General features: G+C 42.1%; 5 protein-coding genes across 6 annotated transcripts in view; 3 read left to right on the forward strand and 2 right to left on the reverse strand.

Annotated features, from left to right (window-relative positions):
- Positions 1-625, reverse strand: part of LOC142492241 (indolethylamine N-methyltransferase-like) — a 4,277-nt gene extending 3,652 nt beyond the window's left edge. The window contains exons 1-2 of the mRNA XM_075594911.1: positions 319-625; positions 1-163 (exon numbers count right to left, since the gene is read on the reverse strand). The exon at positions 1-163 is cut by the window's left edge and continues 45 nt beyond it. Of these exons, the coding sequence (XP_075451026.1) occupies positions 1-163; positions 319-466 (311 nt within the window). The 5' untranslated portion in view covers positions 467-625. The remainder of the gene's footprint in view (positions 164-318) is intronic.
- A 10,328-nt stretch (positions 626-10,953) lies between these two features.
- Positions 10,954-28,915, reverse strand: LOC142492624 (indolethylamine N-methyltransferase-like). 2 transcript variants are annotated; one of them, XM_075595446.1, is made up of 3 exons: positions 28,631-28,915; positions 13,996-14,203; positions 10,954-11,422 (listed from the first exon to the last, which is right to left on the reverse strand). In XM_075595446.1, the coding sequence occupies exons 1-3, from the start codon at positions 28,776-28,778 to the stop codon at positions 10,993-10,995; spliced, it is 786 nt and encodes a 261-aa protein (XP_075451561.1). In that variant the 5' UTR covers positions 28,779-28,915; the 3' UTR covers positions 10,954-10,992. The 2 variants fall into 2 exon arrangements, with proteins under 2 accessions (XP_075451561.1, XP_075451562.1); XM_075595447.1 differs by lacking the exons at positions 10,954-11,422; positions 13,996-14,203 and adding exons at positions 24,506-25,322; positions 28,268-28,475 and having other exon boundaries at positions 28,631-28,891.
- A 6,814-nt stretch (positions 28,916-35,729) lies between these two features.
- LOC142492625 (indolethylamine N-methyltransferase-like) lies at positions 35,730-40,299 on the forward strand. Its single transcript, XM_075595448.1, has 3 exons — positions 35,730-36,041; positions 36,197-36,404; positions 39,321-40,299. The coding sequence occupies exons 1-3, from the start codon at positions 35,894-35,896 to the stop codon at positions 39,748-39,750; spliced, it is 786 nt and encodes a 261-aa protein (XP_075451563.1). The 5' UTR covers positions 35,730-35,893; the 3' UTR covers positions 39,751-40,299.
- A 9,912-nt stretch (positions 40,300-50,211) lies between these two features.
- Positions 50,212-59,652, forward strand: LOC142492626 (indolethylamine N-methyltransferase-like). The gene is made up of 3 exons (XM_075595449.1): positions 50,212-50,483; positions 50,639-50,846; positions 58,597-59,652. The coding sequence occupies exons 1-3, from the start codon at positions 50,336-50,338 to the stop codon at positions 59,054-59,056; spliced, it is 816 nt and encodes a 271-aa protein (XP_075451564.1). The 5' UTR covers positions 50,212-50,335; the 3' UTR covers positions 59,057-59,652.
- Positions 59,653-68,191: 8,539 nt separating this feature from the next.
- Positions 68,192-71,767, forward strand: part of LOC142491912 (indolethylamine N-methyltransferase-like) — a 4,369-nt gene continuing 793 nt past the window's right edge. The window contains exons 1-3 of the mRNA XM_075594716.1: positions 68,192-68,500; positions 68,656-68,863; positions 71,754-71,767. The exon at positions 71,754-71,767 is cut by the window's right edge and continues 793 nt beyond it. Coding sequence (XP_075450831.1) covers positions 68,353-68,500; positions 68,656-68,863; positions 71,754-71,767 — 370 coding nt within the window. The 5' untranslated portion in view covers positions 68,192-68,352. The remainder of the gene's footprint in view (positions 68,501-68,655; positions 68,864-71,753) is intronic.

Below are 71,767 nucleotides of genomic sequence, written 5' to 3' on the forward strand. Positions count from 1 at the left end.
TCAGCAGCTCCCGGCTCCTTGTTCCTCCACATTTCAAATTCCCTGATATTTGCATCGGTAAATTCTATCACATTGATCTCTTTGAAGAAATCACAGGCGGTTAAGAGATGAAAAGCTGCTGGTCCCATTGTAACATCAAGCAGGGTTTCCCCTCTCACACGACCTGCACCCAAAAGTTAGAAAATAGGTAAAGACATCTTTGTTTTTCCCATCAGAAAAGAATTGAACAAAATATAAGAGCTTATTCACATGCTTCAGTTCCCCCCAAAATTGATAATATTTTACAGTAACGTCAATATCAACTATAAATGAACATACCTGAAGAGAATGTTTTAAACATCTGTGTAATAGGAAATACAACCAAATCCTCAAACATATCATTCGTTCCATTATAGCAATATGTATCTAATAACCCTCTTGGATCAAACTCTTCATCATGGTAATGCTTGTGGAGACTGGAATCCATTGGTATAACGATCCTGTTACTTCTACAGTAAGTAGCACTTGTAGAAGCCTTAAGTTACCAGCTTGAGAAGGTAGAATAGAAGAAGGGCGGTTGGCATCGCAGTATTACATCAATTTTAAGAGCATGTGATAAGCCTTCTGCACAAACATTCACACGGGACGGTGCTGATCTGTGTTTTTTTATTTTGTATCCTGGATAATGATTTGTCATTAGGATTATTGAAATGATCCATCTGACATGACACATGACAATACATTTGTGCAATAATTGTGGTCTACGTATCATTAAGTCTGTCTGCACTAAAAACATAGCATTGTGTTAGTGTGATTCACACCATATGTAAGATATGTAAGGGTTGGCACCTTCACCGTGGTTTGAGTTTAAAAAAATACCTGTGTTTGGGACGTGGTTTTCTTTCTAAAATCTTTTCGTGTTTTTGACTGGGTTCCAATTTCACTAAAACTCAATTTGATTGTTTTTAGTTTTTGTGTTTCTAACAAATATTGTAATGGAGAAAAATAATCAAAATTTTCAGCAAATGCTAAAATAGTGTAATTAAGTCTGAACAGTTCCTAAAATAAGCATAAAATAATAAAACTAAAATAATGTAACTTAAAACTAAAAAACAATTGAAAAATAAATGGCGAGAGGCACTAGAGATGGGTATTGGACCTGAGGTTCTCGTTCTAAAAATCTTAAGGGTTTGGGTTTTGGAATGTGAGGTTCTGGAACATTCAGATTTCATACACCATGTTTTGCCTATCTCTAATTAATTATATGTAGCAATGGCTAGTTTCTGGCAACCAGTATGCCCTTCTCCCGGTAGTAAGCCCTGGTAAGATCAGGCCGCCAGGTCTAATCCTGGGTTTTACGCACCCCCAGCAGCTTCAGTGAGTCACAGGGGAGGTGGTACAACTAGGCCTATGTGTCCAATCAGGGACTTAGACCTGGTTCCTGCTTTTCCTGTACTTAAGAAGCTGCACTGCCCAAATTTAGCAGTGTTGCTTCTACCCTTGAGAGAGGCTGGTCTATCACAACAACTGTGCAGGGCTCTGTCAGTTTGTACTCCCTCCCCAAGGGGAGTGGAGTGGGAGACTATACATCTTACTTCACCAGGGAGTAAGGGAAGAGCAAGGACTACTTCGGGGCCCCTTGGCTTGGAGTGAAGATCCAGGGCACATTCTGAAGGTGAAGCCTCAAGAATTGCCTGCTGCTGTGAATACTGTAAGATCTGCAGTGTACAATAAAGTGTGTTCCTGTTCATCTATACCAGGGCTGCACAACATACGGCCCGCATGTGGCCCGCCCGGCCTCTCTGTGCGGCCCCCGATGAGATTTAAAAAAAAAAAAAAAACTTAAAAAAAATGGCGGCGATTCCCCGCGGTCCCGGGGGTGATGTGAGCTGCATTGAGGTGAGGTGCAGGGGGGTGAGGTGAGGTGCAGGGAGGTGAAGTGGATTGAGGTGCGGTGCAGGGGGGTGATGTGCATTTAGGTGAGGTGCAGGGGAGGTGAGGTGCAGTGAGGTGAGGTGCAGGAATGGTGATGTGAGGTGCAGGGGGTGAGGTGCAGGGGGGGTGATTGGAGGTGCAGGGGGGGTGATTGGAGGTGCAGGGGGGGTGATTGGAGGTGCAGGGGGGTGATTGGAGGTGCACGGGGGGGTGATTGGAGGTGCAGGGGGGGTGATTGGAGGTGCAGGGGGGGGGGTGATTGGAGGTGCAGGGGGGGGTGATTGGAGGTGTTAGGGGGGGTGATTGGAGGTGCAGGGGGGTGATTGGAGGTGCAGGGGGGGTGATTGGAAGTGCAGGGGGGGTGATTGGAGGTGCAGGGGTGTGATTGGAGGTGCAGGGGGGGTGATTGGAGGTGCAGGGGGGGGTGATTGGAGGTGCAGGGGGGGTGATTGGAGGTGCAGAGGGGGTGATTGGAGGTGCAGGGGAGGTGATTGGAGGTGCAGGGGGGGTGATTGGAGGTGCAGGGGGGTGATTGGAGGTGCAGGGGGGGGGTGATTGGAGGTGCAAGTGGGGAGTGATGTGAGGTGCAAGGGGGGAGAGTGGTGTGAGGTGCAGGGGGGACAGTGGTGTGAGGTGCAGGGGGGGAGAGTGGTGTGAGGTGCAGGGGGGGAGAGTGGTGTGAGGTGCAGGGGGGGAGAGTGGTGTGAGGTGCAGGGGGGGAGAGTTGTGTGAGGTGCAGGGGGGGAGAGTGGTGTGAGGTGCAGGGGGGGAGAGTGGTGTGAGGTGCAGGGGGGGAAAAGGATGTGAGGTGCAGGGGGGGTGGGATGTGTGTGGTGTGCAGGGGGGTATTATGTGTGTGGTGTGCAGGGGGGTATTATGTGTGTGGGTGAGGGGGAGAGATGGGGGTATGAGAGATAGATGGGGAGTATTGCAAAGGTTGATAGTGATGGGTTCTAGGGGAGATATGATGATGATGATGATGATGATGAGGATGAGGATGAGGATGATGATGATGATGATGATGATGATGATTTTACCCGTGCGGCCCAAATTTTTTTTCCTTGGAGCATTTCGTCCCTTCCCGCTTTACGAGTTGTGCAGGCCTGATCTATACCTTGCCTGAGACTGCAATCTATCAGGGGAAGGGTAAAGAAGTTCTCCTGTAGGGATTGTCTCCCTCATCCCTGGGGCCTGCAAGAGATGGAGGCGCTGTCACCATGAGTACAAATCAGTCACTACCCCAGAAGCCTGTTCTGACCGCCTCCACAACACCATAGGAGACTCAGATCTACTGTGAGCTAGCAGGTATGCACCACACCACACCATGTAGCAGTGCAATCTCCCAGTTATCTATATGCAATTAATTAGAGTATTTGTACCTAAATATGGGATCAGCAACTTGTTTAATTTGTAATAAAAATCAAATACGGTACAACTATCAAATAACATGATTTTGTTGTCAATCAGTCTTTATTCACTCAATCCAGCAGCATATATGTAGAGTTAATTCATTCCTTCACTGTGGTACTGGCTATGGCACAAACTTCTGCCGTTTGCATTTGAATGCACAAATATTTCCGCATCAGTGCAAATATGAATGTAAAATTGGAGTATTGTCAACAGTAGAAATGTATATGTTACTCACAGATACTGTACTTGCAAATACAGCACATTTTCAATATTCAATATTATTTATTAATTAATGACCAACATTCCTCCATTAATTCATAAAATCATTTCTATTCACTAGGTATTAGTGGAAAGCCAGAAAAGCCAGAATAGTCTGGAAATTCACTGCATACTGCGATACCTTTTTAACAAGAGTGCATCATACTGTATATGTAGTAGTCTGTAAAAAGCTTTCTAATACTAACCCGTCTCGTCTTCATGTTTACACATACATGTTTACAGTTATTTAAACTTTGCACTGGCCTACAAATTAACCACCCTGTATAGAATGTCGGTTTCCCCTAATTCCCCAACATGAGGGCACCAGCTTTGAGTGCAGTGGGGAAGAAGTTGTTGCTTGTTATTTTATTAATGTTGTGGTTTTCTCCAAACACCCAGACCTGACTTTCTAAGTGTTATCATTGTTGTAATAGTACATAAAGTATCTATGTGAAACATTTGTGTATGTGCCTTATGTGCAGTATCAAAAGATTTAATCAATCTGTCTGTTTATTATTTGGAAACCGTGTGTTTTGTAAACACAGATACAAACAATGGAAAACTTGAATGAAGACACATTTTTAAGCAGTTGTCTTAAATATCTCTTGTGCCCATACAGTATCTACACCATGTATTGAACAGTGAGATAATATTATGATGAAAGATCATTGAAAAGTCATGCTAACAATCCTGGCTACATTTTGATCACAATAGTTAACTTTTATCATGTGAATATCATGAGATAGCTCATCCTTGTTAGGTAATTTCTCATCAGGTTAGAAGATGCTGTGTTGACGGTAGAGGAATCACATGCTATAAACCCTCAGAGTATATACAGTCCTAACATTGCAGTTACTGTGCGACTAGAGTTTCTCATTATATTTCAGAGTTGATTCAATATATTGCTTATTAATTTGGGCTGAATCTGATGGTTCTTTAGTTAATCCATGCATGCAATGTTGGGGGGCAGGACATATTTATGCTCCTTTGTAAACCTCAGAGGGGGAAGAGGGATGTGTGCTTGGTCTAATCTTTTCTTGGTGCTAGATGGAATACATTTCTTCCTGGGTGAAATTGTAAGCTACAGGCCTGGCTCTTAAACTTGTAATTAATACATTATTAGCACATCGATTAATTTATAACAACTGTTGACTTTGTGGTTTATTTGTGTTTTTACTTATTCTTCAGTTTGCCATTTTGGTTTTCTCCTATACCTGTAATCTCTCCTACAGTACCATAAATACTGAAAATTACAATTAATGTTTCATAACAGTTCCTAAACGTTATACAGGGTGTGGTCTATTTTTACAGAACCAGTCCTTACTAACAGGCTCGCGCTAAGGAGGAGAAAGGGTTCTTATGATTTTATTTAAAAAAAAAGTAGTTTAAAGTAGTTTGTAGAATGGTGAAACTTTCTAGGTGGTTTTGCTTAGTACAAGAGATGTTTTGTACTGTGTGCAGCCCTTATACCATATCTGATGGGCTTATTTGAAGGAACATCCTATGTTTGCCATTCTCACAGCTTGTATAATATACCTCTAGCAGTTCCTATACTGTTCCCTTTGCAAACGTTTACCTATAGTACTTTAGTCAATGTTAGTATAACTACTATAATGAAAGTAATATAATTACTAGTTAACACCTTATTATAAAGTAAAATTATATATTACACATATTAGTGTAACAGGGTATGTCCCATTATATCTTTCTTTCCCCTTGTTATCCCTGTTATGTAAGTCCTGTTAACAACAGGCAGTAACAGGTTAAATCTATGGGCTCTTGACCCCCTTATGCCCCTCTTGTGAGTAATGGAATTAAGGTGGTGACTCATGGCCTGTGTAAGCCTATCAGGGATAGGCACAGTCCATGAGCCCGCCCCTCCTTGAGTTTTCCAAGTGGGTGTAGCAAAAGTTAGTTTGTCTGATTCCTGCTTCAGTGAAGAGAGGAAGGAAGAGCTGTGAGTCTCTCCCATGGCAGGGATGAGCGTGCTCACCCTCAGTCGTTAGACAGAGGGAACATCACGTTCAGCCACCAAGGACTTTAAGACCAAGGCCTGCACCACTGTGGGGAGAACTGCAGTGGATGCCTGATGTATACCAATAAAGATCCTTGTTCTACTATAAACTCCTGTCTGAGTATCAGTCCTTGGGCAGGAGGGAGAAGACTGCAGTAGTGGGGACTGATTTCAGGAACACCGTGGTACCCACTACAGCTGGAGGCGCTGAACACCAGAGAAAGAACTACAGAACAAGAAGTTAAGCCTGTCCATGTCTCTACTCTACCGCAGACAGGTCAGTTTCTCCTGCTTCAAACAGGTAGTGCACCACACACATGTAGCATAGGCTGTGTAATCTCCCCGAGAGTGCGGAGTGGGCGGAGGGGGTGGGGGGGGGGGGGGTGATTGAGAAACTGTACTACAATAATATAAACTTATTTTTTTTTGTTACTTATTTTTTCATTATGTTTTCAAGAATTAAGTGAAAGGGAAACCAACAAGCAGAAGGGAGGTGGGAGGAGAGGGGTAACCCCCACCTAACCGATATCCATTTGTAAATTGTTAATACTGTAACATCAGGATAGCATGGTCAATGACCAATGCAAGGTTTTTAACAATCCGGCCAAATCCTGTGTCCCCCATTTCTCAACCAGAGTGTCCCATGCAGAATTACTGTATGAGGCTGAAACCTCTTAGTACTTTTTCATCTATTAACCCAGCGATCCCAAACCTTATGGAAATTCTTAACCGTATGAGGTTCTCCATTAGTCGCACTTCATTGATTCTCTGGGTGACCGCCCTTTGGAAACGTATCAAGGGATTTTTCCCTGACACTAAAATAGAGCATCTGGCTGCCGTTAGGATATGGGAGATTAATTATCTCTGTACTCCTGGATGGAGCCCTGACGTATGGGCCTTGTCCATTATCTGGCCACAGTTCCTCCAGCACCGACCCATGGGATGTGGCAATATCTGGCTCAATCTTTTGGGCATAACGTAACACGTGAATATCATTTTGTTTAATGCATTGTCCCAGGTGTACTCATTTGAAAAATCGGTTTGGAGATCAGTTTCTCACTTCCTCATATAGTTGTGGCTTGGACAGTCTCCAAGGGCGACTAGCTCCTCATCACATCTTTATTAGCCCACCAACAACGGTAGATGGTGAAATGTCTCATTTGAAGATACGTAATATCTATCTAGGGAATAATTCTAGATTAATGCCTCACATTTTTATAATTTTCAATTAGATAGCACGTTCCCACTCTCCAGAATATTCCTGTTTTTCCAATCATTGTACTTAATTGTGCTGTACCGCAAGGGATACTTTGGTTTGTCCAATAAGGGAATAAGTCTGGATTGGGATGAGATCATCTTACATTTTCCTTTAACCATGAACCATATCTTTAATGTAAACTTTATCACCTCCACATGAAATTGTACTAAAATCTTTTTTTTTATCCTTTTCTAATCAGAGATGAGCCCCTAATGCAATTGGTTAAGTAATGCAGACTCTATCTCTACCCAACTGACAAAGTTGAGAAAAAAGGACATTAATGGGGTTATGATGTAAAGAGCACTAGGATCTAAGCAGCCATTTTGTGTGACTTCGTTTGTCCGCCATTTTGTCTTGCTTTTGTAAGTCTTGTGTGTCATTTTTTCTATGTGAAGAAATGTCTGTGTGAGCAAACGTGTGAACCAGAGAATGGAATGTTTTTCGCTCCTAGCTGATGTTTGTTGATCTTTTCTAGTCCAATCAGCCGCAATTGAAAGTGTAAACAGGCCAGAGCGGCCTGAGATACGCTCAGATTCTTACAGTTTAACTTTTTCACATATTTACATGTCAGGTGAGAAAATAGAAAACATCACATTTAACCCCATAATGGTTTTTAGTTGACGCACACTTACATAATTTGTTATGTATTACAAACTGACATCAGTTTTTAGTATTATCATGCATTACAAAAATGATGTAATATTTAGTGACGCGCAAGCCCCCCCCCCCATAAAGGGGTGTGAGCTTTAGTTTTTAGGGTATCTCATACCGTATTATCTGCAGGGAAGCTTTTATTTTGAAGCTTTCCTCCTGTGTGCACCTGTTTGCTATCTTAATAAATTCACGTGTTATTTCTGTAACAATATAATCCTCAGACTGTGTTTTTTATTTACGCTTTTATCACAACCATAAAGCCTAATTCCCGAATGCCAGTCTGTAATCTGTCTCAGGTGCAGTGGCGTAACCACCGTGCTGCTAACCCCCACAATGCGAGGGAGCCCGAGAGCGCAGGGGGCCCTGCCGGCCGGCACTGGATGTTGGGTTCAAGTTCCATGCCAGCTGCTGCTCTCTGCATCTGCTTGCTGTGGGGTCGCGGCCTTCCCTGAACTCAGGTAATTCTTCTTTGCAGCCTTATCCCTCCCCCCCAGGGTGTGTGTGTGTGTGTGTGTGTGTGTGTGTGTGTGTGTGCGCGTGTGTGTGTGTGTGTGTGTGTGTGTGTGTGTGTGTGTGCGCGTGTGCGTGTGCGTGTGCGTGTAAGCAGGTGGGAATTGTCTGTGGGGGGATTGAACGAAAAATGGGGCTGTTTGAGGGAGAGGGGGGCGGGAGAGTGAGTGAGAGAGGGAAGAAGAGTAAGAAAGGGTGGAGAGAATGAGAGGGGGAAGTGTGAGGAAAAGAAGGGAACTGTGAGGGGGTTAGGTAAGGTGTGGGAGAGGAGGGGTGCTCGACAGGCCGCTCCCATGGGGTCCCTAGTGGAAACAAAATGTATTTTGTTTTTTTGTTTAGGGGGGCCTTTAAATTTTTTTGCAGTGGGGCACAAGAAATGTAGTTACAACACTGCTCAGGAGTGCAGCTAGATAATATCGCCCAATGTTAGGCACCATTACTACCCCTATTATCCTTGGTGCTAGCAGGACTGGCTTAGCAACTCTGGGTTTTTATCATAATAAATAAATTGCACTATTTTATTCCGGATAACATTGATATATTTAAGTGGAATTGAAGTTGGTACGGTTTTGAAGGGAGAATATTCATTATTACTGAGGTTATGCTACGCATTCATAATATGTGACATTTATTCCATATTTGTAAATCCTCCTTGATTTGGGTGAATAGATCTGAATAGATATCTAAATAGGAATTGATAGTTTTATGCCCAAGTATTTTAAATGTGTCTCCCTCCATTTGTAATAGAAATTCAACTTTAGTAGATGGATTTTGTGACTTGGAATGGTTACATTTATACCTTGAATATTGGGATTTTCTCTGATTCTGGCTGCAAGCGGCTCTATTATAAACAACAGGGGCGAAAGAGGACAGCCCTGCCTTGTCCATTAGTGATTTTTTATTTGATAAAAATCACCCCTGAGGAGTTTCAGGATTGCAGTAGGATTTTTGGAAAGAGCTTGTACCCCACTAAGGTACGACTCTTTGAAGTCGAATGCTTCCAGTATCTTATTTAGGAATCTCCATTTGATCATATTGAATGCCTTTTCGGTGTCTATGCATAGTATAATGGCTTTGTGTCTAGAGTTATAATTTTCCTAGTTTTATACTACGCCTGACACTCAATAATAAACCCTATTGCTCATTGTGGATTAGATCTGGAAGGATTGGTCTTAATCTATGGTCATGAATCTTACTATACACCTTAAGATCTTTGTTTCGCAGGGAAATAAGTCTGTAGCGGTCACAGCTCATTGGGTCTTTACCTTCTTTATGGAGTATCACAGTGCTCGCTCCTGTCATCTTTTCCAGGATCTGCTCTCCCTCAAAAAATATATTAAAAACATCTACAGTATTAAGATTGGGGATAGGATATTAATGTCATTTTTTAGTAAGTATTTGATCAGCCATTAGGTTCTGGGGTCTTCGAGGATAGTAATTCCAGTTTTGTTTTTTAGTATTTGGGGTCTTAAGATCATCTTTTTACAATTTTTGTAGATTATATTTCTTCAGAGTTTGGAGTTTTGGTCTGGGGAGACCAGATTACAGTATATACGGTACCTTAGAGCAGGGGTGTGCAAAGTGGGGGCTGCAAGATTATTCTGGGGGGGCATGGACCTCTCCTACCTTATCTTCAGCAACGCGGCATCAAATGACGTCGCAGGGTCATGTGACGTGTGCATCGCCATAGCAATGTGCGTCAAATGATCTTGCGTGTCTTTTGACGCTGGATATTAGGTAAGGGGGGTGCGAGCACAGGGGCTGGCAGGCAGGGGGGGGGGGGTGGAGGCAGCACAGAAAGTTTGAACACCCCTGCCTTAGAGGAGAATTTGTGAGTCAGTGTGGGGTTATACATCATTTCTAGATTGATGATATTTATCGTTATGCGTAATTTGCCCATTCTTTGGTTCAGTGGCTGAAATCTGTGTTTTAGACCTTAACCCTCTAAGTTTATTGGCTAGGATGTTGTGCACCTTATTACCCTTATCTTAATAAGATTACTTGTTCTTCTGTAAAGCATTTTCTGTGTCTTCCAGCTGAATCTTTCTAAGTTCGTCGCTAACTTGGGTTACATTTTTATAGTATAACCTTATTCTAATTCTAACATATTAGTAAAGATAATGTACAGTAAAGAATAAATAATAAAGATCTTGTCATACAGTAGATGTACATATAGTGTATGTACACAAATAAATACATTATATGCATACAGACACTTCCCCGTCATGTCACTGCAGCTACAATTAAACATTTACATTTCCTAGATGATATTAGTTCAGGGGAGGCCAACTCCAGTCCTCAAGGGCCACCAACAGGTCAGGTTTTCAGGATATTCTTGCTTCAGCACAGGTGACTCAATCAGTGGCTCAGTCATTATGACAGTACCACCTGTGCTGAAGCAGGGATATCCTGAAAACCTGACCTGTTGGTGGCCCTTGAGGACTGGTGTTGGCCTCCATTTTTCCCATTGGTTCTTTATATACGTTGTAGTAGAGACACAGATGGGCTGATGGGTCCAGAAATGATTTTATTTTCTTCAATGTGTTTTCTTCTCCTTAACATATTATATGTATTTTTCCCAATTCCCCGCCCCCCCCCCCCACTCATCCCAAAAGGCTGAAAATCAAAATTGTTATACTATGTATTTTACCGTATGTCTGTGTCTTCCAGCTGAATCTTTCCAAGTTCAGCGCTAACTTGGGTTACATTTTTATAGTATAACCTTATTCTAAGATATTTGTAAAGATAATGTAAAGAATACATAATAAATGTTGTGTCATACAGTACATGTACATATAGTGTATGTACACAAATAAATATATGCATTCATATACTTCTCTGTCATGTCACTGCAGTAACACTTAAAAATGTACATTCCTTTTAATTTATAAGTAGTCATTGAGATGTTTGCTGTATTTTTGATATTCAGTAGGTACTGTAAAGTGTCAGATAAATTGTTGTATACCTTTTTTCACTAAACCTCCCTCTCCTTGCGTGCTATCATAAATATAACATGGTCATAAGTTGCAAAATTGCTGGTCTTTTTAGTAGGTAATGTTTCCAAATTCTCGATGATGAATCCTGCATCACAAACAGACTCTCTTATAAACTCCTCCTTAAATGACAGAGAGAAGAACTTGTGCTCACCAATCCTATAGCACGAACTATTATATGACGCTACCAGTAACATATGTCCCCCAGTTTTTAGCATTGCCGCTAGTTTTTTCAGGTTGTTACAAAAAGCCTGGAGGTCCTTGCTAACAACTTGTAAGACATACATGCTGAGAAGACAGTCCATCTGTGGCAGGACAACAGGCTCTAAAGGGTTATCATTGGTGAAATCACATTTGACAACGCGTTTCACTGCTCTTCTTGCTTTGTCTTCCTTTCCTGGCCACTCCTCACTGAAATTTAAAAAATAAAAAGGATCACATAGCAGTTTTGGAGCAAACAGTGGTACATGCAGAATATAAAGACACGTGTCACTCAAAGGACTAATAGAGATGGGCGGATTTGGATCCGCAGCGGATCCACCGGCTCCTTTGGTCCACGGATTTCAGCAGATCAATCTCAAAAAGGTAAATTCTCATTTTGTGGATTTTTTATTATTACAGAATTATCAGTACACTTAGCAGATTCCGCAACCTGTGGGACGCATTTGTAGAATCCGATTCGTAAGAATCCGCCAGCAGATCGCTGAATTCGTGGATTGGGTTCTACAAATCCGTCCACAGGTTGTATCCAATGGCGGTTTTTGATGAATCCGCGCGTATTAAAAGCGACCAAATCTTTTTGCTTATTTGACACCGTAAAACGGATTTTGGGGTGGGAAATGCGAGAAAATATGTGAAAAAGATTTGGGCGGATTCACCCATCTCTAATGAGTAAGACAATTAAAAATACAAAATGAGCAGAAGACTGGTCAGTAAATATGTCCCTATCTGTGTCCGTGCAGTACAGAATGGATTAAATAAAATCTCAGCTTTTACCAATTCCTGACATCTTTTACACCTTCCACACAGAAAACTGAGTTATGTCCCTATGGCAGAAAGTAGAATGATAAGGTATTCTTATTAAGAGTTGAAACATTGAAAGTTGTCAGACTTTACATAATCACTAATTAATGAGTATTTATGAAATGGAATTCAATTATCCTTGTTAGTTACTGTATTTTCTCAATTCTTCATGTATTATTCTCCTTTCCTTATTTGTATTATTTTCCTCTCTTATACAGTACGCTAAAGCACTGAATACATAATTGACACCATGTAAATGTAAGATAATAATTTTAATAGGGTCCCAAGCACTATATATATATATATATATATCCCCTAAATCTCCCTCCAAATACCATGGAGCTGGACACTTATACTCAAAAAGGCGAATACTTTAAATAGGAGGAAATACAAAGTATATTCAAATGTCTCGCACCCAATAACTCCCCCCACCCCCTACTCTTGAATTTCCACAAGAACTATATTGACAAACCTATAGCCATTTATGAGAAAGGGGGAACGGATATCAGGCTCTAACAGAATCAGACACAGAAAGAGACAGGGCACTCACAAACTGATCCTGATCACTTGCTTGATCAAACAAAATGAAAAATCATGGTCCCAATGTAGAAAAAAGTGAAAAGTATTTATTGCAGCATAAAAAAGTGACTATAAAACCTCCCACACGTTTCAAACAATGACTGGTCTTTCTCAAAGGAGACTCGTTTAGTTTGATCAAGCAAGCGATCAGGATCAGTTTGTGAGTGCCCTGGAGCCTGTCTCTTTCTGTGCCTGCATTTGGTCTCTGGAGGCACCCATCTGGGGGGAGAGGGAGGAGCTTAAACTGCGGACATGCAGTGCTACTGATTGCAGGAGTTTGAAGCAGGAGCACACAGTGGAGCACACAGGAAGCTTTGAGAGGTGTTTTCCTCATTGCCAGACCCACCGTGGGGCTCTGAAGGGGACATATACAGAGCATTGTGAGGTTGGTTTATCCCTTTGCCTCACCAACCATGGGAGCTCTGTGTTTGATATACATCTAGCAGTGAGAGGTGATTTACCCACTGCCTGAACCTGTGAGCACTTTCATGCTGTCTGCACCATTGCACTGTTTCTTTGTGAGGGAGGAGGATATTAGAGGGTTCATCTGAGGATATAGAGGACTTACACTACCCCCTTTCTTTACCGCACCTCCTCCCCTTGGATGTCGCCTATTTGATTATGCTCCCCAATTACTCTCCCCCCATCTGATTCATACTGATTACATATATCCAGTTTCATTTCATCTATACCTGGAGTGCATAACAGATTTCTACAGTGTGTGTCTAACAGACTCAGAACCCATAACCTCTGCTATATAGGACACCATTTAGCATTGTGAGCTAAACCAGCTGCTGGGTAGCACCACTGTCACAGCATACTTTAGTGCGCAATCCACCTTCGGATTTCCACGTGTAGATCCTATTTTGGAGATTTTTTTTTTAAATCTGTGGATCAGATATTGACAGGTTCGCCAATCTCTAATAGTCAGTACCTAGAATAAAAGTTCAATTAATAAACGTTTAGCAACTTTTTAATAATTTAATCCCCTAGTACCCCAAGTGACCAACTGGTCATTGGTAACCCATGGTTAGCTGTCACCTAAGGGCTACAAAGGGATTATTATATACCTAACACGAGACTACTTACCCCACTATTGCAAACCAAATAGTAGGCATTGCTTGGAAACTATTCATTACCATTCCTGCAACTCTGTTAATTAACTATGTTTTAGCCGGTGGTTTTACAATTACATTTCATTAAAAAAACAAGGGTAGTTTGAAGCATTGACTTTGCCTTTTTATCATTTTAATAGATATTTTAAAAATGCATGCACAATATTGAGCATTGAGGTTCTTTAGTTGGGGTTTCCTGCTCCCTATAATGAAGGTTTCATTCTTCTCAGCTTGAAGATTATATATTTTTTCTTAAATATACTTTACCTCTTTCCTTCCAGTTCACAAACTATTTTTGCAGCATGAGACCAGTCAGCAGCTCCCGGCTCCTTGTTCCTCCACATTTCAAATTCCCTGATATTTGCATCGGTAAATTCTATCACATTGATCTTTTTGAAGAAATCACAGGCGGTTAAGAGATGAAAAGCTGCTGGTCCCATTGTAACATCAAGCAGGGTTTCCCCTCTCACACGACCTGCACCGAAAAGTTAGAAAATAGGTAAAGACATCTTTGTTTTTCCCATCAGAAAAGAATTGAACAAAATATAAGAGCTTATTCACATGCTTCAGTTCCCCCCAAAATTGATAATATTTTACAGTAACGTCAATATCAACTATAAATGAACATACCTGAAGAGAATGTTTTATACAGCTGTGTAATAGGAAATACAACCAAATCCTCAAACATATCATTCATTCCATTATAGCAATATGTATCTAATAACCCTCTTGGATCAAACTCTTCATCATGGTAATGCTTGTGGAGACTGGAATCCATTGGTATAACGATCCTGTTACTTCTACAGTAAGTAGCACTTGTAGAAGCCTTAAGTTACCAGCTTGAGAAGGTAGAATAGAAGAAGGGCGGTTGGCATCGCAGTATTACATCAATTTTAAGAGCATGTGATAAGCCTTCTGCACAAACATTCACACGGGACGGTGCTGATCTGTGTTTTTTTATTTTGTATCCTGGATAATGATTTGTCATTAGGATTATTGAAATGATCCATCTGACATGACACATGACAATACATTTGTGCAATAATTGTGGTCTACGTATCATTAAGTCTGTCTGCACTAAAAACATAGCATTGTGTTAGTGTGATTCACACATATGTAAGAGATGTAAGGGTTGGCACCTTCACCGTGGTTTGAGTTTAAAAAAATACCTGTGTTTGGGACGTGGTTTTCTTTCTAAAATCTTTTCGTGTTTTTGACTGGGTTCCAATTTCACTAAAACTCAATTTGATTGTTTTTAGTTTTTGTGTTTCTAACAAATATTGTAATGGAGAAAAAAAATCAAAATTTTCAGCAAATGCTAAAATAGTGTAATTAAGTCTGAACATTTCCTAAAATAAGCATAAAATAATAAAACTAAAATAATGTAACTTAAAACTAAAAAACAATTGAAAAATAAATGGCGAGAGGCACTAGAGATGGGTATTGGACCTGAGGTTCTCGTTCTAAAAATCTTAAGGGTTTGGGTTTTGGAATGTGAGGTTCTGGAACACTCAGATTTCATATACCATGTTTTGCCTATCTCTAATTAATTATATGTAGCAATGGCTAGTTTCTGGCAACCAGTATGCCCTTCTCCCGGTTGTAAGCCCTGGTAAGATCAGGCCGCCAGGTCTAATCCTGGGTTTTACGCACCCCCAGCAGCTTCAGTGAGTCACAGGGGAGGCGGTACAACTAGGCCCATGTGTCCAATCAGGGACTTAGACCTGGTTCCTGCTTTTCCTGTACTTAAGAAGCTGCACTGCCCAAATTTAGCAGTGTTGCTTCTACCCTTGAGAGAGGCTGGTCTATCACAACAACTGTGCAGGGCTCTGTCAGTTTGTACTCCCTCCCCAAGGGGAGTGGAGTGGGAGACTATACATCTTACTTCACCAGGGAGTAAGGGAAGAGCAAGGACTACTTCGGGGCCCCTTGGCTTGGAGTGAAGATCCAGGGCACATCCTGAAGGTGAAGCCTCAAGAATTGCCTGCTGCTGTGAATACTGTAAGAGCTGCAGTGTACAATAAAGTGTGTTCCTGTTCATCTATACCAGGGCTGCACAACATACGGCCCGCATGTGGCCCGCCCGGCCTCTCTGTGCGGCCCCCGATGAGATTTAAAAAAAAAAAAAAAACTTAAAAAAAAAAAATGGCGGCGATTCCCCGCGGTCCCGGGGGTGATGTGAGCTGCATTGAGGTGAGGTGCAGGGGGGTGAGGTGAGGTGCAGGGAGGTGAAGTGGATTGAGGTGCGGTGCAGGGGGGTGAGGTGCATTTAGGTGAGGTGCAGGGGAGGTGAGGTGCAGTGAGGTGAGGTGCAGGGGGGGTGATTGGAGGTGCAGGGGGGGTGATTGGAGGTGCAGGGGGGGTGATTGGAGGTGCAGGGGGGTGATTGGAGGTGCACGGGGGGGTGATTGGAGGTGCAGGGGGGGTGGTTGGAGGTGCAGGGGGGGTGATTGGAGGTGCAGGGGGGGTGATTGGAGGTGCAGGGGGGGTGATTGGAGGTGCAGGGGGGTGATTGGACGTGCAGGGGGTGTGATTGGAGGTGCAGGGGGGGTGATTGGAGGTGCAGGGGGGGTGATTGGAGGTGCAGGGGGGGTGATTGGAGGTGCAGAGGGGGTGATTGGAGGTGCAGGGGAGGTGATTGGAGGTGCAGGGGGGTTGATTGGAGGTGCAGGGGGGTGATTGGAGGTGCAGGGGGGGGGGGGTGATTGGAGGTGCAAGTGGGGAGTGATGTGAGGTGCAAGGGGGGAGAGTGGTGTGAGGTGCAGGGGGGACAGTGGTGTGAGGTGCAGGGGGGGAGAGTGGTGTGAGGTGCAGGGGGGGAGAGTGGTGTGAGGTGCAGGGGGGGAGAGTGGTGTGAGGTGCAGGGGGGGAGAGTTGTGTGAGGTGCAGGGGGGGGAGAGTGGTGTGAGGTGCAGGGGGGAGAGTGGTGTGAGGTGCAGGGGGGAAAAGGATGTGAGGTGCAGGGGGGGTGGGATGTGTGTGGTGTGCAGGGGGGTATTATGTGTGTGGTGTTCAGGGGGGTATTATGTGTGTGGGTGAGGGGGAGAGATGGGGGTATGAGAGATAGATGGGGAGTATCGCAAAGGTTGATAGTGATGGGTTCTGGGGGAGATATGAGGATTATGATGATGATGATGAGGATGAGGATGATGATTTTACCCGTGCGGCCCAAATTTTTTTTCCTTGGAGCATTTCGGCCCTTCTCGCTTTACGAGTTGTGCAGGCCTGATCTATACCTTGCCTGAGACTGCAATCTATCAGGGGAAGGGTAAAGAAGTTCTCCTGTAGGGATTGTCTCCCTCATCCCTGGGGCCTGCAAGAGATGGAGGCGCTGTCACCATGAGTACAAATCAGTCACTACCCCAGAAGCCTGTTCTGACCGCCTCCACAACACCGTAGGAGACTCAGATCTACTGTGAGCTAGCAGGTATGCACCACACCACACCATGTAGCAGTGCAATCTCCCAGTTATCTATATGCAATTAATTAGAGTATTTGTACCTAAATATGGGATCAGCAACTTGTTTAATTTGTAATAAAAATCAAATACGGTACAACTATCAAATAACATGATTTTGTTGTCAATCAGTCTTTATTCACTCAATCCAGCAGCATATATGTAGAGTTAATTCATTCCTTCACTGTGGAACTGGCTATGGCACAAACTTCTGCTGTTTACATTTGAATACACAAATATTTCCGCATCAGTGCAAATATGAATGTAAAATTGGAGTATTGTCAACAGTAGAAATGTATATGTTACTCACAGATACTGTACTTGCAAATACAGCACATTTTCAATATTCAATATTATTTATTAATTAATGACCAACATTCCTCCATTAATTCATAAAATCATTTCTATTCACTAGGTATTAGTGGAAAGCCAGAAAAGCCAGAATAGTCTGGAAATTCACTGCATACTGCGATACCTTTTTAACAAGAGTGCATCATACTGTATATGTAGTAGTCTGTAAAAAGCTTTCTAATACTAACCCGTCTCGTCTTCATGTTTACACATACATGTTTACAGTTATTTAAACTTTGCACTGGCCTACAAATTAACCACCCTGTATAGAATGTCGGTTTCCCACAATTCCCCAACATGAGGGCACCAGGTTTGAGTGCAGTGGGGAAGAAGTTGTTGCTTGTTATTTTATTAATGTTGTGGTTTTCTCCAAACACCCAGGCCTGACTTTCTAAGTGTTATCATTGTTGTAATAGTACATAAAGTATCTATGTGAAACATTTGTGTATGTGCCTTATGTGCAGTATGAAAAGATTTAATCAATCTGTCTGTTTATTATTTGGAAACCGTGTGTTTTGTAAACACAGATACAAACAATGGAAAACTTGAATGAAGACACATTTTTAAGCAGTTGTCTTAAATATCTCTTGTGCCCATACAGTATCTACACCATGTATTGAACAGTGAGATAATATTATGATGAAAGATCATTGAAAAGTCATGCTAACAATCCTGGCTACATTTTGATCACAATAGTTAACTTTTATCATGTGAATATCATGAGATAGCTCATCCTTGTTAGGTAAATTCTCATCAGGTTAGAAGATGCTGTGTTGACGGTAGAGGAATCACATGCTATAAACCCTCAGAGTATATACAGTCCTAACATTGCAGTTACTGTGCGACTAGAGTTTCTCATTATATTTCAGAGTTGATTCAATATATTGCTTATTAATTTGGGCTGAATCTGATGGTTCTTTAGTTAATCCATGCATGCAATGTTGGGGGGCAGGACATATTTATGCTCCTTTGTAAACCTCAGAGGGGGAAGAGGGATGTGTGCTTGGTCTAATCTTTTCTTGGTGCTAGATGGAATACATTTCTTCCTGGGTGAAATTGTAAGCTACAGGCCTGGCTCTTAAACTTGTAATTAATACATTATTAGCACATCGATTAATTTATAACAACTGTTGACTTTGTGGTTTATTTGTGTTTTTACTTATTCTTCATTTTGCCATTTTGGTTTTCTCCTATAATCTCTCCTACAGTACCATAAATACTGAAAATTACAATTAATGTTTCATAACACTTCCTAAACGTTATACAGGGTGTGGTCTATTTTTACAGAACCAGTCCTTACTAACAGGCTGGCGCTAAGGAGGAGAAAGGGTTCTTATGATTTTATTTAAAAAAAAAGTAGTTTAAAGTAGTTTGTAGAATGGTGAAACTTTCTAGGTGGTTTTGCTTAGTACAAGAGATGTTTTGTACTGTGTGCAGCCCTTATACCATATCTGATGGGCTTATTTGAAGGAACATCCTATGTTTGCCATTCTCCAAGCTTGTATAATATATCTCTAGCAGTTCCTATACTGTTCCCTTTGCAAACGTTTACCTATAGTACTTTAGTCAATGTTAGTATAACTACTATAATGAAAGTAATATAATTACTAGTTAACACCTTATTATAAAGTAAAATTATATATTACACATATTAGTGTAACAGGGTATGTCCCATTATATCTTTCTTTCCCCTTGTTATCCCTGTTATGTAAGTCCTGTTAACAACAGGCAGTAACAGGTTAAATCTATGGGCTCTTGACCCCCTTATGCCCCTCTTGTGAGTAATGGAATTAAGGTGGTGACTCATGGCCTGTGTAAGCCTATCAGGGATAGGCACAGTCCATGAGCCCGCCCCACCTTGAGTTTTCCAAGTGGGTGTAGCAAAAGTTAGTTTGTCTGATTCCTGCTTCAGTGAAGAGAGGAAGGAAGAGCTGTGAGTCTCTCCCATGGCAGGGATGAGCGTGCTCACCCTCAGTCGTTAGACAGAGGGAACATCACGTTGAGCCACCAAGGACTTTAAGACCAAGGCCTGCACCACTGTGGGGAGAACTGCAGTGGATGCCTGATGTATACCAATAAAGATCCTTGTTCTACTATAAACTCCTGTCTGAGTATCAGTCCTTGGGCAGGAGGGAGAAGACTGCAGTAGTGGGGGCTGATTTCCGGAACACCCTGGTACCCACTACAGCTGGAGGCGCTGAACACCAGAGAAAGAACTACAGAACAAGAAGTTAAGCCTGTCCATGTCTCTACTCTACCGCAGACAGGTCAGTATCTCCTGCTTCAAACAAGTAGTGCACCACACACATGTAGCATAGGCTGTGTAATCTCCCCGAGGGTGCGGAGTGGGCAGAGGGGGCGGGGGGGGGATTGAGAAACTGTACTACAATAATATAAACTTATTTTTTTTTGTTACTTATTTTTTCATTATGTTTTCAAGAATTAAGTGAAAGGGAAACCAACAAGCAGAAGGGAGGTGGGAGGAGAGGGGTAACCCCCACCTAACCGAATCCGGCCAAATCCTGTGTCCCCCATTTCTCAACCAGTGTGTCCCTTGCAGAATTACTGTATGAGGCTGAAACCTCTTGGTACTTTTTCAACTATTAACCCAGCGATCCCAAACCTTATGGAAATTCTTAACCGTATGAGGTTCTCCATTAGTCGCACTTCATTGATTCTCTGGGTGACCGCCCTTTCGAAACGTATCAAGGGATTTTTCCCTGACACTAAAATAGAGCATCTGGCTGCCGTTAGGATATGGGAGATTAATTATCTCTGTACTCCTGGATGGAGCCCTGACGTATGGGCCTTGTCCATTATCTGGCCACAGTTCCTCCAGCACCGACCCATGGGATGTGGAAATATCTGGCTCAATCTTTTGGGCATAAGGTAACATGTGAATATCATTTTGTTTAATGCATTGTCCCAGGTGTACTCATTTGAAAAATCGGTTTGGAGATCAGTTTCTCACTTCCTCATATAGTTGTGGCTTGGACGGTCTCCAAGGGCGACTAGCTCCTCATCACATCTTTATTAGCCCACCAACAACGGTAGATAATGAAATGTCTCATTTGAAGATACCTAATACTTCAGAGTTTGATAGGGAATAATTCTAGATTAATACCTCACATTTTTATAATTTTCAATTAGATAGCACGTTCCCACTCTCCAGAATATTCCTGTTTTTCCAATCATTGTACTTAATTGTGCTGTACCGCAAGGGATACTTTGGTTTGTCCAATAAGGGAATAAGTCTGGATTGGGATGAGATCATCTTACATTTTCCTTTAACCATGATCCATATCTTCAATGTAAACTTTATCACCTCCACATGAAATTGTACTAAAATCTTTTTTTTTTATCCTTTTCTAATCAGAGATGAGCCCCTAATGCAATTGGTTAAGTAATGCAGACTCTATCTCTACCCAACTGACAAAGTTGAGAAAAAAGGACATTAATGGGGTTATGACGTAAAGAGCACTAGGATCTAAGCAGCCATTTTGTGTGACTTCGTTTGTCCGCCATTTTGTCTTGCGTTTGTAAGTCTTGTGTGTCATTTTTTCTATGTGAAGAAATGTCTGTGTGACCAAACGTGTGAACCAGAGAATGGAATGTTTTTCGCTCCTAGCTGATGTTTGTTGATCTTTTCTAGTCCAATCAGCCGCAATTGAGATACGCTCAGATTCTTACAGTTTAACTTTTTCACATATTTACATGTCAGGTGAGAAAATAGAAAACATCACATTTAACCCCATAATGGTTTTTAGTTGACGCACACTTACATAATTTGTTATGTATTACAAACTGACTCAGTTTTTAGTATTATCATGTATTACAAAAATGATGTAATATTTAGTGACGCGCAAGCCCCCCCCCCCATAAAGGGGTGTGAGCTTTAGTTTTTAGGGTATAAATGTATCTCATACCGTATTATCTGCAGCGAAGCTTTTGTTTTGAAGCTTTCCTCCTGTGTGCACCTGTTTGCTATCTTAATAAATTCACGTGTTATTTCTGTAACAATATAATCCTCAGACTGTGTTTTTTATTTACGCTTTTATCACAACCATAAAGCCTAATTCCCGAATGCCAGTCTGTAATCTGTCTCAGGTGCAGTGGCGTAACCACCGTGCTGCTAACCCCCACAATGCGAGGGAGCCCGAGAGCGCAGGGGGCCCTGCCGGCCGGCACTGGATGTTGGGTTCAAGTTCCACTGCTGCTCTCTGCATCTGCTTGCTGTGGGGTCGGGGCCTTCCCTGTACTCAGGTAATTCCTCTTTGCAGCCTTATCCCTCCCCCCCCCAGGTAGTGTGTGTGTGTGTGTGTGTGTCTGTGTGTGTGTTTGTGTGTGTGTGTGTGTGTGTGTGTGTGTGTGTGTGTGTGTGTGTGTGTGTGTGTGTGTGTGTGTGTGTGTGTGTGTGTTTGTGTGCCTGTAAGCAGGTGGGAATTGTCTGTGGGGGGATTGAACGAAAAATGGGGCTGTTTGAGGGAGAGGGGGGCGGGAGAGTGAGTGAGAGAGGGAAGAAGAGTAGGAAAGGGGGGAGAGAATGAGAGGGGGAAGTGTGAGGAAAAGAAGGGAACTGTGAGGGGGTTAGGTAAGGTGTGGGAGGGGAGGGGTGCTCAACAGGCCGCTCACATGGGGTCCCTAGTGGAAACAAAATGTATTTTGTTTTTTTGTTTAGGGGGGCCGTTAAATTTTTTTGCAGTGGGGCACAAGAAATGTAGTTACAACACTGCTCAGGAGTGCAGCTAGATAATATCGCCCAATGTTAGGCACCATTACTACCCCTATTGTCCTTGGTGCTAGCAGGACTGGCTTAGCAACTCTGTTTTTTTATCATAATAAATAAATTGCACTATTTTATTCCGGATAACATTGATATATTTAAGTGGAATTGAAGTTGGTACGGTTTTGAAGGGAGAATATTCATTATTACTGAGGTTATGCTACGCATTCATAATAAGTGACATTTATTCCATATTTGTAAATCCTCCTTGATTTGGGTGAATAGATCTGAATAGATATCTAAATAGGAATTGATAGTTTTATGCCCAAGTATTTTAAATGTGTCTCCCTCCATTTGTAATAGAAATTCAACTTTAGTAGATGGATTTTGTGACTTGGAATGGTTACATTTATACCTTGAATATTGGGATTTTCTCTGATTGTGGCTGCAAGCGGCTCTATTATAAACAACAGGGGCGAAAGAGGACAGCCCTGCCTTGTCCCATTAGTGATTTTTTATTTGATAAAAATCACCCCTGAGGAGTTTCAGGATTGCAGTAGGATTTTTGGAAAGAGCTTGTACCCCACTAAGGTACGACTCTTTGAAGTCGAATGCTTCCAGTATCTTATTTAGGAATCTCCATTTGATCATATTGAATGCCTTTCTGTGTCTATGCATAGTATAATGGCTTTGTGTCTAGAGTTATAATTTTCCTAGTTTTATACTACGCCTGACACTCAATAATAAACCCTATTGCTCATTGTGTATTAGATCTGGAAGGATTGGTTTTAATCTATTGTCATGAATCTTACTATACACCTTAAGATATTTGTTTCGCAGGGAAATAAGTCTGTAGCGGTCACAGCTCATTGGGTCTTTACCTTCTTTATGGAGTATCACAGTGCTCGCTCCTGTCATCTTTTCCAGGATCTGCTCTCCCTCAAAAATATATTAAAAACATCTACAGTACAGTATTAAGATTGGGGATAGGATGTTAATGTCATTTTTTAGTAAGTATTTGATCAGCCATTAGGTTCTGGGGTCTTCCAGGATAATAATTCCAGTTTTGTTTTTTAGTATTTGGGGTCTTAAGATCATCTTTCTACAATTTTTGTAGATTATATTTCTTCAGAGTTTGGAGTTTTGGTCTGGGGAGACCAGATTACGGTATATACGGTACCTTAGAGCAGGGGTGTGCAAAGTGGGGGCTGCAAGATTATTCTGGGGGGGCATGGACCTCTCCTACCTTATCTTCAGCAACGCGGCGTCAAATGACGCCACAGGGTCATGTGACGTGTGCGTCGCCATAGCAATGTGCGTCAAATGATCTTGCGTGTCTTTTGACGCTGGATATTAGGTAAGGGGGGGTGCGAGCACAGGGGCTGGCAGGCAGGGGGGGGGGGGGGTGTGGAGGCAGCACAGAAAGTTTGAACACCCCTGCCTTAGAGGAGAATTTGTGAGTCAGTGTGGGGTTATACATCATTTCTAGATTGATGATATTTATCGTTATGCGTAATTTGCCCATTCTTTGGTTTAGTGGCTGAAATCTGTGTTTTAGACCTTAACCCTCTAAGTTTATTGGCTAGGATCTTGTGCACCTTATTACCCTTATCTTAATAAGATTACTTGGTCTTCTGTAAAGCATTTTCTGTGTCTTCCAGCTGAATCTTTCTAAGTTTGTCGATAACTTGGGTTACATTTTTATAGTATAACCTTATTCTAATTCTAACATATTAGTAAAGATAATGTACAGTAAAGAATAAATAATAAAGATCTTGTCATACAGTACATGTACATATAGTGTATGTACACAAATAAATACATTATATGCATACAGACACTTCCCCGTCATGTCACTGCAGCTACACTTAAACGTCTACAATTCCTAGATGATATGAGATCAGGGGAGGCCAACTCCAGTCCTCAATGGCCACCTACAGGTCAGGTTTTCAGGATATTCCTGCTTCAGCACAAGTGGCTCAATCAGTGGCTCAGTCATTATGACAGTACCACCTGTGCTGGAGCAGGGATATCCTGAAAACCTGACCTGTTGGTGGCCCTTGAGGACTGGTGTTGGCCTCCATTTTTCCCATTGGTTCTTTATACACGTTGTAGTAGAGACACAGATGGGCTGATGGTTCCAGAAATGATTTTATTTTCTTCAATATGTTTCTTCTCCTTAACATATTATATGTATTTCCGCCCAATCCTCCCCCCCCCCCCCCGTTCTCCCACTCCCTCCCCCCTCCGATCCCAATAGGCTGCAAATCAAAAGTTATTATACTATGCATTTACTGTAGGTCTATGTCTTCCAGCTAAAACTTTCTAAGTTCAGCGCTAACTTGGGTTACATTTTTATAGTATAACCTTATTCTAATTCTAAGATATTAGTAAAGATAATGTAAAGAATACATAATAAATGTTGTGTCATACATGTACATATAGTGTATGTACACAAATAAATATATGCATACATATACTTCCCTGTCATGTCACTGCAGTAACACTTAAAATTGTACAATTCCTAGTAATATGGTCATTCCTTTTATTTTATAAGTAGTCATTGAGATGTTTGATGTATTTTTGAAATTCAGTAGGTAAAGTGTCAGATAAATTGTTGTATACCTTTCTTCACTAAACCTCCCTCTCCTTGCGTGCTATCATAAATATAACATGGTCATAAGTTGCGAAATTGCTGGTCTTTTTAGTAGGTAATGTTCCAAATTCTCAATGATGAATCCTGCATCACGAACAGACTCTCTTATAAACTCCTCCTCAAATGACAGAGAGAAGAACTTGTGCTCACCAATCATATAGCACGAACCATTATATGTTGCTACCAGTAACATATGTCCCCCAGTTTTTAGCATTGCCGCTTGTTTTTTCAGGTTGTTACAAAAAGCCTTGAGGTCCTTGCTAACAACTTGCAAGACAAAAATGGAGAGCAGACAGTCCATCTGTGGCAGGACAACAGGCTCTAAAGGGTTATCTTTGGTGAAATCACATTTGACAACGCATTTCACTCCTCTTCTTGCTTTGTCTTCCTTTCCTTGCCACTCCTCACTGAAATTACAAAAAAAAAAAGGATCACGTGGCAGTTTTGGAGCAAACAGTGGTACATTCAGAAAATAATCTAGACGTGTCACTCAAATGACTAATAGAGATGGGCGGATTTGGATCTGTAGCGTATCCACCGGCTCCTTTGGTCCACGGATTTCAGCGGATCAATCTCAAAAAGGTAAATTCTCATTTTGTGGATTTTTTATTATTACAGAATTATCAGTACACTTAGCAGATTTCGCAACCTGTGGGACGCATTTGTAGAATCCGATTCGTAGGAATCCGACAGCAGATCGCTGAATTCGTGGATTGGGTTCTACAAATCCATCCACAGGTTGTATCCAATGGCGTTTTTGATGAATCCGCGCGTATTAAAAGCGACCAAATCTTTTTGCTTATTTGATACCGTAAAATGGATTTTGGGGGGGAAATGCGAGAAAATATGTGAAACGGATTTGGGCGGATTCACCCATCTCTAATGAGTAAGACAATTATAAATACAAAATGAGCAGAAGACTGGTCAGTAAATATGTCCCTATCTGTGTCAGTGCAGTACAGAATGGACTTTAAAAAAAATCTCAGGTTTTACCAGTTCCTGACATCTTTTACACCTTCCACACAGAAACCTGAGTTATGTCCCTATGACAGAAAGTAGAATGATAAGATATTCTTATTAAGAGTTGAAACATTGAAAGTTGTCAGACTTTACATAATCACTAATTAATGAGTATTTATTAAATGGAATTCAATTATCCTTGTTAGTTAATGTATTTTCTCAATTCTTCATGTATTATTCTCTTTTCCTTATATGTATTATTTTCCTCTCTTATACAGTACTCTAAAGCACTGAATACATAATTGACACCATGTAAATGTAAGATAATAATTTTAATAGCATCCCAAGCACTATATATATATCCCCTAAATCTCCCTCAAAATAACATAGAGATGGACACTTACTGCACCGACACACTTTATTCGAGCAAATACCCAGTATGTACCTGGCAGATACCTGGAATGCGCCGCTCCTCACCTCTGACAAGCCCCGTTGCGTTTGCCTTCCCAGCCTGGGTTCATGCCTGGCTGACGGGCGGCTGATCTGTTAAATGATAATGATTAGGATTTAATAGGCTGCTATGCTTCGCGTGTCTACCAGATGGCATAAATTCATGAATTGTAATGCAGTATATATATATATACTGTGCAGTATTGCAGCCAGTGGGAATAAAATGCTTCAATCCCTGCTTGGAAAATAACCCAATGCACTCGGGCAGAAAACAGTCACAAACCTCAATACACCCGGGTATACCCGAATTCGTGGGACTAGCCGAGCTCGAATAAAGTGTGTCGCCAGTGTATACTCAAAAAGGCGACAACAGTACCTTAAATAAGAGGAAATACAAAGTATATTCAAATGACTCGCACCCAATACCACCCCCACCCTCCTACTCTTGAATTTCCACAAGAACTATATTGACAAACCTATAGCCATTTATGAGAAAGGGGGAACGGATATCAGGCTCAAACAGAATGAGACACAGAAAGAGACAGGGCACTCACAAACTGATCCTGATCACTTGCTTGATCAAACAAAATGAAAAATTATGGTCCCAAAGTAGAAAAAGTGAAAAGTATTTATTGCAGCATAAAAAAGTGACAGTATAAAACCTCCCACGCGTTTCAACAATGACTGGTCTTTCTCAAAGGAGACTCCTTTTGTTTGATCAAGCAAGCGATCAGGATCAGTTTGTGAGTGCCCTGGAGCCTGTCTCTTTCCGTGCCTGCATTTGGTCTCTGGAGACAGCCATCTGGGGGGAGAGGGAGGAGCTTACACTGCGGACATGCAGTGCTACTGATAGCAGGAGTTTGAAGCAGAAGCACACAGCAAGCTTTAAGGTGTTTTCCCCATTGCCAGACCCATCGTGGGAGCTCTGAAGGGGGCATATGGCGGAGCATTGTGAGGTTGTTTATCCCTTTGCCTGACCAACAGTGGGAGCTCTGTGTTTGATATACATCTAGCAGTGAGAGTTGATTTCCCCACTGCCTGAACCTGTGAGCACTTTCATGCTGTCTGTTTCTTTGTGAGGGAGGAGGATACTAGAGGTTTCAACTGAGGATATAGAGGACTTACTCTACCCCCTTTCTTTACCGCACCTCCTCCCCTTGGATGTTGCCTATTTGATTATGCTCCCCAATTACTCTCCTCCCATCTGATTCATACTGATTACATATATCCGGTTTCATTCCATCTATACCTGGAGCGCATAACAGATTTCTACAGTGTGTGTCTAACAGAATAAGAACCCACAACCTCTGCAAAATATAGGACAACATTTTAGCATTGTGAGCTAAACCAGCTGCTGGGTAGCACCACTGTCACAGCATACTTTAGTGCCCAATCCACCTTCAGATTTCCATGTGTAGATCCTATTTTGGAGATTTTTTTTTTAAATCTATGGATCAGATATTGACAGGTTCGCCAATCTCTAATAGTCAGTACCTAGAATAAAAGTTCAATTAATAAACGTTTAGCAACTTTTTAATAAGGTAATCCCCTAGTACCCCAAGTGACCAACTGGTCATTGGTAACCCATGGTTAGCTGTCACCTAAGGGCTACAAGGGGATTATTATATACCTAACACGAGACTACTTACCCCCCTATTGCATACCAAATAGTAGGCATTGCTTGGAAACTATTTATTACCATTCCTGCAATTCTGTTAATTAACTATGTTTTATCCAGTGGTTTCACAATTACATTTCATTAAAAAAAACAAGTGTAGTTTGAAGCATTGACTTTGTCTTTTTATCATTTTAACACATATTTTAAAAATGCATGCACAATATTGAGCTTTGAGGTTCTTTAGTTGGGGTTTCCTGCTCCCTCAAATGAAGGTTTCATTCTTCTCAGCTTGAAGATTATATTTTGTTCTGAAATATACTTTACCTCTTTCCTTCCAGTTCACAAACTATTTTTGCAGCATGAGACCAGTCAGCAGCTCCCGGCTCCTTGTTCCTCCACATTTCAAATTCCCTGATATTTGCATCGGTAAATTCTATCACATTGATCTCTTTGAAGAAATCACAGGCAGTTAAGAGATGAAAAGCTACAGGTCCCATTGTAACATCAAGCAGGGTTTCCCCTCTCACGCGACCTGCACCCAAAAGTTAGAAAATAGGTAAAGACATCTTTGTTTTTCCCATCAGAAAAGAATTGAACAAAATATAAGAGCTTATTCACATGCTTCAGTTCCCCCCAAAATTGATAATATTTTACAGTAACGTCAATATCAACTATAAATGAACATACCTGAAGAGAATGTTTTAAACAGCTGTGTAATAGGAAATATAATTAACTCCTCAAACATATCATTCGTTCCATTATAGCAATATGTATCTAATAACCCTCTTGGATCAAACTCTTCATCATGGTAATGCTTGTGGAGACTGGAATCCATTGTGCGTCTCCTTGGTATAACGATCCTGTTACTTCTACAGTAAGTAGCACTTGTAGAAGCCTTAAGTTACCAGCTTGAGAAGGTAGAATGGAAGAAGGGCGGTTGGCATCGCAGTATTACATCAATTTTAAGAGCATGTGATAAGCCTTCTGCACAAACATTCACACAGGACGGTGCTGATCTGTGTTTGTTTATTTTGTATCCTGGATAATGATTTGTCATTAGGATTATTGAAATGATCCATCGGACATGACACATGACAATACATTTGTGCAATAATTGTGGTCTACGTATCATTAAGTCTGTCTGCACTAAAAACATAGCATTGTGTTAGTGTGATTCACACCATATGTAAGAGATGTAAGGGTTGGCACCTTCACCGTGGTTTGAGTTTAAAAAAATACCTGTGTTTGGGACGTGGTTTTCTTTCTAAAATCTTTTCGTGTTTTTGACTGGGTTCCAATTTCACTAAAACTCAATTTGATTGTTTTTAGTTTTTCTGTTTCTAACAAATACTGTAATGGAGAAAAATAATCAAAATTTTCAGCAAATGCTAAAATAGTGTAATTAAGTCTGAACAGTTCCTAAAATAAGCATAAAATAATAAAACTAAAATAATTTATTTATTTATTTATTTATTTATAAAATATTTTACCAGGAAGTAATACATTGAGAGTTACCTCTCGTTTTCAAGTATGTCCTGGGCACAGAGTAAAACAAATAATACATGGTTACAAATACAGTTACATAAATGAACAAGGTATACATTTATATACAAGACATTGCATGCACAGTTAAAGAAAATATATATTATGAGCTTATGAAACAGTTACAGACCAGATTAAAGTGTGAGACAGCCTTAGATTTGAAAGAACTTAAGCTGGTGGTGGATATGAGAGTCTCTGGTAGGTTGTTCCAGTTTTGGGGTGCACGGAAGGAGAAGGAGGAACGTCCGGATACTTTGTTGAGTCTTGGGACCATGAATAGTCTTTTGGAGTCTGATCTCAGGTGATAGGTACTGCATGTGGTAGGGGTGAGGAGCTTGTTCAGGTAGCTGGGTAGCTTGCCCAGAAAGTATTTGAGGGTGAGACAGGAAAGGTGAACTTTGCGCCTAGACTCTAGTGATGACCAATCTAGTTCTTTGAGCATTTCGCAGTGATGTGTGTTGTAGTTGCATTGGAGAACAAAACGACAAATTGAATTGTAGAGGGTGTCAAGTTTGCTAAGGTGGGTTTGAGGAGCCGAGCCATATACTATGTCTCCATAGTCAATAATTGGCATTAGCATCTGCTGTGCAATACGCTTTCTGACCAGGAGACTTAGGGAGGATTTGTTCCTGTAAAGTACCCCTAGTTTGGCATAGGTCTTGGTTGTCAGGGTATCAATGTGCATCCCGAATGTTAAGTGGGAGTCAAACCATAAGCCCAGGTATTTAAAACTAGTGACAGGTGTTAGGGTGGTTTTAGCGTTGGTTCTAATCAGGAGCTCAGTCACTGGAAGCTTTACAAATTTAGTCTTGGTCCCAAATACCATTGTTACAGTCTTGTCAGTGTTTAAAAACAGTTTGTTTTGGGAAATCCAGTTTTCGAGTCTCAAAAAGTCAGACTGAAGTATGTGTTGAAGGTCAGAGAGGCTATGGCTGTGTGCATACAGGATTGTGTCATCTGCATACATGTGTATTGAGGCTTCCTTACAAGCTGTGGGAAGATCATTAATGAACACTGAGAAGAGTAGGGGCCCCAGAACAGAGCCTTGCGGGACACCACAGGTGATATCCAGGGGGTTGGAGTTAGAGCCTGAGATGGACACATGTTGGGATCTTCCTGATAGGTAGGACTGAAACCAGTTTAAAGCATGTTTCCCTATTCCAGAGCTCTGGAGTTTGTTAAGCAGGATAGCATGATCAACTGTGTCAAAAGCCTTTGCAAAATCTAGGAATACTGCACCAGTGAGTTGTCCCCGTTCCATTCCACACTGGATTGCATTGCAAACTTTTAGCAGGGTAGTTACGGTGGAGTGTTTGGGACGAAACCCAGACTGGAATTGGCTAGGGAAATTTGTCTTGGTGTAGAACTCGCTTAATTGGGAGTGGACACATTTTTCCATAACTTTGGATAGAATTGGGAGAAGTGAGATTGGCCTGTAGTTTGAGACAGTGTTTTTGTCCCCACTTTTGAAGATTGGGACAACTCTGGCAGTTTTCCAGGTCTTAGGGATATGGCCTGCAGACAGGATAGAGTTGACTATCGACGCAATTGGTTTGGCAATGGCTGGGGCACCAAGTCGTAGGAACCTAGATTGTAGTAAGTCGGGTCCACATTGGCTGCTTAGTTTTAGTTTGAGGAGCGCTTGTGTAATCTCCTCTTCAGATACTGGGCTAAATTGAAAATTGTGGGCAGTGTTGGGAGGGGGTGGGACTATAGGGGTACTCCCAGGATGAGATTCAGGTTTGGGGTTTGTGCTGCGTTTCGCTAATAGGTTAGTGGCACACCCCACAAAGTAATCATTGAATGCATTTGCAATGTCAGTGGGGTTTGTCAGAGTAATATCCCCCTTAGTGATATTACTTGGTTGTTGATGGTTAGGAGGCTGGAATATATTGTTGATAACCTTCCAGAAATTAGCTGGGTTTGATGTATTCTGGAGGAGATTGTCAGAGTAATATTGTGCTTTTGCATGCCTTGTTTGCCTTGTGCACACGTTCCGCAGGCATCTGTAGTGATTGAGATCCTTGGTAGTGCCAGTTACTTTGTAGCTTTTCCACAAGGCATCCCTGAACTGGTAGAGTGCTATAAGGTCAGGTGTAACCCATGGAAGGTGGGCCCCCCGTACCCTTATTTTGCGTAGTGGAGCATGGGTATCGCAGAGTTTTAAGAACTCGGATTGGAAATAGTCGAGCGCAGAATCAGGGTCGGGAATTAAATCGATTCTGTGCCATGGGCAGTTGGTAAGGTCATCCAGAAACTGTTGTGGGTTAAAGTTTTTAAATGTTCTAGTTAGGAGAACTTTGGGGCTTGAATGGGGCGGTTTAATTTTCCTTACACAGTACACTATTGCATGGTCACTGAAAATGTCAGGAAGGATGCCAGAGGATTGGATTCTGCTGGGGTTTGAGGAGAGAATCCAGTCTAGCAAGGAATGGTTATGCGACTTCAGGTTTATTCGTGTGGGTTGGGAAATGAGTTGCGATAGGTTAAGTGACTTGAGTTGTATCTGGATTTTGTGGTTTTTAGGGTCAAGCCAATTGAAGTTGAAATCTCCAAGAACTAGCAGCTCACTCTTCTCATTCAGAGAGGAAATGGAGGCAAGAAATTGGGTGATATCAGTCAAGGATTGTGGAAGGGCTTTAGGGGGGCGGTAGATGCCAGCAAGCAAGATGGGCTTAGAAAAGGGGAGGCAGATTTTGCCAACTAGAGTTTCAAAAGAGGGTGGACTTGGTGGGCAATGTAGCAGTGTAAATTGTAAGGTGTCTGCAATATAAAATAACACCCCTCCTCCTCTCTTTGACCTATCTCTCCTAAAAATGGAGTATCCCTGAATGGCGATATTTGCATCAGGGGTTTTAGAGGATAGCCATGTTTCTGTAAGAACGATGGCTTTGGGTTTATGCATAAGGCACCATGCCCTTAGTTCGTCTAGTTTGGGCAGCAGGCTCCGGATGTTTATATGGGCGACAGATAGCCCTTTTTGGAATTTAAAGGTGGAATTCTCAGGGGCATGGGACAGAGCTGAAATGGGAGGACCTGGGTTAGTTTCAATATCACCTGCTAGAGAGAGTAATAGTATGAGAAGAAATTTGGGTAGTTGTTTACAAGTTGTAAATTTGTGGTGTTTTCCATTAGAGTGAGCAGTGGTTGGTGTGCTGGTTTTTAGAGTTCTCCACCAACATTCAGTAGATAGTGCAAGGCTTTTGAGTAGTCCAGGGTGTATGGTGATGTTGGGTGTGGGCCAGGATGGAGGAGTTTGTAGTGGATAGAGGGCGTAACATCTCCATGAGGCCAGGAGAAAGAAAAAAGTTAGAAGACATAGCAGGTTCATGATGCCAGAGGTAGGCAGTGTTGCATGGAGCTGTTATGAGCAGAGTGAGTGTGTGCAGACTAAACAGCAGGGGTGAACCTGTACCTTGTCAAGTGTTTTGCTGCATTGCAATGCTAGGGTCAATTCAGGGTTTCAGTGTTTTGTGCAGTCAGTTTTGGGAGAGGCTGCAGTGAAAGAAGTTGTAAAGGGGTGGGGGGTTAAACTATGCAGGCTAACAAGCATGGGATCATAGTGTGATCTGAATAGCTTACCGTTTTTTGTCTTGAGTAAAAGAGTTTGCAGAAAGAAGCAGTCCCCAGTCACCTCTAGTCAAACTGTAGTCTAACTGTATCACTTAAAAACCTCACTTTAAATGCCTCACTGCCTAATGCAGTTCCTGCCCAATGCAGCTGAGCTGTAACTTAAATGTAAAATGTAAATAATGTAACTTAAAACTAAAAAACAATTGAAAAATAAATGGCGAGAGGCACTAGAGATGGGTATTGGACCTGTGGTTCTCGTTCTAAAAATCTTAAGGGTTTGGGTTTTGGAATGTGAGGTTGTGGAACATTCAGATTTCATATCCCATGTTTTGCCTATCTCTAATTAATTATATGTAGCAATGGCTAGTTTCTGGCAACCAGTATGCCCTTCTCCCGGTTGTAAGCCCTGGTAAGATCAGGCCGCCAGGTCTAATCCTGGGTTTTACGCACCCCCAGCAGCTTCAGTGAGTCACAGGGGAGGCGGTACAACTAGGCCTATGTGTCCAATCAGGGACTCAGACCTGGTTCCTGCTTTTCCTGTACTTAAGAAGCTGCACTGCCCAAATTTAGCAGTGTTGCTTCTACCCTTGAGAGAGGCTGGTCTACCACAACAACTGTGCAGGGCTCTGTCAGTTGTACTCCCTCCCCATGGGGAGTGGAGTGGGAGACTATACATCTTACTTCACCAGGGAGTAAGGGAAGAGCAAGGACTACTTCGGGGCCCCTTGGCTTGGAGTGAAGATCCAGGGTACATCCTGAAGGTGAAGGTGCTGTGAATACTGTAAGATCTGCAGTGTACAATAAAGTGTGTTCCTGTTCATCTATTCCAGGGCTGCACAACATATGGCCCGTGGGCCGCATGCGGCCCACCCGGCCTCTCTGTGCGGCCCCGATGAGATTTAAAAAAAAAAAATCTTAAAAAAAAAAAAACTTTAAAAAAAAAAAAACTTAAAAAAAAAAAAATGGCGGCGATTCCCCGCGGTCCCGGGGGTGATGTGAGCTGCATTGAGGTGAGGTTGGAAACAAAAGAAAACAGCGCACAACGCCAAATAGTGAAGCAAATTCAACAATATATTATAGAATTAAAAAGGGGGTAATATATCTGCGTATATGAAAAAAGTTGGTAAAAGGCATGTAGTGTGTATCCCACTGTTTGCCACTCGGCAGCTGTTAGCTGTAGATTCAGGTGCTTGCTTCCCTCTGCTGCTGCAGCTCAGTTGATTCTGGGGCAGGACGTCAGTCTTTTCACTCCCAAGGGGATTTCCCTTCATGCAGCCAGGTTCAGCAGCTGGTACTGGGGCTCGGTGAAATCGCTCCTGCTTCCTGGCCGATATGAAGCTGCTCCTGTACCTCGGCAGGTGTATCCTCTGCACAGAGGTTAAAACGCAGCTTGCTGGGATGCCCTCAGCGTGCCACGATGCAGCAGTGGTGGATTCAATAGGGAAGTTTGAATAGTCTTTCAAAGTCTCTGACAAGTGTCCAAAACAGCACACAGGATGAAATAAAAACAGGACAGGCCAATACATAGACAAAGGCCAATGTAAGCAGATATAAGGCAATAGAATGTTACATCCAACTAGTTTCGTAGAATTAACTACTTCCCTGCAGATCTTACAGTATTCACAGCAGCAGGCAATTCTTGAGGCTTCACCTTCAGGATGTGCCCTGGATCTTCACTCCAAGCCAAGGGGCCCGAAGTAGTCCTTGCTCTTCCCTTACTCCCTGGTGAAGTAAGATGTATAGTCTCCCACTCCACTCCCCATGGGGAGGGAGTACAACTGACAGAGCCCTGCACAGTTGTTGTGGTAGACCAGCCTCTCTCAAGGGTAGAAGCAACACTGCAAAATTTGGGCAGTGCAGCTTCTTAAGTACAGGAAAAGCAGGAACCAGGTCTGAGTCCCTGATTGGACACATAGGCCTAGTTGTACCGCCTCCCCTGTGACTCACTGAAGCTGCTGGGGGTGCGTAAAACCCAGGATTAGACCTGGCGGCCTGATCTTACCAGGGCTTACAACCGGGAGAAGGGCATACTGGTGGCCAGAAACTAGCCATTGCTACATATAATTAATTAGAGATAGGCAAAACATGGGATATGAAATCTGAATGTTCCAGAACCTCACATTCCAAAACCCAAACCCTTAAGATTTTTAGAACGAGAACCTCAGGTCCAATACCCATCTCTAGTGCCTCTCGCCATTTATTTTTCAATTGTTTTTTAGTTTTAAGTTACATTATTTTAGTTTTATTATTTTATGCTTATTTTAGGAACTCTTCAGACTTAATTACACTATTTTAGCATTTGCTGAAAATTTTGATTATTTTTCTCCATTACAGTATTTGTTAGAAACACAAAAACTAAAAACAATCAAATTGAGTTTTAGTGAAATTGGAACCCAGTCAAAAACACGAAAAGATTTTAGAAAGAAAACCACGTCCCAAACACAGGTATTTTTTTAAACTCAAACCACGGTGAAGGTGCCAACCCTTACATCTCTTACATATGTGTGAATCACACTAACACAATGCTATGTTTTTAGTGCAGACAGACTTAAGATACGTAGACCACAATTATTGCACAAATGTATTGTCATGTGTCATGTCCGATGGATCATTTCAATAATCCTAATGACAAATCATTATCCAGGATACAAAATAAACAAACACAGATCAGCACCGTCCCGTGTGAATGTTTGTGCAGAAGGCTTATCACATGCTCTTAAAATTGATGTAATACTGCGATGCCAACCGCCCTTCTTCTATTCTACCTTCTCAAGCTGGTAACTTAAGGCTTCTACAAGTGCTACTTACTGTAGAAGTAACAGGATCGTTATACCAATGGATTCCAGTCTCCACAAGCATTACCATGATGAAGAGTTTGATCCAAGAGGGTTATTAGATACATATTGCTATAATGGAACGAATGATATGTTTGAGGATTTGGTTGTATTTCCTATTACACAGCTGTTTAAAACATTCTCTTCAGGTATGTTCATTTATAGTTGATATTGACGTTACTGTAAAATATTATCAATTTTGGGGGGAACTGAAGCATGTGAATAAGCTCTTATATTTTGTTCAATTCTTTTCTGATGGGAAAAACAAAGATGTCTTTACCTATTTTCTAACTTTTGGGTGCAGGTCGTGTGAGAGGGGAAACCCTGCTTGATGTTACAATGGGACCAGCAGCTTTTCATCTCTTAACCGCCTGTGATTTCTTCAAAGAGATCAATGTGATAGAATTTACCGATGCAAATATCAGGGAATTTGAAATGTGGAGGAACAAGGAGCCGGGAGCTGCTGACTGGTCTCATGCTGCAAAAATAGTTTGTGAACTGGAAGGAAAGAGGTAAAGTATATTTCAGAAAAAATATATAATCTTCAAGCTGAGAAGAATGAAACCTTCATTTGAGGGAGCAGGAAACCCCAACTAAAGAACCTCAATGCTCAATATTGTGCATGCATTTTTAAAATATCTATTAAAATGATAAAAAGGCAAAGTCAATGCTTCAAACTACCCTTGTTTTTTTAATGAAATGTAATTGTAAAACCACTGGCTAAAACATAGTTAATTAACAGAGTTGCAGGAATGGTAATGAATAGTTTCCAAGCAATGCCTACTATTTGGTATGCAATAGTGGGGTAAGTAGTCTCGTGTTAGGTATATAATAATCCCTTTGTAGCCCTTAGGTGACAGCTAACCATGGGTTACCAATGACCAGTTGGTCACTTGGGGTACTAGGGGATTACCTTATTAAAAAATTGCTAAACGTTTATTAATTGAACTTTTATTCTAGGTACTGACTATTAGAGATTGGCGAACCTGTCAATATCTGATCCACAGATTTAAAAAAAAAATCTCCAAAATAGGATCTACACATGGAAATCCAAAGGTGGATTGCGCACTAAAGTATGCTGTGACAGTGGTGCTACCCAGCAGCTGGTTTAGCTCACAATGCTAAATGGTGTCCTATATAGCAGAGGTTATGGGTTCTGAGTCTGTTAGACACACACTGTAGAAATCTGTTATGCGCTCCAGGTATAATGAAATGAAACTGGATATATGTAATCAGTATGAATCAGATGGGGGGAGAGTAATTGGGGAGCATAATCAAATAGGCGACATCCAAGGGGAGGAGGTGCGGTAAAGAAAGGGGGTAGTGTAAGTCATGTATATCCATGTATATCCTCAGTTGAACCCTCTAATATCCTCCTCCCTCACAAAGAAACAGTGCAATGATGCAGACAGCATGAAAGTGCTCACAGGTTCAGGCAGTGGGGAAATCACCTCTCACTGCTAGATGTATATCAAACACAGAGCTCCCACGGCTGGTCAGGCAAAGGTTTAAACCAACCTCAATGCTCTGCATATGCCCCCTTCAGAGCTCCCATGGTGGGTCTGGCAATGGGGAAAACACCTCTCAAAGCTTGCTGTGTGCTCCACTGTGTGCTCCTGCTTCAAACTCCTGCAATCAGTAGCACTGCACGTCCGCAGTGTAAGCTCCTCCCTCTCCCCCCAGATGGCTGCCTCCAGAGACCAAATGCAGGCACAGAAAGAGACAGGCTCCAGGGCACTCACAAACTGATCCTGATCGCTTGCTTGATCAAACTAAATGAGTCTCCTTTGAGAAAGACCAGTCATTGTTTGAAACGTGTGGGAGGTTTTATAGTCACTTTTTTATGCTGCAATAAATACTTTTCACTTTTTTCTACATTGGGACCATGATTTTTCATTTTGTTTGATCAAGCAAGTGATCAGGATCAGTTTGTGAGTGCCCTGTCTCTTTCTGTGTCTGATTCTGTTAGAGCCTGATATCCGTTCCCCCTTTCTCATAAATGGCTATAGCTTTGTCAATATAGTTCTTGTGGAAATTCAAGAGTAGGGGGTGGGGGGGGAGTTATTGGGTGCGAGACATTTGAATATACTTTGTATTTCCTCCTATTTAAAGTATTCGCCTTTTTGAGTACAGGTGTCCAGCTCCATGGTATTTGGAGGGAGATTTAGGGGATATATATATATACAGGCATACCCCGCTTTAAGGACACTCACTTTAAGTACACTCGTGAGTAAGTACATTTCATTCAATAGGCAAACAGCAGCTCACGCATGCGCCTGTGAGCACGTCCTGAACAGCAATACCGGCTCCCTACCTGTACCGAAGCTGTGCACAAGCGGGGAGACTATAGAGCATGTTACAAATGCGTTATTTACATCAGTTATGCACGTATATGACGATTGCCGTACAGTATGTGCATCAAAAGTGGGGAAAAAAGGTAGTGCTTCACTTTAAGTACATTTTCACTTTACATACATGCTCCGGTCCCATTGAGTACGTTAATTCGGGGTATGCCTGTATAGTGCTTGGGACCCTATTAAAATTATTATCTTACATTTACATGGTGTCAATTATGTATTCAGTGCTTTAGAGTGCTATATAAGAGAGGAAAATAATACAAATAAGGAAAGGAGAATAATACATGAAGAATTGAGAAAATACAGTAACTAACAAGGATAATTGAATTCCATTTCATAAATACTCATTAATTAGTGATTATGTAAAGACTGACAACTTTCAATGTTTCAACTCTTAATAAGAATACCTTATCATTCTACTTTCTGCCATAGGGACATAACTCAGTTTTCTGTGTGGAAGGTGTAAAAGATGTCCGGAATTGGTAAAACCTGAGATTTTTTTTAAATTCATTCTGTAATGCACGGACACAGATAGGGACATATTTACTGACCAGTCTTCTGCTCATTTTGTATTTTTAATTGTCTTACTCATTAGAGATATGGTGAATCCGCCCAAATCCGTTTCACATATTTTCTCGCATTTCCCCCCCCTCAAAATCCGTTTTACGGTGTCAAATAAGTAAAAAGATTTGGTCGCTTTTAATACGCGCGGATTCATCAAAAACCGCCATTGGATACAACCTGTGGACGGATTTGTAGAACCCAATCCACGAATTCAGCGATCTGCTGGCGGATTCTTACGAATCGGATTCTACAAATGCGTCCCACGGGTTGCGAAATCTGCTAAGTGTACTGATAATTCTATAATACTAAAAAATCCACAAAATGAGAATTGCCCTTTTTGAGATTGATCCGCTGAAATCCGTGGACCAAAGGAGCCGGTGGATCCGCCGCAGATCCAAATCTGCCCATCTCTATTAGTCCTTTGAGTGACACGTGTCTTTATATTCTGCATGTACCACTGTTTGCTCCAAAACTGCTATGTGATCCTTTTTATTTTTTAAATTTCAGTGAGGAGTGGCCAGGAAAGGAAGACAAAGCAAGAAGAGCAGTGAAACGCGTTGTCATATGTGATTTCACCAATGATAACCCTTTAGAGCCTGTTGTCCTGCCACAGATGGACTGTCTTCTCAGCATGTATGTCTTACAAGTTGTTAGCAAGGACCTCCAGGCTTTTTGTAACAACCTGAAAAAACTAGCGGCAATGCTAAAAACTGGGGGACATATGTTACTGGTAGCGACATATAATAGTTCGTTCTATAGGATTGGTGAGCACAAGTTCTTCTCTCTGTCATTTAAGGAGGAGTTTATAAGAGAGTCTGTTTGTGATGCAGGATTCATCATCGAGAATTTGGAAACATTACCTACTAAAAAGACCAGCAATTTTGCAACTTATGACCATGTTATATTTATGATAGCACGCAAGGAGAGGGAGGTTTAGTGAAAAAAGGTATACAACAATTTATCTGACACTTTACCTACTGAATATCAAAAATACAGCAAACATCTCAATGACTACTTATAAATTAAAAGCAATGTACATTTTTAAGTGTTACTGCAGTGACATGACAGAGAAGTATATGAATGCATATATTTATTTGTGTACATACACTATATGTACATGTATGACACAACATTTATTATGTATTCTTTACATTATCTTTACAAATATCTTAGAATAAGGTTATACTATAAAAATGTAACCCAAGTTAGCGCTGAACTTAGAAAGATTCAGCTGGAAGACACAGACATACGGTAAAATACATAGTATAACAATTTTGATTTTCAGCCTATTGGGATTGGGGGGGGGGGGTGAATTGGGAAAAATACATATAATACGTTAAGGAGAAGAAAACACATTGAAGAAAATAAAATCATTTCTGGACCCATCAGCCCATCTGTGTCTCTACTACAACGTATATAAAGAACCAATGGGAAAAATGGAGGCCAACTCCAGTCCTCAAGGGACACCAACAGGTCAGGTTTTCAGGTTATCCCTGCTTCAGCACAGGTGCTACTGTCATAATGACTGAGCAACTGATTGAGTCACCTGTGCTGAAGCAGGAATATCCTGAAAACCTGACCTGTAGGTGGCCCTTGAGGACTGGAGTTGGCCTCCCCTGAACTAATATCATCTAGGAAATGTAAACGTTTAAGTGTAGCTGCAGTGACATGACAGGGAAGTGTCTGTATGCATATAATGTATTTATTTTACTGTATTTATTTCTTTGTGTACAAGATCTTTATTATTTATTCTTTACTGTACATTATCTTTACTAATACTGTATGTTAGAATTAGAATAATGTTATACTATAAAAATGTAAATGTAACCCAAGTTAGCGACGAACTTAGAAAGATTCAGCTGGAAGACACAGAAAATGCTTTACAGAAGACCAAGTAATCTTATTAAGATAAGGGTAATAAGGTGCACAAGATCCTAGCCAATAAACGTAGAGGGTTAAGGTCTAAAACACAGATTTCAGCCACTAAACCAAAGAATGGGCAAATTACGCATAACGATAAATATCATCAATCTAGAAATGATGTATAACCCCACACTGACTCACAAATTCTCCTCTACGGCAGGGGTGTTCAAACTTTCTCTGCTGCCCCCACCCCCCTGCCTGCCAGCCCCTGTGCTCGCACCCCCCCTTACCTAATATCCAGCGTCAAAAGACACGCAAGATCATTTGACGCAAATTGCTATGGTGACGCGCACGTCACATGTCCCCGCAACGTCATTTGACGCCGTGTTGCTGAAGATAAGGTAGGAGAGGTTCACGCCCCCCAGAATAATCTTGCGCCCCCCACTTTACGCACCCCTGCCCTAAGGTACTGTATATACTGTAATCTGGTCTCCCCAGACCAAAACTCCAAACTCTGAAGAAATATAATCTACAAAAATTGTAAAAAGATGATCTTATAACCACAAATACTAAAATAACAAAACTGGAATATTATCCTCGAAGACCCCAGAACCTAATGGCTGATCAAATACTTACTACAAAAGTGACATTACTATCCTATCCCCAATCTTAATAGATCTTTTTAATACATTTTTGGAGGGAGAGCAGATCCTGGAAAAGATGACAGGAGCAAGCATTGTGATACTCCATAAAGAAGGTAAAGACCCAATGAGCTGTGACCGCTACAGTCTTATTTCCCTGCGAAACAGAGATCTTAAGGTGTATAGTAAGATTCTTGACAATAGATTAAAACTAATCCTTCCAGGTCTAATACACAATGAGCAATAGGGTTTATTATTGAGTACCAGGCGTAGTATAAAACTAGGAAAATTATAACTCTAGACACAAAGCCATTATACTATGCATAGACACAGAAAAGGCATTCAATATGGAGATTCCTAAATAAGATACTGGAAGCACTCGACTTCAAAGAGTCGTACCTTAGTGGGGTACAAGCTCTTTCCAAAAATCCTACTGCAATCCTGAAACTCCTCAGGGGTGATTTTTATCAAATAAAAAATCACTAATGGGACAAGGCAGGGCTGTCCTCTTTCGCCCCTGTTGTTTATAATAGAGCCACTTGCAGCCACAATCAGAGAAAATCCCAATATTCAAGGTATAAATGTAACCATTCCAAGTCACAAAATCCATCTACTAAAGTTGAATTTCTATTACAAATGGAGGGAGACACATTTAAAATACTTGGGCATAAAACTATCAATTCCTATTTAGATATCTATTCAGATCTATTCACCCAAATCAAGGAGGATTTACAAATATGGCATAAATGTCACATATTATGAATGCGTAGCATAACCTCAGTAATAATGAATATTCTCCCTTCAAAACCGTACCAACTTCAATTCCACTTAAATATATCAATGTTATCCGGAATAAAATAGTGCAATTTATTTATTATGATAAAAACCCAGAGTTGCTAAGCCAGTCCTGCTAGCACCAAGGACAATAGGGGTAGTAATGGTGCCTAACATTGGGCGATATTATCTAGCTGCACTCCTGAGCAGTGTTGTAACTACATTTCTTGTGCCCCACTGCAAAAAAATTTAAAGGCCCCCCTAAACAAAAAAGCAAAATACATTTTGTTTCCACTAGGGACCCCATGGGAGCGGCCTGTCGAGCACCCCTCCTCTCCCACACCTTACCTAACTCCCTCACAGTTCCCTTCTTTTCCTCACACTTCCCCCTCTCATTCTCTCCCCCCTTTCTTACTCTTCTTCCCTCTCTCACTCACTCTCCTGCCCCCCTCTCCCTCAAACAGCCCCATTTTTCGTTCAATCCCCCCACAGACAATTCCCACCTGCTTACCGGCACACAAACACACACACACTACCTGGGGGGGAGGGATAAGGCTGCAAAGAGGAATTACCTGAGTTCAGGGAAGGCCCCGACCCCACAGCAAGCAGATGCAGAGAGCAGCAGCCAACATGGAACTTGAACCCAACATCCAGTGCCGGCCGGCAGGGCCCCCTGCGCTCTCGGGCTCCCATGCATTGTGGGGGTTAGCAGCACGGTGGTTACGCCACTGCACCTGTAGACAGATTACAGACTGGCATTCGGGAATTAGGCTTTATGGTTGTGATAAAAGCGTAAATAAAAAACACAGTCTGAGGATTATAATGTTACAGAAATAACACGTGAATTTTTTAAGATAGCAAGCAGGTGCACACAGGAGGAAAGCTTCAAAACAAAAGCTTTGCTGCAGATAATACGGTATGAGATACATTTATACCCTAAAAACTAAAGCTCACACCCCTTTATGGGGGGGGGGGGGGGCTTGCGCGTCACTAAATATTACATCATTTTTGTAATGCATGATAATACTAAAAACTGAGTCAGTTTGTAATACATAACAAATTATGTAAGTGTGCGTCAACTAAAAACCATTATGGGGTTAAATGTGATGTTTTCTATTTTCTCACCTGACATGTAAATATGTGAAAAAGTTAAACTGTAAGAATCTGAGCGTATCTTTTATACGCGTATCTTCTGAGCGTACACTTTTATTTGCGGCTGATTGGAGTAGAAAAGATCAACAAACATCAGCAAGGAGCAAAAAACATTCCATTCTCTGGATCACACGTTTGCTCACACAGACATTTCTTCACATAGAAAAAATGACACACAAGACTTACAAACCCAAGACAAAATGGCGGACAAACGAAATCAAACAAAATGGCTGCTTAGATCCTAGTGCTGTTTACGTCATACCCCCATTAATGTCCTTTTTCCTCAACTTTGTCTGTTGGGTAGACATAGAGTCTGCATTACTTAACCAATTGCATTAGGGACTCATCTCTGATTAGAAAAGGATAAAAAAAAAAAAAAAGATTTTGCTACAATTTCATGTGGAGGTGATACAGTTTACATTGAAGATATGGATCATGGTTAAAGCAAAATGTAAGATGATCTCATCCCAATCAGACTTATTCCCTTATTTGACAAACCAAAGTATCCCTTGCGGTACAGCACAATTAAGTACAATGATTGGAAAAACAGGAATATTCTGGATAGTGGGAACGTGCTATCTAATTGAAAATTATAAAAATGTGAGGCATTAATCTAGAAATATTCCCTATCAAACTCTGAAGTATTAGGTATCTTCAAATGAGACATTTCATTATCTACCGTTGTTGGTGGAGTAATAAAGATGTTATATGAGGAGCTAGTCCCCCTTGTAGACCATCCAAGCCACAACTATATGAAGAGGTGAGAAACTGATCTCCAAACCGATATTTCAAATGAGTACAGCTGGGACAATGCATTAAACAAAATGATATTCACGTGTTACCTTATGCCCAAAAGATTGAGCCAGATATTTCCACATCCCATGGGTCAGTAATGGAGGAACTGTGGCCAGATATTGGACAAGGCCCATACGTCAGGGCTCCATCCAGGAGTACAGAGATAATTAATCTCCCATATCCTAACGGCAGCCAGATGCTCTATTTTAGCGGCAAGGAAAAATCCCTTGATACGTTTCCAAAGGGCGGTCACCCAGAGAATCAATGAAGGGCGACTAATGGAGAAACTCATACGGTTAAGAATTTCCATAAGGTTTGGGATCGCTGGGTTAATAGATGAAAAAGTACCAAGAGGTTTCAGCCTCATACAGTAATTCTGCATGGGACACTCTGGTTGAGAAATGGGGGACAAAGGATTTGGCCGGATTGTTAAAAACCTTGCATTGGTCATTGATCATGCTATCCTGATGTTACAGTATTAACGATTTACAAATGGATATCGGTTAGGTGGGGGTTACCCCTCTCCTCCAACCTCCCTTCTGCTTGTTGGTTTCCCTTTCACTTAATTCTTGAAAACATAATGAAAAAATAAGTAACAAAAAAAAATACGTTTATATTATTGTAGTACAGTTTCTCAATCACCTCCCCCCACCCCCTCCGCCCACTCCGCACCCTCGGGGAGATTACACAGCCTATGCTACATGTGTGTGGTGCACTACCTGTTTGAAGCAGGAGATACTGACCTGTCTGCGGTAGAGTAGAGACATGGACAGGCTTAACTTCTTGTTCTGTAGTTCTTTCTCTGGTGTTCAGCGCCTCCAGCTGTAGTGGGTACCAGGGTGTTCCGGAAATCAGCCCCCACTACTGCAGTCTTCTCCCTCCTGCCCAAGGACTGATACTCAGACAGGAGTTTATAGTAGAACAAGGATCTTTATTGGTATACATCAGGCATCCACTGCAGTTCTCCCCACAGTGGTGCAGGCCCTGGTCTTAAAGTCTTTGGTGGCTGAACGTGATGTTCCCTCTGTCTAACGACTGAGGGTGAGCACGCTCATCCCTGCCATGGGAGAGACTCACATCTCTTCCTTCCTCTCTTCACTGAAGCAGGAATCAGACAAACTAACTTTTGCTACACCCACTTTAAAAACTCAAGGAGGGGCGGGCTCATGGACTGTGCCTATCCCTGATAGGCTTACACAGGCCATGAGTCACCACCTTAATTCCATTACTCACAAGAGTGGCATAAGGGGGTCAAGAGCCCATAGATTTAACCTGTTACTGCCTGTTGTTAACAGAACTTACATAACAGGGATAACAAGGGGAAAGAAAGATATAATGGGACATACCCTGTTACACTAATATGTGTAATATATAATTTTACTTTATAATAAGGTGTTAACTAGTAATTATATTACTTTCATTATAGTAGTTATACTAACATTGACTAAAGTACTATAGGTAAACGTTTGCAAAGGGAACAGTATAGGAACTGCTAGAGGTATATTATACAAGCTTGGAGAATGGCAAACATAGGATGTTCCTTCAAATAAGCCCATCAGACATGGTATAAGGGCTGCACACAGTACAAAACATCTCTTGTACTAAGCAAAACCACCTAGAAAGTTTCACCATTCTACAAACTACTTTAAACTACTTTTTTTTTAAATAAAATCATAAGAACCCTTTCTCCTCCTTAGCGCCAGCCTGTTAGTAAGGACTGGTTCTGTAAAAATAGACCACACCCTGTATAACGTTTAGGAAGTGTTATGAAACATTAATTGTAATTTTCAGTATTTATGGTACTGTAGGAGAGATTATAGGAGAAAACCAAAATGGCAAAATGAAGAATAAGTAAAAACACAAATAAGCCACAAAGTCAACAGTTGTTATAAATTTATCGATGTGCTAATAATGTATTAATTACAAGTTTAAGTGTCAGGCCTGTAGCTTACAATTTCACCCAGGAAGAAATGTATTCCATCTAGCACCAAGAAAAGATTAGACCAAGCACACATCCCTCTTCCCCCTCTGAGGTTTACAAAGGAGCATAAATATGTCCTGCCCCCCAACATTGCATGCATGGATTAACTAAAGAACCATCAGATTCAGCCCAAATTAATAAGCAATATATTGAATCAACTCTGAAATATAATGAGAAACTCTAGTCGCACAGTAACTGCAATGTTAGGACTGTATATACTCTGAGGGTTTATAGCATGTGATTCCTCTACCGTCAACACAGCATCTTCTAACCTGATGAGAAATTACCTAACAAGGATGAGCTATCTCATGATATTCACATGATAAAAGTTAACTATTGTGATCAAAATGTAGCCAGGATTGTTAGCATGACTTTTCAATGATCTTTCATCATAATATTATCTCACTGTTCAATACATGGTGTAGATACTGTATGGGCACAAGAGATATTTAAGACAACTGCTTAAAAATGTGTCTTCATCCAAGTTTTCCATTGTTTGTATCTGTGTTTACAAAACACACGGTTTCCAAATAATAAACAGACAGATTGATTAAATCTTTTCATACTGCACATAAGGCACATACACAAATGTTTCACATAGATACTTTATGTACTATTACAACAATGATAACACTTAGAAAGTCAGGTCTGGGTGTTTGGAGAAAACCACAACATTAATAAAATAACAAGCAACAACTTCTTCCCCACTGCACTCAAACCTGGTGCCCTCATGTTGGGGAATTATGGGAAACCGACATTCTATACAGGGTGGTTAATTTGTAGGCCAGTGCAAAGTTTAAATAACTGTAAACATGTATGTGTAAACATGAAGACGAGACGGGTTAGTATTAGAAAGCTTTTTACAGACTAATACATCTACAGTATGATGCACTCTTGTTAAAAAGGTATCACAGTATGCAGTGAATTTCCAGACTATTCTGGCTTTTCTGGCTTTCCACTAATACCTAGTGAATAGAAATGATTTTATGAATTAATGGAGGAATGTTGGTCATTAATTAATAAATAATATTGAATATTGAAAATGTGCTGTATTTGCAAGTACAGTATCTGTAACATATACATTTCTACTGTTGACAATACTCCAATTTTACATTCATATTTGCACTGATGCGGAAATATTTGTGTATTCAAATGCAAACAGCAGAAGTTTGTGCCATAGCCAGTTCCACAGTGAAGGAATGAATTAACTCTACATATATGCTGCTGGATTGAGTGAATAAAGACTGATTGACAACAAAATCATGTTATTTGATAGTTGTACCGTATTTGATTTTTATTACAAATTAAACAAGTTGCTGATCCCATATTTAGGTACAAATACTGTAATTAATTGCATATAGATTACTGGGAGATTGCACTGCTACATGGTGTGGTGTGGTGCATACCTGCTAGCTCACAGTAGATCTGAGTCTCCTACGGTGTTGTGGAGGCGGTCAGAACAGGCTTCTGGGGTAGTGACTGATTTGTACTCACGGTGACAGCGCCTCCATCTCTTGCAGGCCCCAGGGATGAGGGAGACAATCCCTACAGGAGAACTTCTTTACCCTTCCCCTGATAGATTGCAGTCTCAGGCAAGGTATAGATCAGGCCTGCACAACTCGTAAAGCGAGAAGGGACGAAATGCTCCAAGGAAATTTTATTTGGGCCGCACGGGTAAAATCATCATCATCATCATCATCATCCTCATCCTCATCATCATCATAATCCTCATATCTCCCCCAGAACCCCTCACTTTCAACCTTTGCGATACTCCCCATCTATCTCTCATACCCCCATCTCTCCCCCTCACCCACACACATAATACCCCCCTGCACACAACACACATTATACCCCCCTGCACACCACACACATCCCACCCCCCCTGTACCTCACATCCTTTTCCCCCCCTGCACCTCACACCACTTTCCCCCCCCTGCACCTCACACCACTTTCCCCCCCTGCACCTCACACCACTCTCCCCCCCTGCACCTCACACCACTCTCCCCCCCTGCACCTCACACCACTCTCCCCCCTGCACCTCACACCACTCTCCCCCCCTGCACCTCACACCACTCTCCCCCCCTGCACCTCACACCACTCTCCCCCCTGCACCTCACACCACTGTCCCCCCTGCACCTCACACCACTCTCCCCCCTTGCATCTCACATCACTCCCCCCTTGCACCTCCAATCACCCCCTGCACCTCCAATCACCCCCCTGCACCTCCACTCACCCCCCTTGCACCTCCACTCACCCCCCTTGCACCTCCAGTCACCTCCCCTGCACCTCCAATCACCCCCTCTGCACCTCCAATCAACCCCCCTGCACCTCCAATCACCCCCCCTGCACCTCCAATCACCCCCCTGCACCTCCAATCACCCCCCCTGCACTTCCAATCACCCCCCCTGCACCTCCAATCACCCCCCCTGCACTTCCAATCACCCCCCCTCCACCTCCAATCACCCCCCTGCACCTCCAATCACCCCCCCCTGCACCTCCAATCACCCCCCTGCACCTCCAATCACCCCCCCTGCACTTCCAATCACCCCCCCCCCCTGCACCTCCAATCACCCCCCCCCTGCACCTCCAATCACCCCCCCCTGCACCTCCAATCACCCCCCCTGCACCTCCAATCACCCCCCGTGCACCTCCAATCACCCACCTGCACCTCCAATCACCCCCCTGCACCTCCAATCACACCCCTGCACCTCCAATCACCCCCCCTGCACCTCCAATCACCCCCCCTGCACCTCACATCACCATTCCTGCACCTCACCTCACTGCACCTCACCTCCCCTGCAACTCACCTCAATGCACCTCACCCCCCTGCACCGCACCTCAATCCACTTCACCTCCCTGCACCTCACCTCACCCCCCTGCACCTCACCTCACCCCCCTGCACCTCACCTCAATGCAGCTCACATCACCCCCGGGACCGCGGGGAATCGCCGCCATTTTTTTTTTTTTTAAGTTTTTTTTTTTTTTTTTAAATCTCATCGGGGGCCGCACAGAGAGGCCGGGCGGGCCACATGCAGGCCGTATGTTGTGCAGCCCTGGTATAGATGATCAGGAACACACTTTATTGTACACTGCAGATCTTACAGTATTCACAGCAGCAGGCAATTCTTGAGGCTTCACCTTCAGGATGTGCCCTGGATCTTCACTCCAAGCCAAGGGGCCCCGAAGTAGTCCTTGCTCTTCCCTTACTCCCTGGTGAAGTAAGATGTATAGTCTCCCACTCCACTCCCCATGGGGAGGGAGTACAAACTGACAGAGCCCTGCACAGTTGTTGTGATAGACCATCCTCTCTCAAGGGTAGAAGCAACACTGCTAAATTTGGGCAGTGCAGTTTCTTAAGTACAGGAAAAGCAGGAACCAGGTCTAAGTCCCTGATTGGACACATAGGCCTAGTTGTACCGCCTCCCCTGTGACTCACTGAAGCTGCTGGGGGTGCGTAAAACCCAGGATTAGACCTGGCGGCCTGATCTTACCAGGGCTTACAACCGGGAGAAGGGCATACTGGTTGCCAGAAACTAGCCATTGCTACATATAATTAATTAGAGATAGGCAAAACATGGTGTATGAAATCTGAATGTTCCAGAACCTCACATTCCAAAACCCAAACCCTTAAGATTTTTAGAACGAGAACCTCAGGTCCAATACCCATCTCTAGTGCCTCTCGCCATTTATTTTTCAATTGTTTTTTAGTTTTAAGTTACATTATTTTAGTTTTATTATTTTATGCTTATTTTAGGAACTGTTCAGACTTAATTACACTATTTTAGCATTTGCTGAAAATTTTGATTATTTTTCTCCATTACAGTATTTGTTAGAAACACAAAAACTAAAAACAATCAAACTGAGTTTTAGTGAAATTGGAACCCAGTCAAAAACACGAAAAGATTTTAGAAAGAAAACCACGTCCCAAACACAGGTATTTTTTTAAACTCAAACCACGGTGAAGGTGCCAACCCTTACATCTCTTACATATGGTGTGAATCACACTAACACAATGCTATGTTTTTAGTGCAGACAGACTTAATGATACGTAGACCACAATTATTGCACAAATGTGTCATGTCAGATGGATCATTTCAATAATCCTAATGACAAATCATTATCCAGGATACAAAATAAACAAACACAGATCAGCACCGTCCCGTGTGAATGTTTGTGCAGAAGGCTAATCACATGCTCTTAAAATTGATGTAATACTGCGATGCCAACCGCCCTTCTTCTATTCTACCTTCTCAAGCTGGTAACTTAAGGCTTCTACAAGTGCTACTTACTGTAGAAGTAACAGGATCGTTATACCAATGGATTCCAGTCTCCACAAGCATTACCATGATGAAGAGTTTGATCCAAGAGGGTTATTAGATACATATTGCTATAATGGAACAAATGATATGTTTGAGGATTTGGTTGTATTTCCTATTACACAGCTGTTTAAAACATTCTCTTCAGGTATGTTCATTTATAGTTGATATTGACGTTATTATAAAATATTATCAATTTTGGGGGGAACTGAAGCATGTGAATAAGCTCTTATATTTTGTTCAATTCTTTTCTGATGGGAAAAACAAAGATGTCTTTACCTATTTTCTAACTTTTGGGTGCAGGTCGTGTGAGAGGGGAAACCCTGCTTGATGTTACAATGGGACCAGCAGCTTTTCATCTCTTAACCGCCTGTGATTTCTTCAAAGAGATCAATGTGATAGAATTTACCGATGCAAATATCAGGGAATTTGAAATGTGGAGGAACAAGGAGCCGGGAGCTGCTGACTGGTCTCATGCTGCAAAAATAGTTTGTGAACTGGAAGGAAAGAGGTAAAGTATATTTCAGAAAAAATATATAATCTTCAAGCTGAGAAGAATGAAACCTTCATTTGAGGGAGCAGGAAACCCCAACTAAAGAACCTCAATGCTCAATATTGTGCATGCATTTTTAAAATATCTATTAAAATGATAAAAAGGCAAAGTCAATGCTTCAAACTACCCTTGTTTTTTTAATGAAATGTAATTGTAAAACCACTGGCTAAAACATAGTTAATTAACAGAGTTGCAGGAATGGTAATGAATAGTTTCCAAGCAATGCCTACTATTTGGTATGCAATAGTGGGGTAAGTAGTCTCGTGTTAGGTATATAATAATCCCTTTGTAGCCCTTAGGTGACAGCTAACCATGGGTTACCAATGACCAGTTGGTCACTTGGGGTACTAGGGGATTACCTTATTAAAAAGTTGCTAAACGTTTATTAATTGAACTTTTATTCTAGGTACTGACTATTAGAGATTGGCGAACCTGTCAATATCTGATCCACAGATTTAAAAAAAAAATCTCCAAAATAGGATCTACACGTGGAAATCCGAAGGTGGATTGCGCACTAAAGTATGCTGTGACAGTGGTGCTACCCAGCAGCTGGTTTAGCTCACAATGCTAAATGGTGTCCTATATAGCAGAGGTTATGGGTTCTGAGTCTGTTAGACACACACTGTAGAAATCTGTTATGCGCTCCAGGTATAGATGAAATGAACTGGATATATGTGTAGCCATGTGTAAGATTGGTGTACATATCTCTTTCTCATGCTGGCAGTAAACCTGGTAAGTATGCAGGAATGCCAGTAGTTATCATGGAGGTTTGCCCTCACACCCTGGTGAGGTGTCATATGTCCCCAAAGGAAGTGACAACATGCATTGTGCCCACACTTAGTGGTACAGAGCAGGTTTGTTCTCCGGGGGGTTATATAAGACACAGCACTGCCTAAAGTTAGAAGTCAGTTTCCTGTTGTTGTGCTGCTCTGTTCACTGAGAGGCTCGTGAAGGTTTGCAACATTGTTGCAGTGTCTCCTGCTAGCTGTGAGTCAGTAAGCAGACGCAGCAGAGTAAGCAGACGTAGCAGAGTTAGAGGAGCTGGCAGAGTTAGAGGAGCTCAAAAGAGAGAGACAAAGCAGCTCAGGAGAGGAGATTACAGCAGCCAGAGAAGCTGGGGAATCTCTTTTAGAGTAAAGGTGGAAAGCAGTACTATTAGGGAGAAGGGACTTTCCTAATGGAGTGCTGCACAGAGATGAGTGGCTGAGCTGTTATCTGTGAGGGGCAGCTTGCCCATACCACCATGCAAATAAAGATGCCCTTGTTAAAGATACCTTCACTGGGTGAGTGTGAAGTTACTCAGCAGTGGATGGCACCACCAAGAAGGAGTTCCTCACCAGGACCATCTCCCTGCGGAAGCACAGATCCTGATGAGGTGGAGGCGCTGCACATGAAGTAAGTTGGACTCGCACCCACTACCTCAGCTACCTGTCCTGATGACATCCCCTAATAACACCAAGCGGGAGACTCAAGAGTCCTGTTACTTGCAGGTGCACCACCACACACGCCTTGTAATGGGAGACTGGTTAGACTACACGGGCCAATATGAGATTGGGTGGGTCAGGCCAGAGGGAACACCCGTTACAATTGGAGGCGCTGCTGAGATACCTGTCAACAGGACAGGCTTTTGCTAGGCACACAATAGGAAACAGGGAGAGTGTCTGCTGCCACTTTGTGCTGCGTGGGACGGAGCCAGGGGTAGTCAGGGAGATGCTGGAGATGCATGCCGCAAAGACGCCTTGGGATCCGTTAGGGGTTAGTGAGTCTGGAGCCGGGGGCTATTGCTGTTCTAGTCGCCTTGAGGTAGCGCTAGCGGGGGACGCCTGAAGGGGTAAACTGGTAACTGAGAGCAGGAATTCTGGAAGGGTCCGCACTAGGCTAGCCAAAAGTAGGTCGACGCCCAAAGTACTGCATGGAAGAGCCAGAGTACTCTAGTCTCCATTCCAGACCACTTACCAAGGAGCACAGACTGGAGGAAAGCATTACAGTAGACACAGAAAGAGTGAGCCTAGCCTGAGGTAGTGCAAACACGAGTCAGATCTACATTAGGTACACAAGGTGGTGCACAAGGCATTTTATTGAATCGGTGTGGCAGCTGCCCCGCAGAGAGGAGCTCCATGTGCGATAACAGAAATTATAACAGAGAAAAGAATGGCGACCGCAAGATTGGAGGCTCTCTCAAGCAGTGAGTCACACCAAAGATGGCGGCTCCCGCCAAGTCGGGAGAGCATCAGGACTGTGCAAGAAATTGTTGCAGAGTATTGTCCGGGTTGGGTGTGGGTGCCAAAACCTGAAACCCGCCCCTGCACTGTGAGTAGTTCAGCACAGAGTCAGAACCACTCCTTGGTAGAAAGTGCACCTCCTCTAGAGAGAACCGTCAGAATGGAGGATCTGCAGAGCGCAGAAGGTCCAGGAAGGCGGGTAAACGAGGAACATGCATATGGCCTGTGCGTGGAAGAAGAACAAGCTACAGAAGAGACTTCTGTGAGCCTGTTGGAGACTGGCGTGACAGCCGTGGCTGCGCCGGGTTTGTCCTGTCTATGCTCTCGGGAAAGTACCCTCGAGACTAGTGAGGACGACAGTGTTGCTAGATGGGAGGAACGAAATGGACTTTGTTATCATTCAATATACAAACAGCCAAACGCTACCTCAAATGTGATGCAGAAAAACAGTACTAACCAAAATGGCGGTTCCCGCGTTCCCGGGACACCGCGTGGGCCAGCTGCAGAAAGTCTTGCAACTTTGCAGCTTGCTAATTGTTGGCCAGGATTGGCGCCAACGAGAAAACTCCACCCCGCTGAGGAGTTTGGCGCGAAAGCTGGAGCCGCGCCCTCAGGGACTATGACTCACTCCGCCCCTGTGCTGGGTCAGCCTACAAGTCTACGAGACCCTCCTCTAGAGTCCACCAGGGGGAGTGAGCACAGTGAACTGCCAGTAGCAACTTCTGTTCCCCCTAAGAAAGAAACAGAATGCAGCGAACCACATCCGCAGTTGTATGGTGTTTGGCCAGCAGAGGGACTGTATGTAACATTTCTTTTGTGCCCGTGCTTACAGAAAGACCTTAAACTCTCTGGTGGTATGAACTTTGATCCCTATCAGCGACCACGAGGGGTTCAGGTGGTGAAAGTCGAAGGAAAAAGGTACGTCCGGTGCCTATGCCCCAAGTGTGCTTTTCCTGATGGCGAATTGAGCTGGGGACCCAAGTGTGCCTGCTGCGAGGCACAGTTCCTAAAACCAGTGCTGCTGTGTGCTACGGAACCCGTAGCGGAAGATGCGGCTAACCAGCCTACCTCAACTACAGAGGGCCCGTGCGCCCTAACCGCGGTTCCAGATCCGGTTCCAATACCGGAACCCCAGATGATGGAACCATTCCTGATGGAATCAACGAAGGGTAAGGTGACTGCCCAGGGAGAAGGGGGATCGCTACCACTGGTACCGCCGGAGCAGGACCGCTTCAGGCCGATGGCCACCAGCGAATGCGAAGCGCCCCGACGCTGTTCCCCTGTGGAGATGTCCCTATCCCCATCCTGTACTACTGAAGACAGTAGTCAACCAGCTGTGGTGATGCGCCAGCCGGCGGACCACACAAGTGAAGCTGAATATAAAGAGACATTTATCCCATCGGCTGCGGACCATGATGTAGGCCCGTGTGCCCTACAACAGCCAGTCTGGCCTACCACAGAGGAACACATCGCAAGCCAGCGGAGTGGTGAGGAACCTCCTAACCCCCCACAGGCGCCGGTGGTGGCAACGGCGGAGAAAGGCCTAGCCCAGGCCCAAACGGAGCGGGGAGCAGAACCATCACTTCCGGTGGCGGATGTCGTTCTGGAGGAAGAGGTTCCGGTTGGGAACCCAACGCAAGATGGCGGCGAGTCCAGCGAGATGGCCGTGTCCTCTCGGCCAAGCAGCTGTACCCGGTTGCCTGGGTCCGAGAAGAGCCAGCAGGCCCTGCGGAAGCCTGGGAGTAAGGAGGCGAGTGAACCAGAGTGCCAGTCCGATGGTACCGGGCAAGGTAGCGAGAAGTTGCGGGTCGTAGCCCCGCGTATGCCGGCGGTGTTTCCCTATGCCCAACCCCAGGCCATAGTTAAAACCCCTGCCCCTGTCACTTTTTCCTATGGGTCCCAGTCTAGCCAAGGGTTGTCTGGGGAGTCCCGAGCCACTTTTGAAGAATGGACTGGGGAAAATCTGGACTGGGGTGACTGTTTTACCTCTGATGAGGGATCGGGGAGGGAAATGTCTATGCAACGAATGTTATACTGCGCTAATGATGACAATCGTACTGTTATGGTGGGATGTGATTCTAAGAGCCTTGGGTCAAACTTTGGGTCCCCAGGGACATTGGGAGTTTCATCTGGGGATTTGGGTAATGTTGCTCATATGGTGCCTATTGCCCAGGGAGCCCCCTATGTGCCCTCACTGTCAGGAAGAGTTGTTAGGGATCGCCAAAAGTTGGTACGTAATTTTCATCGTCCCTGGGAGAACGAACTTATGTTTGAAATGGGTTCCCTTGATTCAGAAAATTGGGATCCTGGCGGGTTAGATGAGACGTGGTGTAGTCAAGAGGGGGTAGTCTACATCTCCCAGAGAGGCCTTAGGGAGGTGTATGGGCATGATCCTCTCAGTCCACTAGCATCCAAGCCAGAGTTATGGGCTGATTGTGGGTGTACAGTATGTCCCCTAGAGTGTTACAGCATTGCTGCTCTAAGCCCAGTGGACCATGCTGTGCGCAAGCCACCTTAAGAGGGTAGAGTAGTCCCAGTAATGGATACTCCAGCATGGGGTAATCCTAGTTGTTATACATCTAAAGTTAGGATGTATCTATTATGGTTATGATGAAAAGATATGTACTGTAATGTGTTGTTATGTTTTGCAGTGCTACCTGAAGGAAGGTTCCGCAAATTTAGATCCCAGCCGGGTCGTTGGGGTTCCACCAGGGGGAGAATGTAGCCATGTGTAAGATTGGTGTACATATCTCTTTCTCATGCTGGCAGTAAACCTGGTAAGTATGCAGGAATGCCAGTAGTTATCATGGAGGTTTGCCCTCACACCCTGGTGAGGTGTCATATGTCCCCAAAGGAAGTGACAACATGCATTGTGCCCACACTTAGTGGTACAGAGCAGGTTTGTTCTCCGGGGGGTGATATAAGACACAGCACTGCCTAAAGTTAGAAGTCAGTTTCCTGTTGTTGTGCTGCTCTGTTCACTGAGAGGCACGTGAAGGTTTGCAACATTGTTGCAGTGTCTCCTGCTAGCTGTGAGTCAGTAAGCAGACGCAGCAGAGTAAGCAGACGTAGCAGAGTTAGAGGAGCTGGCAGAGTTAGAGGAGCTCAAAAGAGAGAGACAAAGCAGCTCAGGAGAGGAGATTACAGCAGCCAGAGAAGCTGGGGAATCTCTTTTAGAGTAAAGGTGGAAAGCAGTACTATTAGGGAGAAGGGACTTTCCTAATGGAGTGCTGCACAGAGATGAGTGGCTGAGCTGTTATCTGTGAGGGGCAGCTTGCCCATACCACCATGCAAATAAAGATGCCCTTGTTAAAGATACCTTCACTGGGTGAGTGTGAAGTTACTCAGCAGTGGATGGCATCACCAAGAAGGAGTTCCTCACCAGGACCATCTCCCTGCGGAAACACAGATCCTGATGAGGTGGAGGCGCTGCACATGAAGTAAGTTGGACTCGCACCCACTACCTCAGCTACCTGTCCTGATGACATCCCCTAATAACACCAAGCGGGAGACTCAAGAGTCCTGTTACTTGCAGGTGCACCACCACACACGCCTTGTAATGGGAGACTGGTTAGACTACACGGGCCAATATGAGATTGGGTGGGTCAGGCCAGAGGGAACACCCGTTACATATGTAATCAGTATGAATCAGATGGGGGGAGAGTAATTGGGGAGCATAATCAAATAGGCGACATCCAAGGGGAGGAGGTGCGGTAAAGAAAGGGGGTAGTGTAAGTCATGTATATCCTCAGTTGAACCCTCTAATATCCTCCTCCCTCACAAAGAAACAGTGCAATGGTGCAGACAGCATGAAAGTGCTCACAGGTTCAGGCAGTGGGTAAATCACCTCTCACTGCTAGATGTATATCAAACACAGAGCTCCCATGGTTGGTCAGGCAAAGGGATAAACCAACCTCACAATGCTCTGTATATGTCCCCTTCAGAGCCCCACGGTGGGTCTGGCAATGAGGAAAACACCTTTCAAAGCTTCCTGTGTGCTCCACTGTGTGTGCCTGCTTCAAACTCCTGCAATCAGTAGCACTGCATGTCCGCAGTGTAAGCTCCTCCCTCTCCCCCCAGATGGGTGCCTCCAGAGACCAAATGCAGGCACAGAAAGAGACAGGCTCCAGGGCACTCACAAACTGATCCTGATCGCTTGCTTGATCAAACTAAACGAGTCTCCTTTGAGAAAGACCAGTCATTGTTTGAAACGTGTGGGAGGTTTTATAGTCACTTTTTTATGCTGCAATAAATACTTTTCACTTTTTTCTACATTGGGACCATGATTTTTCATTTTGTTTGATCAAGCAAGTGATCAGGATCAGTTTGTGAGTGCCCTGTCTCTTTCTGTGTCTGATTCTGTTAGAGCCTGATATCTGTTCCCCCTTTCTCATAAATGGCTATAGGTTTGTCAATATAGTTCTTGTGGAAATTCAAGAGTAGGGGGTGGGGGGGAGTTATTGGGTGCGAGACATTTGAATATACTTTGTATTTCCTCCTATTTAAAGTATTCGCCTTTTTGAGTACAGGTGTCCAGCTCCATGGTATTTGGAGGGAGATTTAGGGGATATATATATATATAGTGCTTGGGACCCTATTAAAATTATTATCTTACATTTACATGGTGTCAATTATGTATTCAGTGCTTTAGAGTGCTATATAAGAGAGGAAAATAATACAAATAAGGAAAGGAGAATAATACATGAAGAATTGAGAAAATACAGTAACTAACAAGGATAATTGAATTCCATTTCATAAATACTCATTAATTAGTGATTATGTAAAGACTGACAACTTTCAATGTTTCAACTCTTAATAAGAATACCTTATCATTCTACTTTCTGTCATAGGGACATAACTCAGTTTTCTGTGTGGAAGGTATAAAAGATGTCAGGAATTGGTAAAAGCTGAGATTTTTTTTAATCCATTCTGTATTGCACGGACACAGATAGGGACATATTTACTGACCAGTCTTCTGCTCATTTTGTATTTTTAATTGTCTTACTCATTAGAGATGGGTGAATCCGCCCCAAATCTTTTTCACATATTTTCTCGCATTTCCCCCCCCAAAATCCGTTTTACGGTGTCAAATAAGCAAAAAGATTTGGTCGCTTTTAATACGCGCGGCTTCATCAAAAACCGCCATTGGATACAACCTGTGGACGGATTTCTAGAACCCAAACCACGGATTCAGCGATCTGCTGGCGGATTCTTACGAATCGGATTCTACAAATGCATCCCACGGGTTGCGAAATCTGCTAAGTGTACTGATAATTCTGTAATAATAAAAAATCCACAAAATGAGAATTGCCCTTTTTGAGATTGATCCGCTGAAATCCGTGGACCAAAGGAGCCGGTGGATCCGCCGCAGATCCAAATCTGCCCATCTCTATTAGTCCTTTGAGTGACACGTGTCTTTATATTCTGAATGTACCACTGTTTGCTCCAAAACTGCCATGTGATCCTTTTTATTTTTTAAATTTCAGTGAGGAGTGGCCAGGAAAGGAAGACAAAGCAAGAAGAGCAGTGAAACGCGTTGTCAAATGTGATTTCACCAATGATAACCCTTTAGAGCCTGTTGTCCTGCCACAGATGGACTGTCTTCTCAGCATGTATGTCTTACAAGTTGTTAGCAAGGACCTCCAGGCTTTTTGTAACAACCTGAAAAAACTAGCGGCAATGCTAAAAATTGGGGGACATATGTTAATGGTAGCGTCATATAATAGTTCATGCTATTGGATTGGTGAGCACAAGTTCTTCTCTCTGTCATTTGAGGAGGAGTTTATAAGAGAGGCTGTTTGTGATGCAGGATTCATCATCGAGAATTTGGAAACATTACCTACTAAAAAGACCAGCAATTTTGCAACTTATGACCATGTTATATTTATGATAGCATGCAAGGAGAGGGAAGGTTTAGTGAAAAAAGGTATACAACAATTTATCTGACACTTTACCTACTGAATATCAAAAATACAGCAAACATCTCAATGACTACTTATAAATTAAAAGGAATGTACATTTTTAAGTGTTACTGCAGTGACATGACAGAGAAGTATATTAATGCATATATTTATTTGTGTACATACACTATATGTACATGTATGACACAACATTTATTATGTATTCTTTACATTATCTTTACAAATATCTTAGAATAAGGTTATACTATAAAAATGTAACCCAAGTTAGCGCTGAACTTAGAAAGATTCAGCTGGAAGACACAGACATACGGTAAAATACATAGTATAACAATTTTGATTTTCAGCCTATTGGGATTGGGGTGGAGGGGGTGAATTGGGAAAAATACATATAATACGTTAAGGAGAAGAAAACACATTGAAGAAAATAAAATCATTTCTGGACCCATCAGCCCATCTGTGTCTCTACTACAACGTATATAAAGAACCAATGGGTAAAATGGAGGCCAACTCCAGTCCTCAAGGGACAGCAACAGGTCAGGTTTTCAGGTTATCCCTGCTTCAGCACAGGTGCTACTGTCTTAATGACTGAGCTACTGATTGAGTCACCTGTGCTGAAGCTGGAATATCCTGAAAACCTGGCCTGTTGGTGACCCTTGAGGACTGGAGTTGGCCTCCCCTGATCTAATATCATCTAGGAAATGTAAACATTTAAGTGTAGCTGCAGTGACATGACGGGGAAGTGTCTGTATGCATATAATGTATTTATTTGTTTACATACACTATATGTACATGTACTGTATGACAAGATCTTTATTATTTATTCTTTACTGTACATTATCTTTACTAATATGTTAGAATTAGAATAATGTTATACTATAAAAATGTAACCCAAGTTAGCGACGAACTTAGAAAGATTCAGCTGGAAGACACAGAAAATGCTTTACAGAAGACCAAGTAATCTTATTAAGATAAGGGTAATAAGGTGCAAAAGATCCTAGCCAATAAACTTAGAGGGTTAAGGTCTAAAACACAGATTTCAGCCACTAAACCAAAGAATGGGCAAATTACGCATAACGATAAATATCATCAATCTAGAAATGATGTATAACCCCACACTGACTCACAAATTCTCCTCTAAGGCAGGGGTGTTCAAACTTTCTGTGCTGCCTCCACACCCCCCCCCCCCCTGCCTGCCAGCCCCTGTGCTCGCACCCCCCCTTACCTAATATTCAGCGTCAAAAGACACGCAAGATCATTTGACGCACATTGCTATGGCGACGCACACGTCACATGACCCTGTGACGTCATTTGACGCCGCGTTGCTGAAGATAAGGTAGGAGAGGTCCATGCCCACCCAGAATAATCTTGCAGCCCCCACTTTGCACACCCCTGCTCTAAGGTACCGTATATACTGTAATCTGGTCTCCCCAGACCAAAACTCCAAACTCTGAAGAAATATAATCTACAAAAATTGTAAAAAGATGATCATTTAACCACAAATACTAAAATAACAAAACTGGAATATTATCCTCGAAGACCCCAGAACCTAATGGCTGATCAAATACTTACTACAAAAGTGACATTACTATCCTATCCCCAATCTTAATAGATCTTTTTAATACATTTTTGGAGGGAGAGCAGATCCTGGAAAAGATGACAGGAGCAAGCATTGTGATACTCCATAAAGAAGGTAAAGACCCAATGAGCTGTGACCGCTACAGTCTTATTTCCCTGAGAAACAGAGATCTTAAGGTGTATAGTAAGATTCTTGACAATAGATTAAAACCAATCCTTCCAGGTCTAATACACAATGAGCAATAGGGTTTATTATTGAGTGCCAGGCATAGTATAAAACTAGGAAAATTATAACACTAGACACAAAGCCATTATACTAAGCCTAGGCACAGAAAAGGCATTCAATATGATCAAATTGAGATTCCTAAATAAGGTACTGGAAGCATTCGACTTCAAGAGTCGTACCTTAGCGGGGAACAAGCTCTTTCCAAAAATCCTACTGCAATCCTGAAACTCCTCAGGGGTAATTTTTATCAAATAAAAAATCACTAATGGACAAGGCAGGGCTGTCCTCTTTCGCCCCTGTTGTTTATAATAGAGCCGCTTGCAGCCACAATCAGAGAAAATCCCAATATTCAAGGTATAAATGTAACCATTCCAAGTCACAAAATCCATCTACTAAAGTTGAATTTCTATTACAAATGGAGGGAGACACATTTAAAATACTTGGGCATAAAACTATCAATTCCTATTTAGATATCTATTCAGATCTATTCACCCAAATCAAGGAGGATTTACAAATATGGAATAAATGTCACATATTATGAATGCGTAGCATAACCTCAGTAATAATGAATATTCTCCCTTCAAAACCGTACCAACTTCAATTCCACTTAAATATATCAATGTTATCCGGAATAAAATAGTGCAATTTATTTATTATGATAAAAACCCAGAGTTGCTAAGCCAGTCCTGCTAGCACCAAGGACAATAGGGGTAGTAATGGTGCCTAACATTGGGCGATATTATCTAGCTGCACTCCTGAGCAGTGTTGTAACTACATTTCTTGTGCCCCACTGCAAAAAATTTTAAAGGCCCCCCTAAACAAAAAAGCAAAATACATTTTGTTTCCACTAGGGACCCCATGGGAGCGGCCTGTCGAGCACCCCTCCTCTCCCACACCTTACCTAACCCCCTCACAGTTCCCTTCTTTTCCTCACACTTCCCCCTCTCATTCTCTCCCCCCTTTCCTACTCTTCTTCCCTCTCTCACTCACTCTCCCGCCCCCCTCTCCCTCAAACAGCCCCATTTTTCGTTCAATCCCCCCACAGACAATTCCCACCTGCTTACCGGCACACAAACACACACACACACACACACACACACACACACACACACACACACACACACACACACACACACACACACACACACACACACACACACACACACACACACACACACACACACACAGACACACAGACACACACACACACACACACACACAACCTGGGGGGGAGGGATAAGGCTGCAAAGAAGAATTACCTGAGTTCAGGGAAGGCCCTGACCCCACAGCAAGCAGATGCAGAGAGCAGCAGTGGAACTTAAAACCAACATCCAGTGCCGACCGGCAGGGCCCCCTGCGCTCTCGGGCTCCCTCGCATTGTGGGGGTTAGCAGCACGGTGGTTACGCCACTGCACCTGAGACAGATTACAGACTGGCATTCGGGAATTAGGCTTTATGGTTGTGATAAAAGCGTAAATAAAAAACACAGTCTGAGGATTATATTGTTACAGAAATAACACGTCAATTTATTAAGATAGCAAACAGGTGCACACAGGAGGAAAGCTTCAAAACAAAAGCTTTGCTGCAGATAATACGGTATGAGATACATTTATACCCTAAAAACTAAAGCTCACACCCCTTTATGGGGGGGGCTTGCGCGTCACTAAATATTACATCATTTTTGTAATACATGATAATACTAAAAACTGATGTCAGTTTGTAACACATAACAAATTATGTAAGTGTGCGTCAACTAAAAACCATTATGGGGTTAAATGTGATGTTTTCTATTTTCTCACCTGACATGTAAATGTGTGAAAAAGTTAAACTGTAAGAATCTGAGCGTATCTCAGGCCGCTCTGGCCTGTTTACACTTTCCTTTGCGGCTGATTGGACTAGAAAATATCAACAAACATCAGCAAGGAGCAAAAAACATTCCATTCTCTGGTTCACACGTTTGCTCACACAGACATTTCTTCACATAGAAAAAATGACACACAAGACTTACAAACCCAAGACAAAATGGCGGACAAACGAAATCAAACAAAATGGCTGCTTAGATCCTAGTGCTGTTTACGTCATACCCCCATTAATGTCCTTTTTCCTCAACTTTGTCTGTTGGGTAGACATAGAGTCTGCATTACTTAACCAATTGCATTAAGGACTCATCTCTGATTAGAAAAGGATAAAAAAAAAAAAAGATTTTGTTACAATTTCATGTGGAGGTGATACAGTTTACATTGAAGATATGGATCATGGTTAAAGCAAAATGTAAGATGATCTCATCCCAATCCAGACTTATTCCCTTATTTGACAAACCAAAGTATCCCTTGCGGTACAGCACAATTAAGTACAATGATTGGAAAAACAGGAATATTCTGGATAGTGGGAACGTGCTATCTAATTGAAAATTATAAAAATGTGAGGCATTAATCTAGAAATATTCCCTATCAAACTCTGAAGTATTAGGTATCTTCAAATGAGACATTTCATTATCTACCGTTGTTGGTGGAGTAATAAAGATGTTATATGAGGAGCTAGTCCCCCTTGGAGACCATCCAAGCCACAACTATATGAAGAAGTGAGAAACTGATCTCCAAACCGATATTTCAAATGAGTATAGCTGGGACAATGCATTAAACAAAATGATATTCACGTGTTACCTTATGCCCAAAAGATTGAGCCAGATATTTCCACATCCCATGGGTCAGTGCTGGAGGAACTGTGGCCAGATATTGGACAAGGCCCATACGTCAGGGCTCCATCCAGGAGTACAGAGATAATTAATCTCCCATATCCTAACGGCAGCCAGATGCTCTATTTTAGCGGCAAGGAAAAATCCTTTGATATGTTTCCAAAGGGGGGTCACCCAGAGAATCAATGAAGTGCGACTAATGGTGAAACTCATACGGTTAAGAATTTCCATAAGGTTTGGGATCACTGGGTTAATACTGTAGATGGAAAAGTACCAAGAGGTTTCAGCCTCATACAGTAATTCTGCATGGGACACACTGGTTGAGAAATGGGGGACACAGGATTTGGCCGGATTGTTAAAAACCTTGCATTGGTCATTGACCATGCTATCCTGATGGTACAGTATTAACGATTTACAAATGGATATCGGTTAGGTGGGGGTTACCCCTCTCCTCCCACCTCCCTTCTGCTCTTTGGTTTCCCTTTCACTTCATTCTTGAAAACATAATGAAAAAATAAGTAATAATAAAAAAAAATAAGTTTATATTATTGTAGAACTGTTTCTACCCTACCTAAGTCTAACGACTGAGGTTGAGCACGCTCATCCCTGCCATGGGAGAGACTCACAGCTCTTTCTTCCTCTCTTCACTGAAGCAGGAATCAGACAAACTAACTTTTGCTACGCCCACTTGGAAAACTCAAGGAGGGACGGGCTCATGGACTGTGCCTATCCCTGATAGGCTTACACAGGCCATGAGTCACCACTTTAATTCCATTACTCACAAGAGGGGCATAAGGGGGGTCAAGAGCCCATAGATTTAACCTGTTACTGCCTGTAGTTAACAGGACTTACATAACAGGGATAACAAGGGGAAAGAAAGATGTAATGGGACATACCCTGTTACACTAATATGTGTAATATATAATTTTACTTTATAATAAGGTGTTATAATAAGGTGTTAACTAGTAATTATATTACTTTCATTATAGAAGTTATACTAACATTGGCTAAAGTACTATAGGCAAACGTTTGCAAAGGGAACAGTATAGGAACTGCTAGAGGTATATTATACAAGCTTGGAGAATGGCAAACATAGGATGTTCCTTATAATAAGCACATCAGACATGGTATAAGGGCTGCACACAGTACTAAAAACATCTCTTGTACTTAGCAAAACCACCTAGAAAGTTTCACCATTCTACAAACTACTTTAAACTACTTTTTTTTTAAATAAAATCATAAGAACCCTTTCTCCTCCTTAGCGCCAGCCTGTTAGTAAGGACTGGTTCTGTAAAAATAGACCACACCCTGTATAACGTTTAGGAAGTGTTATGAAACATTAATTGTAATTTTCAGTATTTATGGTACTGTAGGAGAGATTATAGGAGAAAACCAAAATGGCAAAATGAAGAATAAGTAAAAACACAAATAAGCCACAAAGTCAACAGTTGTTATAAATTAATCGATGTGCTAATAATGTATTAATTACAAGTTTAAGAGCCAGGCCCATAGCTTACAATTTCACCCAGGAAGAAATGTATTCAATCTAGCACCAAGAAAAGATTAGACCAAGCACACATCCCTCTTCCCCCTCTGAGGTTTACAAAGGAGCATAAATATGTCCTGCCCCCCAACATTGCATGCATGGATTAACTAAAGAACCATCAGATTCAGCCCAAATTAATAAGCAATATATTGAATCAACTCTGAAATATAATGAGAAACTCTAGTCGCACAGTAACTGCAATGTTAGGACTGTAAATGCTCTGAGGGCTTATAGCATGTGATTCCTCTACCGTCATCATAGCATCTATTTACCTGATGATGAATTACCTAACATGGATGAGCTATCTCATGATATTCACATGATAAAAGTTAACTATTGTGATCAAAATGTATCCAGGATTGTTAGCATGACTTTTCAATGATCTTTGATCATAATATTATCTCACTGTACAATACATGTTGTAGATACTGTATGGGCACAAGGGATATTTAAGACAACTGCTAAAAAATGTGTCTTCATGCAAGTTTTCCATTGTTGGTTTCTGTGTTTACAAAACACACGTTTTGCAAATAATAAACAGACAGATTGATTAAATCTTTTCATTCTGCACATAAGGTACATACAGAATTGTTTCACATAGATACTTTACGTACTATTACAACAATGATAACACTTAGAAAGTCATTCATGGACGGAGGTCTGGGTGTTTGGATAAAACCACAACATGAATAAAATAACAAGCAACAACTTCTTCCCCACTGCACTCAAACCTGGTGCCCTCATGTTGGGGAATTATGGGAAACCGACATTCTATACAGGGTGGTTAATTTGTAGGCCTGTGCAACGTTTAAATAACTGTAAACATGTATGTGTAAACATGAAGATGAGACGTGTTAGTATTAGAAAGCTTTTTACAGACTAATACATCTACAGTATGATGCACTCTTGTTAAAAAGGTATCACAGCATGCATTGAATTTCCAGACTATTCTGGATGTTCTGGCTTTCCACTAATACCTAGTGAATAGAAATGATTTTATGAAATAATGGAGAAATGTTGGTAATTTATTAATAAATAATATTGAATATTGAAAATGTGCTGTATTTGCAAGTACATTATCTGTGAGTAACATATACATTTCTACTGTTGACAATACTCCAATTTACATTCAGATTTGCACTGATGCGGAAATATTTGTGCATACAAATGCAAACAGCAGAATTTTGTGCCATAGCCAGTACCACACTGACGGAATGAATTAACTCTACATATATGCTGCTGGATTGAGTGAATAAAGACTGATTGACAACAAAATCATGTTATTTGATAGTTGTACCGTATTTGATTTTTATTACAAATTAAACAAGTTGCTGATCCCATATTTAGGTACAAATACTCTAATTAATTGCATATAGATAACTGGGAGATTGCACTGCTACATGGTGTGGTGTGGTGCATACCTGCTAGCTCACAGTACACTGGCGACACACTTTATTCGAGCTCGGCTAGTCCCACGAATTCGGGTATACCCGGGTGTATTGAGGTTTGTGACTGTTTTCTGCCCGAGTGCATTGAGTTATTTTCCGGCAGGGATTGAAGCATTTTATTCCCGCTGGCTGCAATACTGCACAGTACATATATATATACTGCATTACAATTCATGAATTTATGCCATCTGGTAGACACGCGAAGCATTGCAGCCTATTAAATCCTAATCATTATCATTTAAAAGATCAGCCGCCCGTCAGCCAGGCATGAACCCAGGCTGGGAAGGCAAATGCAACGGGGCTTGTCAGAGGTGAGGAGCGGCGCATTCCAGGTATCTGCCAGGTACATACCGGGTATTTGCTCGAATAAAGTGTGTCGGTGCAGTAGATCTGAGTCTCCTACGGTGTTGTGGAGGCGGTCAGAAAGGCTTCTCGGGTAGTGACTGATTTGTACTCACGGTGACAGCGCCTCCATCTCTTGCAGGCCCCAGGGATAAGGGAGACAATCCCTACAGGAGAACTTCTTTACGCTTCCCCTGATAGATTGCAGTCTCAGGCAAGGTATAGATGAACAGGAACACACTTTATTGTACACTGCAGATCTTACAGTATTTACAGCAGCAGGCAATTCTTGAGGCTTCACCTTCAGGATATACCCTGGATCTTCACTCCAAGCCAAGGGGCCCCAAAGTAGTCCTTGCTCTTCCTTTACTCCCTGGTGAAGTAAGATGTATAGTCTCCCACTCCACTCCCCGTGGGGAGGGAGTTCATACTGACAGAGCCCTGCACAGTTGTTGTGATAGACCAGCCTCTCTCAAGGGTAGAAGCAACACTACTAAATTTGGGGAGTGCAGCTTCTTAAGTACAGGAAAAGCAGGAACCAGGTCTGAGTCCCTGATTGGACACATAGGCCTAGTTGTACCGCCTCCCCTGTGAATCACTGAAGCTGCTGGGGGTGCGTAAAACCCAGGATTAGACCTGGTGGCCTGATCTTACCAGGGCTTACTACCGGGAGAAGGGCATACTGGTAGCCAGAAACTAGCCATTGCTACATATAATTAATTAGAGATAGGCAAAACATGGTGTATGAAATCTGAATGTTCCAGAACCTCACATTCCAAAACCCAAACCCTTAAGATTTTTAGAACGAGAACCTCAGGCCCACTACCCATCTCTAGTGCCTCTCGCCATTTATTTTTCAATTGTTTTTTAGTTTTAAGTTACATTATTTTAGTTTTATTATTTTATGCTTATTTTAGGAACTGTTCAGACTTAATTACACTATTTTAGCATTTGCTGAAAATGTTGATTATTTTTCTCCATTACAGTATTTGTTAGAAACACAAAAACTAAAAACAATCAAATTGAGTTTTAGTGAAATTGGAACCCAGTCAAAAACACGAAAAGATTTTAGAAAGAAAACCACGTCCCAAACACAGGTATTTTTTTAAACTCAAACCACGGTGAAGGTGCCATCCCTTACATCTCTTACATATGGTGTGAATCACACTAACACAATGCTATGTTTTTAGTGCAGACAGACTTAATGATACGTAGACCACAATTATTGCACAAATGTATTGTCATGTGTCATGTCAGATGGATCATTTCAATAATCCTAATGACAAATCATTATCCAGGATACAAAATAAACAAACACAGATCAGCACCGTCCCGTGTGAATGTTTGTGCAGAAGGCTTATCACATGCTCTTAAAATTGATGTAATACTGCGATGCCAACCGCCCTTCTTCTATTCTACCTTCTCAAGCTGGTAACTTAAGGCTTCTACAAGTGCTACTTACTGTAGAAGTAACAGGATCGTTATACCAATGGATTCCAGTCTCCACAAGCATTACCATGATGAAGAGTTTGATCCAAGAGGGTTATTAGATACATATTGCTATAATGGAACGAATGATATGTTTGAGGATTTGGTTGTATTTCCTATTACACAGCTGTTTAAAACATTCTCTTCAGGTATGTTCATTTATAGTTGATATTGACGTTACTGTAAAATATTATCAATTTTGGGGGGAACTGAAGCATGTGAATAAGCTCTTATATTTTGTTCAATTCTTTTCTTATGGGAAAAACAAAGATGTCTCTACCTATTTTCTAACTTTTGGGTGCAGGTCGTGTGAGAGGGGAAACCCTGCTTGATGTTACAATGGGACCAGCAGCTTTTCATCTCTTAACCGCCTGTGATTTCTTCAAAGAGATCAATGTGATAGAATTTATCGATGCAAATATCAGGGAATTTGAAATGTGGAGGAACAAGGAGCCGGGAGCTGCTGACTGGTCTCATGCTGCAAAAATAGTTTGTGAACTGGAAGGAAAGAGGTAAAGTATATTTCAGAAAAAATATATAATCTTCAAGCTGAGAAGAATGAAACCTTCATTATAGGGAGCAGGAAACCCCAACTAAAGAACCTCAATGCTCAATATTGTGCATGCATTTTTAAAATATCTATTAAAATGATAAAAAGGCAAAGTCAATGCTTCAAACTAACTTGTTTTTTTAATGAAATGTAATTGTAAAACCACCGGCTAAAACATAGTTAATTAACAGAGTTGCAGGAATGGTAATGAATAGTTTCCAAGCAATGCCTACTATTTAGTATGCAATAGTGGGGTAAGTAGTCTCGTGTTAGGTATATAATAATCCCTTTGTAGCCCTTAGGTGACAGCTAACCATGGGTTACCAATGACCAGTTGGTCACTTGGGGTACTAGGGGATTACCTTATTAAAAAGTTGCTAAACGTTTATTAATTGAACTTTTATTCTAGGTACTGACTATTAGAGATTGGCGAACCTGTCAATATCTGATCCACAGATTTAAAAAAAAAATCTCCAAAATAGGATCTACACGTGGAAATCCGAAGGTGGATTGCGCACTAAAGTATGCTGTGACAGTGGTGCTACCCAGCAGCTGGTTTAGCTCACAATGCTAAATGGTGTCCTATACAGGCATACCCCGCATTAACGTACGCAATGGGACCGGAGCATATATGTAAAGCGAAAATGTACTTAAAGTGAAGCACTCCCTTTTCCCCACTTATCGATGCATGTACTGTACGGCAATCATCATATACGTGCATAACTGATGTAAATAAGGCATGTGTGACAGGCTCTATAGTCTCCCCGCTTGCGCACAGCTTCGGTACAGGTAGGGAGCCGGTATTGCTGTTCAGGACGTGCTGACCGGCACATGCGTGAGCTGCCATTTGCCTATTGGGCGTTATGTACTTACTCGCGAGTGTACTTAAAGTGAGTGTCCTTAAACCGGGGTATGCCTGTATAGCAGAGGTTATGGGTTCTGAGTCTGTTAGACACACACTGTAGAAATCTGTTATGCGCTCCAGGTATAGATGAAATGAAACTGGATACTGTATATGTAATCAGTATGAATCAGATGGGGGGAGAGTAATTGGGGAGCATAATCAAATAGGCGACATCCAAGGGGAGGAGGTGCGGTAAAGAAAGGGGGTAGTGTAAGTCATGTATATCCTCAGTTGAACCCTCTAATATCCTCCTCCCTCACAAAGAAACAGTGCAATGGTGCAGACAGCATGAAAGTGCTCACAGGTTCAGGCAGTGGGTAAATCACCTCTCACTGCTAGATGTATATCAAACACAGAGCTCCCATGGTTGGTCAGGCAAAGGGATAAACCAACCTCACAATGCTCTGTATATGTCCCCTTCAGAGCCCCACGGTGGGTCTGGCAATGAGGAAAACACCTCTCAAAGCTTCCTGTGTTCTCCACTGTGTGTGCCTGCTTCAAACTCCTGCAATCAGTAGCACTGCATGTCCGCAGTGTAAGCTCCTCCCTCTCCCCCCAGATGGGTGCCTCCAGAGACCAAATGCAGGCACAGAAAGAGACAGGCTCCAGGGCACTCACAAATTGATCCTGATCGCTTGCTTGATCAAACTAAATGAGTCTCCTTTGAGAAAGACCAGTTATTGGTTGAAACGTGTGGGAGGTTTTATAGTCACTTTTTTATGCTGCAATAAATACTTTTCACTTTTTCTACATTGGGACCATGATTTTTCATTTTGTTTGATCAAGCAAGTGATCAGGATCAGTTTGTGAGTGACCTGTCTCATTCTGTGTCTGATTCTGTTAGAGCCTGATATCTGTTCCCCCTTTCTCATAAATGGCTATAGGTTTGTCAATATAGTTCTTGTGGAAATTCAAGAGTAGGAGAGTGGGAGACATTTGAATATACTTTGTATTTTCTCCTATTTAAAGTATTCGCCTTTTTGAGTACAGGTGTCCATCTCGATGTTATTTGGAGGGAGATTTAGGGGATATATATATATAGTGCTTGGGACCCTATTAAAATTATTATCTTACATTTACATGGTGTCAATTATGTATTCAGTGCTTTAGAGTGCTATATAAGAGAGGAAAATAATACAAATAAGGAAAGGAGAATAATACATGAAGAATTGAGAAAATACAGTAACTAACAAGGATAATTGAATTCCATTTAATAAATACTCATTAATTAGTGATTATGTAAAGACTGACAACTTTCAATGTTTCAACTCTTAATAAGAATACCTTATCACTCTACTTTCTGCCATAGGGACATAACTCAGGTTTCTGTGGGGAAGGTGTAAAAGATGTCAGGAATTGGTAAAAGCTGAGATTTTTTTTAATCCATTCTATACTGCACGGACACAGATAGGGACATATTTACTGACCAGTCTTCTGCTCATTTTGTATTTTTAATTGTCTTACTCATTAGAGATGGGTGAATCCGCCAAAATCCTTTTCACATATTTTCTCGCATTTCCCCCCCCCCTCAAAATCCGTTTTACGGTGTCAAATAAGCAAAAAGATTATGTCGCTTTTAATACGCGCGGCTTCATCAAAAACCGCCATTGGATACAACCTGTGGACGGATTGGTAGAACCAAATCCACGGATTCAGCGATCTGCTGGCGGATTCTTACGAATCGGATTCTACAAATGCATCCCACGGGTTGCGGAATCTGCTAAGTGTACTGATAATTCTGTAATAATAAAAAATCCACAAAATGAGAATTGACCTTTTTGAGATTGATCCGCTGAAATCTGTGGACCAAAGGAGTCGGTGGATCCGATGCGGATCCAAATCCGCCCGTCTCTATTAGTCATTTGAGTGACACATCTAGATTATATTCTGCATGTACCACTGTTTGCTCCAAAACTGCCACGTGATCCTTTTTTTTTTGTAATTTCAGTGAGGAGTGGCAAG

This window comes from Ascaphus truei, chromosome 4, assembly GCF_040206685.1.
Source record: "Ascaphus truei isolate aAscTru1 chromosome 4, aAscTru1.hap1, whole genome shotgun sequence".
Classification (NCBI taxonomy): domain Eukaryota; kingdom Metazoa; phylum Chordata; class Amphibia; order Anura; family Ascaphidae; genus Ascaphus; species Ascaphus truei.

Excerpts from the sequence above, each read along its gene's own strand:
- LOC142492624 (XM_075595446.1), bottom strand. The coding sequence starts at position 28,778 with ATGGATTCCAGTCTCCACAAGCATTACCATGATGAAGAGTTTGATCCA. Across the intron at positions 14,204-28,630 it reads GTTTAAAACATTCTCTTCAG|GTCGTGTGAGAGGGGAAACC; the intron begins GTATGTTCATTT and ends TTTTCGGTGCAG. Across the intron at positions 11,423-13,995 it reads TGTGAACTGGAAGGAAAGAG|TGAGGAGTGGCCAGGAAAGG; the intron begins GTAAAGTATATT and ends TTTAAATTTCAG.
- LOC142492625 (XM_075595448.1), top strand. The coding sequence starts at position 35,894 with ATGGATTCCAGTCTCCACAAGCATTACCATGATGAAGAGTTTGATCCA. Across the intron at positions 36,042-36,196 it reads GTTTAAAACATTCTCTTCAG|GTCGTGTGAGAGGGGAAACC; the intron begins GTATGTTCATTT and ends TTTTGGGTGCAG. Across the intron at positions 36,405-39,320 it reads TGTGAACTGGAAGGAAAGAG|TGAGGAGTGGCCAGGAAAGG; the intron begins GTAAAGTATATT and ends TTTAAATTTCAG.
- LOC142492626 (XM_075595449.1), top strand. The coding sequence starts at position 50,336 with ATGGATTCCAGTCTCCACAAGCATTACCATGATGAAGAGTTTGATCCA. Across the intron at positions 50,484-50,638 it reads GTTTAAAACATTCTCTTCAG|GTCGTGTGAGAGGGGAAACC; the intron begins GTATGTTCATTT and ends TTTTGGGTGCAG. Across the intron at positions 50,847-58,596 it reads TGTGAACTGGAAGGAAAGAG|TGAGGAGTGGCCAGGAAAGG; the intron begins GTAAAGTATATT and ends TTTAAATTTCAG.